A 72,089-nucleotide genomic window follows, 5' to 3' on the forward strand; every position below is an offset into this window, starting at 1 on the left:
TTGTTGTCACTGATTTCAGGGAAACGCTGGCAGAGTCATTGCAGAGGCATTGAGCAGGTCTAAACATTTTGTCGTGCTGATCTATTTTCAATTAGTCGTGTGTGATGATGAATGGAGTGCTGGGAGTTATGGATGAGTTAATTAGCAGTGAGAGCCCATCTCATTAGACAGTGAATGGCATCAGTGCTGAGTCCACAGCATGCTGCCGGAGCTCTGATGACACATTCCTCTATAGGCCTGCTTCAGCAGCCCTCCGTGTTTACTGGACTGTTTATAGGTGGCCAGCTCATCATGATTGAAACAGCTCTGTCTCTCTCTGTCTCTGTCTCTGTCTCTCTCGCTCTCACTCACTCACTCACTCACTCACTCACACACTCACTCACACACACACACACACACACACACACACACACACACACACACACACACACACACACACACACACCATCCCAAGTTTCATCAAACAAAAGGATTATTATCATAACTAACAAAATGCTCTCTAGTTACAAAATAACTTGACATAACGCTAGGCCTACAGAGAGCCAAAGTGGAACGTCACTTCCTGCTTCAGCACTGTACCAGAGATTTTCATCCACCATTTATTTTCCCATAGACATTTCGTAAAATGCTTATAAAAATTGTTTTACCAAACGGTACAGATATATTTAGAAACAGGAGAGATCGCCTCCCTATTACTTTGTGACTGTGACAAGTCGAACCTCCCACATTCAAATGGGGTCGTCTTTATCATGTTTACGACATAAGTCCAACGCCCGAGTTCATGACTTGACTTGTGACGTGTCTTGTGACTTTTTCAGAAAATGGCCATGGACGTGGATGGAAAGTTAATTGTAATTTTAGCCGTATAGAGTTTTTAGTAATGCTTTAGAATACAGCCAACAAGCACAGGGTAAGTACAGGGTAACTTACAGAGTAACAGGGCAAAATCTGAATTTATGGAATAAGGGGGTAACAAATTGAGGACTTATAAAGAACTTATACCGTACATATCTTTGTAACTACCGGGTACCTATTCTTTGTTATACCACCATAGCTATTTTTGTAACTACTGGGTACCTATTCTGTTGTTACAGGGTGCATATGACCTATGAGAAATAATCTTCATTTAAGTTTGTGAGGAATTTAGGAGAATTTATACTGTAGTTTGTTTGTTTTTTACTATCAGCTACCTATTAAATTATTACAGGATATGACTGTCCTAAAACCTAGAATTCTGAAAGGAATTAAAAGATCAATTATACTGTAGTTATTTGTTAACTATCAGGTAGCTATTGTTGTAATGCTGTGTAAAGCCTGGACCCAAGGATGCAGTAGTAGACAGAGTTTTCACAATCCCAACAGGGAAAACGAGCTTCAGGGTTCAGACTGTTTGAACGGAGTTAAAAAAACAAACAGAAAGCCTCCGGGCTAACTCTGGGGACAGGCCGGCAAAACTTGCAAACAAAAAAGTCAATTGGTCAATGAAGCAGACTGAGGGTGGCGGTTCCACTGCTGGAGTCAGGAGGTGGTGAGGATCTGTGGTGTTGACATGAAGTAGCAGAATCAAGACTCAGGACTGACAGTCTGTGGATCAACAGGTTCAATGTGTCGGTAAACAGGTGTATGAAATCACAGATCATTTGCAGACTGATGGCTACCCAGCTCCTATAGGCTGTTGACTCCCGCCTGGAGAACCTTCAGGTCCCCGGCCCCCCAGGGGAAACTTGGTGCAGATTCTGCCCCGCGGTGGACGGCACCTCGGACAGTTCTCAAAACCCGGCGTGGGTTATGCACTGCAGTGGACGGGGTTTCAGCACCTTGGAGAGTACCCAAGGCAGAGCTGGCAGTTGTAACAATTATTAGGCTATTATTACATGTGTGTGGTAGACAGACATAAAACCTAGAATGGATGGACTGGATGACTCAAATACAGGCTCACAAGGAATCTGAGTATAGGCTCCATACCTGACAGAATAATGGCAGAGGGTTTCTTGCCCACTAGATGTGGAGAGGCATCATTCAATCTGGGAATATGCATGATGAACCCTAAGATGCCAGGGCACAAATGACACCCAAGGGCACTCTTCTCAAAAGCTGCCCACAAAGTGGAGACACTCCCTTCACCCCAGACATTAAACCACAGCAAGTTGGCCCCCTCAGAGGCCAATCCCACAGCTGAAAGCACTGTGGAGGACCAGGGTGAAATCTGCCCTGCGGCACAAGACTATTCCACAAAAATGATGTGTTGGCAAGATCAGAGGTAAGGGTGGGATGGCATAGAGAAGCCCCCCTGGTTTAGACGTGGACCAGGGTCATCCTGACACAGAAGGCTGGTCTCCAAGGGCAAGAATAACCAAAGGGAGCAGTGAATTGCTGCCCTTGAGGCAAGGCTCAGATGCTGCGCACCACTTCTGGATGATGTCACTTGTCTCCTGGGGGAGCCTTGTTACTAGCCTGGTAGACCATCCGGTCACGTGAACTCACATTCTCGAAACAGTATGAGTTGACGGATCCACGTGGTTTTAACCAGGCTAGCCTGTTACAGGTGAGGAGTGAAGCAACCTGGTCCTGCTTGCCTGGTAGATGCATTGCCCATAGGCTGACCACTGCAAACCATTTCATTCAAACAGCGCATTGAAACATTGAGCGAAACATGCGTCATGGCAACCTCTAAATGTGTCCTTGCCACCCTTCTTGTCCTCCAATGTATAAACCTCTGGACACGTCACTGGTCCTTCCACGTAAGCCTTTCCTTGATCTGGTGCCAATCTTACTGCAGATTACAGCTTTATCTCTCTCAACTGTCAACTGCCAAGGAGGTGGTTTGCTTTGGGTAATAGGCAAGGGAGGACAATCTACATCATCTATCACGCTTATTTACTTCATTCACAAATGTAAATAACTGCAGGATTATCAATCAAAGCATTGCAGCTAGAACTGCTGCGGACTGCGAGGGGCAGAGAGCTGTTAGCTGAACTAGCTAGGTAGCGCATTTCTCTCTTTTTAATACTTTTTATCTGTTCAGAGCTTGACATCTCACTTGAAGGAGAAACGCTTGAGAATGTTTGTCAATTAAATTAAGTAAGAGCTCAGCAGCTCGATTTAAACTGACATGGTAATTATAGGATTTCTTAGTTTTATGTTTGGTAGTAGCGCTTGTAAAAAATATATATATTATTCATAGCGCCACCCCAGAAGTAGCCCCCACTCATGTGACAGATGAAATTCATAGATGTGGTAGGCTGATATAATCAGCCCAATAATATGGAATAGCCAGAACCATTCAGATTTTCTAACATATATTTTATTATGGTCCGATGCAATTAATGTCCCAAGGGCATGTGTCCAGTGAGGTAGGAGAAGCTATAGCCAAGGTATGAATAAACCTGTGCGTAAGAGATGGCTGAAATCTTCTGTGCACACATTGAATAGTCCAAGTCTGAATATGAACGGCTCAAACGTGTGGATCTCACTCCATGTAAGACCCACGTAACAACACAATCTGAAATGGACTCCATGGTGAATTAATACACAGGTTCATATGTATCTTTTAAATTACTTTTTCACCAATTTTCAACACATTTTCATATATCACGTCCTAATGTGCCAATTTTAACATGCCAATTCTTTTTACATTTGTATTTTCTAGTTGTTGTTTTTTAAATCAAAACCCCATTACATTTCCTTTCTGGAAAATGGCATACTTTTAGTGGTTGGTGCTTCAAGTAGCAGTAGGTGTATAATACAGAAAATTTCCAGACAACAATATCCTCATAGATTTTTGAACAATTCCCCCATTATATAAAACATACTACACAACTTTCAAAGTGACACGAGAGGCAACACCGAACAAAATGCCCAAATCCTGCCAAAATATAACCTCCCCTCCATCTTTCTCCTCCACTTCCTGCACTCAAGGGTTTTGTCTCCTGTCTAGTCCAATAGCCCAGTTCAAAATTCTGACTCACTTTCCATGTCCTACTGAGTTTGGAACAATCCCAGCTCTCACATCATGTAAAATGCCAACGCATGCTATATTTAAATAGGGAAAATAAACCTGTGGCAGAATTCAGTCTGTCTTAAATTCAATACAACAACTTTCTGTTATTTCTGACGTAATATTTTACTTCTACAGATACATTCATGGATGAATGGTTTGATATCCTAAAGTGCCTGCAATCTGGACTCTAATTAAGCTTCATCTAATTGCGAACAGGTGCGAATCCCCTTTCCACGCTATCTGCCTGTCCATCTTTGACAGGAGAAGCAACTCAGCACCGAGCCACAAACACATTTCCGTAGAACGCCTTGCTAACCACGTGGATTAATAATTGACATATTATGGCAATTGGACATACATTTCTTTATTTTCTAATCAGATAAGCCACAGGGGGTTCCTTCACATTGGTGAAATACAGCGCATTTGACAAATCATCCCCCCTAGCAGGCTTAATGTCTCGTGCATATTCATAGCTTTTCAGATTTCCAATCAAAGTAGCTGGCAGGTCCCTGGTGTGGAGCTGCGCCTCTCACTCCTCTATGAATGATTCATGCTGTTTAGCTCACAGTTGTTTGGGTGCATCTGGCTCAGGGAGGTATGGGGCTGGCCAAATGGAGGGGCCACATGGCGGCTCCAGATGTTTTGCTTTTGTATATCTGCACAGCTCATCAAAAACAACAAGCAGTGCCACCCTCGAGTCTCTGCCATCTGGGAGAGACCAGACAACTGCTTCCCGGCTTCCCTGGTGAATTACCGGAGAGCTCTTTTCAAAAGACATGTAGGGCGTAAGAGTGACATTGTTATATTATTCCCAAGCACTCATAAACAGCATATACAGCAACTATCAAGGTAGTCGCACATAATATAGAACTATAATATTTTAAACAACAGAGTGCTATTGTGAGTAAATGTGGTGAGGGTCATGGATTTAAGCCCCCATGAAACCACCTGCCCAGCTGAAGTGTCCTTGAGCAAGACAACAAAACCCTACCAGCCCCTGCGTGTCCTATAGATCAGAGGTTCTCAAATGTTTTTCAGCCAAGGACCCCTTACAAGATAGAAAATATACCGGAGATCGCCTCATTCTGATTTGTGATTTTGGGCTAAGCTTAATTGTTTCCAGGGTAACGTGCTTGACTTTTAAATTGATAGGTTTGTTAGAATGTAATCCATGAACCATTTTAGATTTAAAGCATAATATATTTTCATTGAACTATGAAGCTTTTGCAACAACAAAAAAGTTTTAATTTTTATTTTCCTGAAACTTTTCGCGGAGCCCCTGGCAAAGTGCCACGGACCCCTGAGTTGATTTGAGAACCACTGCTGTAGATAACTGTGGGACTGACCTGCCTGTGTGTGTGCGTGTGTGTGTGTGTGTGTGTGTGTGTGTGTGTGTGTGTGTGTGTATGTGTGTGTGTGTGTGTGTGTGTGTGTGTGTGTGTGTGTGTGTGTGTGTGAGTGTGTGTATGGGGGGGGCAAATCCAAGCATCAATATCACGGTATTTAAGCAATAAAGCATCTTTTCCAGTGATTGTGAGCATAGGCTTTTCATCGTATTGCCTCATCATCACGTAAATCGATCAATGTAATGAGGGAAAAATGTTTGAAAACTGGGTTCACTTTTTGCACAAAGTTGTTCACATTTCTATCAGGTCAGATCATTGGGAGTGCTGTGTGTTGTCTTCTCTGCAGGCTCTTTGTGGCTCCATGCCCCCTGTGCACATCACACCCATCCCCAGATCCCTGCCACTCTCAGTCAAATCATTATTTAGTCCTTTTGTAAGCAAGCAGTGTCCCAGATCACAAATTAATCTTTCATATGTTTCCAAGATCCAGCCTTCTGTAATCCCATCTGTAGGAGACACAACAAAGCACAGCAGCCAGAGAGCTGCTATGAATTATTCATTCATTTCTCATGAAAGGCTTTCGTTATGTCTGTCATGTTTCACTCTTGCAAGGAAAATCCATTGATCGTTGCCTTTTCTCTGACAACAAGAACAAACACGCGACATCACATGGCTGTACATTTTCTCACACACACCCCCCCCCAACACATCGATCTGAGAAAATGCATAGACAATAAGGCAATGCATAATATGCATACCTGCATAATGAGCACACACATGTTATAAATGTTCACTCACACATAATGTATGTGCACATTAAACATATAGTACATGCTCTCAACTAATAGCTGCGAGTGCAACCTCTGGGAAAATGTCTGGAGTGGAGCGCAGTGAGGCGCAGTGGATGAAGTCACATGTTCTCTTGCCAGTAATCATTTATCTGGAGTCGTATTATAATCTAATGGGCACGTCTTCCTTCTGACAAGTTGCCCTCATAATTCAGCGCAACAGAAGAGAGAAAACAGCATTGTTAACAAGAAAAGGCTTTAAATCACAAGCTTGGAGCACATTTCCAGTGAAATATTAATGTGGAAAGTGTGTTTGTGTACAACCGAACAAAGGGCAGAGTGTTGTACATCAATGGCCTGACAGTCCTCCACAGACCAGGCTCTGCTTACTCCAGCTATGGCAGGCAGGGCGTGTGTATGTATAGGGGGGGTTGGTGCATGGGGGGGAGAGAGAGAGAGGGTCATTTATAATGTATGGACCCGCTGGAGCGTGAGGTGTTGGGTCTGCTCGGGTCTGTATGGCTCGCTGTGTGGCTGCCTGCAGTTTCACCTAGCTCTGAGCACTTGCCTTATTTACCTTAAAAGCTTCGCCCCTGGAGCCTTGTTTGGAAACTTGGGGGCTGGATGGGTAAGACAGATCCAATTCACTAATACCCCCATTTTCCACAGTGATGAGCCTATCGCCTTACAAGATTGGGACTAGGCACACAACTCTCCCTTTGAAAGTCATGGAGCCTTGTAAGTCCACATTAGTGTCTTGTTACCTGCAATGTAATGAGGCTAGTCAGGGGTTTGTCTGAGGGGTGCACTGGTAATGCTTGGCTACAAGGTCAGATGGAATCTGACTGGATATGAACAACATGGAGGCTTCACCACAGGAGAGAAAGCCAGACTAAAAACATGCATTGCATAAAAGCAACATGCACACAGCACCATACATCAAGAGTACAAACATACCATTAATGGCAGTGCACCTGTAGCGTAAGCTGCTCTTTGACTTATACGTCTTAATATGCAGCTGTGAATTCTAATGGCGTGGTGTTTCTTGTGCTGATGGCGTGCACTTGACTGTGTAGATAAGATGAGTGCTGTGGTTGGCCCAGGCTGCCTCCTCCCCGCCTGTCAGCGCCGAGCGGAGATGAGCTGGTGGCCCGCTCTGTCTGCTGTTAATCCTGCCTGTTCTGCTTTGTCAAAGCTGCTGTTTGAACAATGGAGCTGTCTTCTTGTCTGCTAATTTAGGAACAAACATTTGCCTGCGTAGCAAACAAGCTCTCCCAGGAAGTGCTATTAATAGGATAATTAAGCAGACGGTAATGAGCAGGATTACTGCTAATTATGACAAGATTTGTTTTGGCATTTGCCTGAGAGGCAGCGGAGTGTTAAAGTCTGCAGAGGAGTTCATCACTACACCAAGCGAGCCGGCACCTGAGTAAACAGACTGGGACTCACTGGGGTATGGGTGTGCTGTGTGTGTGTGTGTGTGTGTGTGTGTGTGTGTGTGTGTGTGTGTGTGTGTGTGGGGGGGGGGGGGTGAGAAACAGAGCAGAGGGGAGATAGCACAGCTACAATAAAGCCAGAGGTGCTGCCAGACCTGGGCTATCACTTTGCAACAAGGTCAGCCTAACCTATTAGGCCCTACTACTCTGTAAACTCAGTTCATTAAAATGATCAGCATTTATATACAGTACATTGCTACAAGGACGTCCGCATTGACGGTGCAATTCTGTTGTGTTACATTAGATTAAAAGGTTGGCCAAATTAGTGTGTGCCAATTATTTTTTTCAGCTTGTTATTTCATATGGCTAAGTGGTTCCCAACCTTGGGGTCGCCTGCAAATGGTGTCGCCTGGAAATAACACAGACACAGACACACAGACACAGACACAGACACAGACACAGACACAGACACAGACACAGACACGCGCGCACGCACGCACACACACACACACACACACACACACACACACACACACACACACACACACACACACACACACACACACACACAATTTAAAACTCCTGAAATATTTGAGTTCTGAGTTGGGGTCCCTAGATGTTTGTGACATCAAGGTGGGGTCACAAGCCAAAAAAGGTTGGGAACCCCTGGGCTATACAATAAATTAGACATGTTCCTCCCTGGGAGTTAGGCCCTATCTGGCAGAAAATGGTCAGAAGAATGAAACCTTGGGGTGACTTGAATTCATTTATCCAAGATGAAAGTGTAATTCACAAGATTCAATCAAAAACAGACAACAAACAGGTTTGAGGTGAAGGGGAATCTTAATGTGATTGTAGCTAAAGCCCAGACAGTGAGCCGCCTCCACTAAAGCACACCACACGGCCCAGCAGCTTCAGATAAGACAGCTGAGTCTGGGATTTAGAGCTTTGGATTATCGTCATCTTCACACCACCAAGAGACATGGCCTCAAATCCTCCCAGACTGCACTGAGTTTGTGTCCTTGGGCTGTAGGTACAGAGCGAACTATACACAGGCAGGTTAATGAGAGTCTGTTTCAAAACAACACTCACGTCAGCGTTGGCATGCCAACAGGACTTTTTAGTTTCTGGGAGAAGCTGGGATAAGCTTATAGAGAGCTGTACTGTTTCCGAAATAAAATTGCTTTTATTCCACCCCAACATGTGTTCAGCGAGATTAAGGCATAATCTTACAATGTTTAATAAGAGCGTTTGTGATGTTTCCGGCTGAGACAGAAAAAGTGGAGCATGCCTGCTCTACTTTAAATCCTGTTTATTGAATTATAAAGAACCTTAAAGGATCAGGAATGTGACTCATAGATTTACATATTTTATGACATTTTTGATATCAAAGCACAATGTCAAGTAAAGTATACACCGTTTAGAAAAATTATAAAACGTATCCAACTATTTAATTCCAACAAGGCAATATATCAGTGTTGTCATGTGAAAAACGGCAAATGTAGGATTACATGCTCTTCTATGCATTTAATTGAGGACATTCTCCAACATCTTAGTCGTATGAAAATCTTTCAAACCCCATTGCTGGATAAAGTCCAAAATGCACTGCCATCAAGCTAAAACAAGGTTGTTTTTCTTAGTTAATACTGGGTATAACACATTACAATAAGGGTACAATTAACTGTTAGTTAATGTGTAATAATGCTTAATAAGCATTAACAACCCTTACTTAATAACCCATTAGTTAATGCTTATTAAGGGTTAGTTAACCCTAACCCTTAACTAACCCTACACTATTAAATAATGTATACATTAATACTTAGGTAACATGAACACCATTAGTAAATGATTAATAGACACATTAGTTAACTGTTAATTAAGGGTTAGTTAATTATTAATCAGCATTAACTAACCCCTAATTAATGTATTGTACCCTTATTGTAACGTGTTACCACATACGGAAATGATGGTTCTTCTCACCAAACAGTCACAATATACTCTATAGACTAAATACTGTATATGGAATATTTCTGGGCACAGAATATTATTAGTTTTATATTCTGCCTATTGATGTAATGATCGCAATTACATGACTTACCAAAGGATGTTGAGTAGAACATGACATGATCCATTTATTTAAGATTAAACATTAAAATGATACAATGATAGGACGCAGAGTTCCACCACTACCTACACTCAAATCCCGACCCTGCCTTATTCTCAGACATAAGGCCATATTGGAAATCCCTAACCTCAATTTATGTAATCCAAAGCTCTTGCATGAACTTCAGCTTGAGCTCTGGGCTTTCAAGAGGTATTTGGAAGTTAAAGTCTCAGATCAGATTTGGACAGATTAGAATTAAGAGTTGGAAGTCTGGGAGGGGTGGATATGAAGATTTGCACTGCTCCGCGAGACGGCCTTGTCAGTGATAAGTTATACTGAGCCACGGGTAAGAGGATTGCCCGGACTAATCCGAATCAAAAGACATACCATGTGAATTACATCCCGAAACAGGTTCGCTTACAGAGATTAGGAGCCTGCATGTAAATCCTGTCATACTCTACTTGGTGCTGGCAAGATGAGCCTGGGAGAACAAACACAAACATCTTTGTGCCCTGCTGAAAGTACTGGCACAGGGTTGGCTCCCCAAAATGGTCGCTTTCCTTGAGTACAGCCTCCTTTTTCCTATTCTTCAGAAGATTACATGTCCATTGATGAGACAATCTAGGCCAGGCACACTAATTATTCACACCACATCTAAGAAAGTGCTTATACCAAGGGTTGAGAAGAACCCGCTCCTATGAGCTGACACCCACAGACACCCGCGTGCCAGCCTACTTCCCCCCCCCCCCCCTCCCCCCATCAGCACCAAACTAAGCTCTTCAATGAAGCATTTATTTCTCCTTCCTGTTTGACATGCGTGATTCTATCACGGCATCTGGCAGCAAGTGCTGTAATACAAGGCTTTCTGTTGAGATGTCAAAGAATGTTTCTCTCTGCTGTAGTGAAAGAAAAAAATAGCTTACATTTTTCTTTTTTCCCCTCCCTTCCCTTCTCTCTCCCTCCCTCCCTCTCTCCCTCTCTCCCTCTCTCTCTCTCTCTCTCTCTCTCCAGAAGTACTGAACAAACAAGACTTGTATCCCTGGCCCAGAAATGCTTCAAAGAGCACATGTCTGCTGGGACTGGCTGTGAAATGTAGAGCACTGTTGGCTGCTTAGCTTTGCATTTCAGCCAGAGCAAGCTCATAAGAGGACTGCAGAAATCCGGGCAGATCTGTAAACCAAGGAGACTGGAGTATGAGGTACCCACGTCTCTCCCTGCAACATCTATTGTTCGGAAGAGGTCTCCCTTGACCTCATTCTAGGACGCGCCCCTTGGTTGACCACTGATTCCTCTACCGGTATGGGGCACCCTTCCTGGTGGTCAGCATGGGCACCCGAGCCCCCCCGGGTGTTTCACTTGATTCATAGTTGTTGATGGTCGTTGGCTCAGTAACGCTGGTTTTGAACGTTGGATGCAGTAAGGCTCCCTCCATTCCCACCGCTCCGCCCACACCCTGATGGTGGGGGAGCGCCTATCGTTCTATTCTCAGGCTTGCTTGAGCTTGCTGAGTCATAACCAGAGGGAGAGACGTCCTCCATGAGATACATTCTTCTTCTTCTTCTTCTAATGGCTTTCCGACAGAGTGGATGCCTTGCGGCACATTGCTGCCTCTCACAGAATATTACACAAATTCCTCAATGTTCCTCCCTCCGGCCGCCTCGCTCTCCTCTTCGACCGCAGTGTTCCCGGACCTCTCGGCCCTCGTGCCAGCCTCCCTCGCTGCTCGACGCTCCCGCTTCGAATCCTGCTCGACAGCCTAAAGGAACTCACTTATAACTGCCCAATCCTGGCATCTATGACATCACTGATGATGTAATCAATGCGGAACCTATGACATCACTCCTGAGGTCGCAAGAGATTTGTGGCTCACTCACTGCTGATGATGACATCATCACTCTCCATTGTGATGCCATACATCCCTGATGATGTCACTATTCGTGGGGACCCCGGCAGGCCTGATTGGGCCCACGGATTGGGCCTCTTGCTTGGCAGCCCATCCCGCCGTGAATAGACACCTGACAGGGACCTTTCTAACATCTATAGACCAGCTATAAACATGAAGACTGCATGCAGTTGCTCTTACTGTTCTCCTTCCCTTTCATATACTCTGAATTTGCAAGCTCATTGATGTGGATAATCAGATACAGTGATCCCTAGAAACCACTGAGTCACACAGACACAGTAGGTAGGTGCAAGCTACTGATGAATTATATCAGAACATTAAGATGGAACCAATCTGTTGGGCCCTCGTGTGTAGAAGGGAGATATAGTATGGTAATTATGAAAAAATGCAGCAAAGCAAAGCTGTTTTGTTGTAGATTGAATGGATGTAAATGCTTTAGGGCACTAGCGTCAATGGAAAGCACTGGGAGGAAAGCAGTAGGACCCGGCGTAAGAAAAACCATCAAGCAGTGGAGCACAAACTCTCTGCAGCGCTATGAAGCGAGCCGAATAGAGGTCTCTCACTGCAGTATAACGGCTCATAAAGCCGCAAATGGTATTTCCACTTCATTCAGTCTCAGGGCCAGGTTCCAAGCAGCTCCTCAACGACGGAATTGAACCCATTAGCAATCGATTAAAGAACCAGCAGGCAGTCACCACTCTGCCCGTGGGGATGGGGGGGTCTGGGGGGGGTCTGGCAGGGGGGGGGGGGGAGGGTCTGGCGGGGGTGGGCGGGACGTGTCAGCCAGCCGAGGCTCCTGGGGGATTGAGGTTCAAATCTTTGTTTATGTAGAAATGGTGGTGAGCAGCACTTTAACCTCGGATCTCCCGCCACCGAGGAGCAGATGAAGACAGTCAGCTGGTGAGCAGGGGAGCTCCTGTGACTGTCTGACACATCACATCACTGCTGCACAACATCTCACAGGGCCCACAGGACACTCGCTTTCCCCCGGTGGGTCGTGTCGTGGGGTACCAATGTGCAATTTGGCATATTCATAAGGCCTATCGAGTGGTTGAGGCACGAGGGTGTTTACCCAGACCATGAGATATGAATGATGAACAATTTGACCTTTGGAAACAGATTAGAATTTCAATCAAGTGACCACCGACCAATCCATAAAACTATACGACAATGGAAAGCTGTGTAATGTAATTGGCTCATGCTTAAAGAGATGCCCTTGTGACACACAGTAGTGATACATAGCGAGATGTAAGAGAAGTCCATAAAGACATTATTTATCCTCCTCTGATCTTCACCCCTATATTATATATGCCCCGCACATGGCAGCCTGTCAGCTTTTTACTCTTAGTGCCGACCTTTGTCTGCAACGGGCCTCATAACTGACATTTTCAATTACACTGCAAACAACTTATCAATATGCATGGATTTGCCAGCCAATATCGGGGCAAACAGAGTCGTTTGGAGAGCCGGGCCTGTCAGAGGGGGGGAGAAATAGGGCAGACATGTCAAGGTCAGGATTTTGTTAATGAGGGACGGGCTGCTGAATAATTGAATGAGCTGAGCAGTATCGACTGCTGGAGCAGAAGCGTTTAAAGCGCTGGGCGATCGTTAAGGAAAATCCTCCCAGCACTTTATGTTCCATGGCAGTAATTTATGCACGGGCATCCAAGCGGGTGCCCTATGGTTCACAGCACTGAATGCACAAAGCAATGAGTGGATTAGCCAAGCACACTTTAGAAACAGCAGCCAAGCGTGCAAGTCATTCCTGTGGATCATGAAGTGATGGTCTCTGGCAGCGCAATTAATTCTGCTGTGCATTTTAACGACGCAGACAAATGGCAAAGAGAGAAGCATTAAATATCTGCTCTGTGTATACCTTCCAGAGGCGGAAAAATAGCTCAACGTGAACAGGTTGTTTGTCGACGCTGAAAAACTGACGAATGTGTGCAAATGTTGCATCATAGGAAGCACACTCGAATAATGTAACTGTTGCAGCGGTGGCAGAGGCGCAGCCAGAGGCGGAGCCAGAGGGAGGGGGACCATCAAATTTGAATGTACGCATGTGTACTCTGTAAATGAGTTCCAGGAGGAAAGCGATATGATGGACCGCTCCAGCTAAACCGCTGGTGTGTCGGATTCCCTGGCAGACACAGTTGATGCCAGCTATCCACTGTGGTGTGATATTTGGCCATAGTTCTAGAAAAATACTGAGGATGGTTGCATCAAAGCACCAGATGTAAATGCCTGCAAACAAGCCAAGTACTAACTCCTTTAGCCAAATGCCCCCTTTGTTTTAGCGCAATCTCAGCCATTAATAATCCGCATCTAGTAGGACTGCTCAAGCTGTTGTTGTTGCAGCAACATACTACGTTTCTCAGGCCGGCTTTAAGCCTCCACCCCTCTCTCCTCTCGGTAGGGTGGAGCTTTGGGGGGGGGGGGGGGCTTCTAATCCCTCTATGTAATTACTGCTGCCTGCAATGGCCAGACCATCTCGGTATAAATCAGATTAGCTGACCTAAATCGCTCTCGTTTCTCTCTACCCCATCAAACAATTCCTTATCTACACCCAGAGAGCTAAACAACACACACCAGACAGACACCACTCCTCCAACCTCTCTCCCCCAAAGACATGGCCTGTTTATTTGATCAGCGCAGGAAAGCAAACAGTTTCTCCAATGATACACAAACAGGGCTGGGCTGGGCCAGGGCCTGCTGGGTGGCCACAGAGCACAGAGAGAGAGAGCAGGGATGGGCAGCAGCCGGCTGGGCTAAAGACATGCAGATAACCGACCTCCATCACGTCCACAGCTTCCATACTGGGGCATTATAGGCAGGGGGGTGGGGGGGTGAGGCGGAGGCACGACATGGACAGCGACGCTGCTGGAAAATCCACAGTAAATAAAGGTCACCGAACATGATAGAGACATATGACTCTCCTCTCCGTGCCGCCTCCTCGCCTCCTTCCCAACCAATTTATTCCTCTGGTCGTACGTTTACAACTTTGAGAGAGAGAGAGAGAGGGGGGGGGGGGGGGGGGGGCTTATAGAGAGGAAATGCTGCTCTTCAGTGGGAATAGAGACTAGGCTAAAGTAAAGAGGGGGAACAAATGAGGTCTGTGATCCTGCCCCCGCCCCCTCCTCCTCTGCCCCCTCCTCTGCCCCCTCCCCTCCCGCCCCTCCCTCCATCCCTCCCAAGCCCCAATCAGGCTGAACCGCTGCTCTCAGCGCGACAGCCAGGCCTTTGTTGCCATCTGAATGGAGGTTAAATATCCCTCGAAATCAGAGCTCTTTGGCTTTCTGGATGCATAGTCAGAGTCCCGGTGCCTTTCACATGCTAATGCCCAGTGTTTTTTATGTCCTTTGTAACCATGGCTGGACAGCGGTATCATGCTAAAGGCCGATGAATAAAGCGGTTTGAATTTGGGTTTTTCTCAGCTTATTTTGCTCTGCCCACCCCCCCCCCCCCCCCAACCCCCACCACCACCACCACGCTCCCCCCTTTTTCCTCTCCCCCTCTTTTATCACCATCTATTGGAGCCAGCCCACATTCCATCCCCCTCCTGCAGGGGTTTAAAAAAGCACAGATGGTCTCTCCTGACCTGCTATTCATCATTGTGTCAAAGGCTTTGTCAGAGCAATGCTCCTCAACAACAAGCTGAAGGATTTTATTTGTTTCTATTGATGAGGCCTGTTAATTTCACAGACGTCTCATTAGGCCTAAACCACCAATTAATTTCTTTTGTTCTCATTAAAATGGCTAATTCTGAACATGAACCAGGGCTGACAATGAGTGGCGCTCAGGAGCCAAAGCCAGACAGCGCCGCTCCCGCCACTGACAGAGGTGCTGGAGCGTGAAGCAGGCAGGTAGAGAGAGGAAATTGAAGAGCGGTAGGGAGGGAGCGAGGGATGGGGGGAGGGACACAGAAAGACAGAGAAAGTGGTGGCAAGTGCAGGAAAGAGAGAGGGAGCGAAGAGGAGCCCTGACAGAAGCCTCTGTTAATTTGTAGACGCCCTTAACACTAGGCAGGCATGGATGGCAACTCATTAACTGCTTGCAGATTTTTTTTTTTTCCAGTCTGGGGATCAAGTGGCCCTCAAGAGTAAAGGTTGCAATCATCTACTGGTGGCAGCAGCCAGCACTCAGCTCTAGGAGAAAAAAATATAAAATATAAAAAATGATAGCAGAATAAATCAAAATACAAATGGGAACCAAAGAGGGGGGAAAAGTAAAGTGCAGACTGGGAACCATGGCAGTAATTTTTCTATTCACAAAAGCTATCTTGTGCCTGCACTCCATTATAGCAGTGCAAGCTGTCATTATGGTGGAGGATATATGGAAGCCTCATAATATCCAGAGATTGGTAGTTTGTTAGACAGCACTGTACAATTTGCTGCAGCCTTGAAGGATCCTTGAGCCTCTCTTGACGATTTAGCGAGGGAATTGCCGGAGCATTGCCTTTTGTCTGCTGGAGACACAGGGGCAATTATCCAGCCTCCTGTAATGTTTCCCCGGCTTTAATCTCCTGGCTGAGAGCATAAAGCAGAATGGCTAAGGTTTCAGAGTGCCTCTGGGTTCTATTAACACACAACTGCTGTTTCTGTTCAGGCCAGGCAGCCAAGAGAGGACTGCAATCTGACAGACAGGCCTCCCCTGGGCTTTTAGGGAGAAAACATGATTATGTCATAATATATTTTCGAAAAGAGATCCATTTGAAAGATTGCCCCTCTGTCTTTTCAATCTAACATGGCTCTGCTTTTGTCAGGCACAGCGGGAGCATTGGGAATGACAGATGCTTCAATGAACCAAACAGGAATAGAAATATTACCAGACAGGGGGGAAAAACAACAATACTGGGAGACCGGAAGTATAGGGAAAAGAAAATCTTTATGTAGTTTCTGAAATGATCAAAGTTGATCTTGTCAGTCTGGCCTCAAACATCTCCTCGGTTTTCTTACATTTGTTTTCCCTAAGAGGCACCTTGCAGAGCTGTCAGGTTAGTAAAAACAGATATAACTCACTAATGTCACAATTAATTCAATTGTGACATTGACATGTGAATTGCTGAATAGAGAGATTCATCAAGCACATGAGATTCATCAAGAACACAGCTAATTTCCAATATATATTGATTTTCAGCAGGAAAAAGTGATGAGTATCTCTTTGTAGTATTTAGTAGTTTAGGTCAGATAGCCTAGGTTGTGTTTGTTTGTAAAAAAAAAAAAAAAAATCGTCTGTTTGTTTGTTGAGTTTAGTTTAGTGGCCATGGACAGCTTAGGGATAGTCATGGGTCGAAAGTGTTGTGTTCCCGCGGTGCAAAAGCTACACCGGTGTTCACGGAGACTTGGACATCAGGCTGAAATGGCTGCAACAACTGGGCCTAGCAGCTCCGCTCCCTCAAGAGGGTGTTTGGATGCAATTCTGCATTCCCCCCCGGATAGTTTCTCTAGAGTCTAAAGTCTAAACCACTGCCCCAGTAGGGCAGCGCCGGTGTCACGGCCACCACTAGCCCCGAATCGAGACTCGTTCTGTTAGCTTCCGCTACCGCTCACTGACAGAACAATCTTTTCTGGCAGCGAGCGGTAGCTAAGTTAACAGAACGGAGTCTCGTTCCGGGGCTATAGGCCACCACCAGCAATACGCTGTGTTGTTTTATGTCAATATTTCCACTGGTTAGAATGCATTTCAAGAAACTGCTCTAGCTAGCTTTCATTGCAAAACTTCGGCCAATGCTAATTAACCGACTCCTGTCTGCCTGCATCACGCTAGCACGTTAGCCAGGGTAATATGCTTGAGGCTAATTAGCCTCGAGCTACACTGAATAACACAGACCCCGACAGCTTTGACTGGTGTTGGCTCGCTCCCCCAGTGGTCCCGATGCATCCATATACTTCTACTACCTTCAGATAAAGGTTGTAAGCTGCTCACCTGTAACTATCGGTGACATTCCTGATACCATCCACTTCCATGATCTTTACATGTTGTAAACGCATCGCAGCATATCGGTGACATTTTGGAACCCTCAGTATTGTGCTAACGCTAACTTTCACAACAATGAACAAGGATCATTCAGGCTTAGTTTTATCAATTTTACCTGCTGCTCCTGTGCATTACAGCACAGGCTAAATGATGCGACATAAATATACATTATGGTCAAACTACCCATTTAACTATTCACCTTGTATATGCAAGGGGTATATATACACACCCCATCCCATCGGTGTATGTGTGTTTCTCTTAGGGTTTACATTTATTTTATTTTGCCCAATATTCAAATATTCCTGAATTGCATTTTGTGTTAAAAATAAGTATTATTTCTATCTAACTTTTTAGCCAGATTTGATGGTTTTCTTGTCAAAAGTCTGCCGCCTCAAAGCTTTCTGGGTAATATCCAAACAATAGAGAGGCAAAGTGACCGCCTACTTCCTGCTTCAGCACTGTACCAGAGATTTTCATTCGCCATTTATTTCCCCATAGACATTTCGTAAAATGCTTATAAAAAGAGTTTTACTGGTTCAAACCAAACGGTACAGATATATTTAGAAACAGGAGAGATCGCATAACATCTCACTGGGATCAAAATATTTAAAAAAAAAATGGTCCGAGTGAAATGTTCTATGGTCTCTCTCGATTATAGCGTTAGCTGAACCGTTTGGTTCGACTAAGTAAAACGGTATGCTGGTGTGGTGTCCACCCGCTATGCCGACCACCCGCAATGCCGACCTTAGGTTTAGGCGTGGGGGGTGGGAGAGGTTAGGTTTTGGGTTAGGGTCTGGGGGAGGTTAGGTTTAGGCGTGGGGGGTGGGAGAGGTTAGGTTTTGGGTTAGGGTCTGGGGGAGGTTAGGTTTAGGTATGGGGGGAGGTTAGGTTTGGCGTGGGGGCTGGGAGAGGTTAGCTCCACCGACACGCTGCACGCCGCCTCACTCAGCTGGTTCTGCTTGTGGGCTATCGGCATTGCGACCTCACCTGTCGGCACTGCGGCCTGTCGGCACATAGACGCAGCACCTGCTGGTGTTTGGACTGAGAGAGCCTGGTGACACGAGGTTTGGACAGGAGAAGGGAGGGGGTGCTGGAAGGAAGAAACATCAGCAGCAGATCCATTCACAGTGCTAGCTAGTCTGGGCACCTTTCACCCCGCTTTTTGTCATGGGGGCGTAAACCAAGGAACCGGAAATAAGTGCGCCAAAAAACGTCTTTGTTGCCGTTAGCTTGACGCGGCGAGGTTACGTTAGCTAGAGCCTGAAAAGAACAACAACACAAGCTGTATAGTAGCGTTAGCACATTTCTAGTAACTGCCGAGGAAGGTTTCTGGAGGGCCAAAGACAATGGAGTACTCGCCATGTGAAATCTTATGATCAATGTCCATGTCTTTCCCAGCACAGGCAGCAGAGATGCTTCAACTGTTGTACTCAATCCTCCATTATCGATAACAGCGGACAGACAACTAGTGTTATAACTATTCCATCAACTGGCCATTTGTTTGAAAAGTAAAGCTTCTGTATTGGCTTAAAATATGTGAGATTGTGAATCCGCAATGTTTCTACAAGAACTTCTTCAAAAACTTTGTTCGGTACGTCCATCTTTTGTTTTGTTTGCCGTTTTATTTTCTGATTCGTTGTGTCTAATTGTCAAGTTAACGAGCTATTTCCACTGTTGTTTCCTGTCTAGGGCGGGCTCTAGGCCGGAACCAGGCAGGGTGACAAAATCACTTGTGAACGGAGGCCAGGCTCTTTCTCGCCGAGAAGAGCCTGGTGACGCGAAGTTAGTGCTAGCTGGCTACACATGCGCGAGCAGGAAATGCACAGAGTTCTGCCATTGGTTCTGAAATTTGTCCGCCCCACAAAAGCTCATCCTATCCAAATGTGGAGTGGGCAGATTCGAAAGCCTGAAAACTCCCCGCCCTTTTTTGAAAAACTGACATGATGAAGGCCTGGCTTCTCTCTCTGGTCACGGGCGTTATATCTCTTGTTAAGTACATACTGAGCTCGCTAAGGCTACTGGGTAAAAGAAGGATCTTTCTCACATACTGAGCCACTTGTCAATCTATCTACTGCACTGTTAGACCAGACTAATCTATCTACTGCACTGTTAGACCAGACTGTGCACATCTGTGATCTTGGCCTACAACCAGCTCCATAAAATCAAGGAAATGTTAGAAGTAAACATCGACAGAGGAAGGGACCAAGTGGAGACCAACCACTTTAGCTCAAAACCACCATTTCCTTCTGTAATTAGTCGTGTGGCTAATACACACCTCCAGCTGTGCCTTAATCAAAGAATGTGTGTGGAAATATAATTAACATGTTAGCATAAAACGCACATAATAAAGGAGCTCTTGTAGTTGTCTTGATCTCAACATCAAAGAACACGCTGGTCCCATCTCAGGGCAGAAGTATCACACAAATCTAATTACTGTTGATATTGAATTACTGGATTTTAGTGGCTACTTGGAACGGACACAAAGGACTGTCCTGACAGTAGTCTGGCTTTCCACAAAACAGCCATTACCAAAAGGGCAGGCAGGAGAAGTGTGGCGAGACAACATACTGCTAATGTGTGCTCCTCTGTTCCTCGGGACAAATCCAGAGGAATGTGGCTTGGTCGGCTCCGTGGCACCCTCCATTTGTGGTGACACGAACCTGCCCAGCGCAGACAATCCCTCGACCTCAATATCTAAAATAGCAGCCGGTCCATTACTGTGCCTCTGTCCTCTGACTGAGCCCTGGGACTCCACAGGGGTGAACTGCAACATCAAGTTCTCATGTAAAAAAGGTCTTGTGAACAACATCAGTAGTCTGAACACAAACAGAGAGGCAGGCAGGGGCAAAAGCAACAGCGGCAGCAGCAGCAGCTAGCAATCCAGCCTAATCCAAATGAATTCAGATCTCCCAGGTTTGTTCATCCTGGTTGGAGGGTGATGACTGCTCTGCTCTGCTCTGCTCTGCTGGGGTGCGTATCTGCTGTCAGTGGTCTCTGCTCTGCTGGGTGCTTATCTGCTGTCAGTGGTCGCTCGGTGGCTTGTACAGGCCCCCGTGTTATCAGGGGCTCAGCCTGCTCGGGGATTGGAGGGCCCATTGGAAAGTAAACATAGAACCTGTCCTCTGCTTATCTATCCCAGGAGTGTGTGTGTGTGTGTGTGTGTGTGAGTGTGTGAGTGTGAGAGAGGGAGAGAGAGAGCGAGAGAGAAGCTCGTTTCCATGGCAACCTCCTCCTTTAACCCCCGCCCCTCCCCTCCAGAGGAGAAACCCTGGTGGTCTTTGTGTAATGCGATTCCACTAGAATGCACTGTGGATTAGAGCAGCACTGCCTCCAGGCCCGAGGCAGGGCAACAGTAAAGACATTATTACCCAGATCAAATGCTGTAATCACTAGGCACTGGGGGCTTTCACATCCACATCCATCGCAGATCAAACCCAGGACTGGCAATGCTCAGGTGATTAGGGGATTATTATTCTGCATTTGGGCACCGGTGCCAGTCCCCTTGCTGTTGAAAAACAAAAAATCATTCTCCGTTTGACGGAAGGGGAGGTGGAAAACAGTACAGCCAGCCAAAAGAACCAGCCAGAATTCTGGTGGGCCGTGATCAATGCCTGGCAGCCAGTACTAGAAAACCCATTCACATGGGGGCTTGCATCATGTGCATGCCCACATACTGGCATTACAGACCCCCGCCCCCCCCCCCCCACTCTGATTTGCTGTAGTGTCTCTGAGTCTGGGCTCGGCCAATCCGAGCAGAATTAGAGAAGGGGCTACGTTCTTGTGTCTAGCTGCTGTAAAACACTTTGGCCACTCTTGTTCCTTATGCTGCACTGTAGGCTACACTGTAGTATAAGGAACAGGAACTACAGTCTGTAGCTGCCCCCTGAATAGAGCAGGGCAGCGCAGGCTTTCACATGAGACGCCGCTGAGAGCCCTCCATTGAGGTAGATCAGCGGAAGGCGAGACAATGACCCCCTCAGTGTCCAGCAATACGCCCTCAGAGGTACAACCTTTCATCTCCATATATTCCACTGTTTGATTAAGTGAGGGAGAAAATTCTACTTGAGCGAGGAACTCGAGCTACAAATGCCCACAGGAAGTGCACTCTTCAGGGAGGTGGGAGAAGAAAGACTATAGTCTGTAGTACCAAATGAGCCTGTGAGAGCAGAGCATGGCGGCTGGCTCCATGCTGAAAGCATCCGTCCCTGCTTTTATAATCTAACAACAACTTCTCTGAAGAGGCGGCCCTACGAGGGGCTCACACAGCTTCAGGGACGGAGCCCTCGAGTGGAGGGACTGGGCCATTCACCTCATCCCGCCCCAAAAGTACTCAACTCCCAAAAGACCACTCAAGAGAGAACTCGAGAGCGGCGTTTGCGTCATATCTCTCAAGTGGCACTGCATAATAAAAACTCTGAGACAGGGTTGTGTATAATTTCAGTGCTAGCGTCGAACACGGATACAGCCATACGATGGCGGGAGACGACAGTAACCATAGCCAGCTACAGCACACTGTGACATTGAAAGCTGAACCAAGTTCAGATCTCAAATATTAATGCAAGCGCAGTCATTTCTGAGTTAAAGCCATTGCCAGACGTCTCGTCCTGGAGCCTCTCTAACAGCACCCAGAATGTTTCCTCTCATGTCCGCGGCCTCCTGGGACAGTTGTCAAGTCCTATCTGGATGCATTTACTGATGTACTTCCATTTGCTGTCAAGGAGCGCCAGTGAGCACGTCTGTACAGTATGTGGGCAGAGCCGTCTCCGGGTGCATAGAGGGTACCGGAGACTTAGAGGACAAGTTTCTGGGTTTTGGGAAATCAAAGTAGCCTCACTCAACGGTAACTGCTTTACCCGCTTCACACACCCCCATACCACGACAGACCAGGACAACTCTAAATCAGCGGTTCCCAACCTTTTCCGACTCATGGTCCACTTGAAAATCTCAAAGATGTTCGTGGCTCACATCTGACCGTAAACAGTACGGAGGCCAAATAATGCGTTCTCAGAACACTTTTTATTTTACATAAAAGGAGCTGTCCATCAGCACCACACAGACATCAGAAACGGGAAGTGAGAGGCTGTCTGCAATAGGCTAATTAACGAATAATTGATTACAAATTAAATAACAGTATCATTTAACGATGGAGAAATGCATTCTCATACATAATTAAAAAATCTTTGAATGAAAATCGGAATGCTTGCAAATGATTTGGTGGCCCACTTGCAATACATTGGGAATGTCTTGGGAATGTCTACTCTAAATGTTCATCTAAATCTATAAGTCCAGGGCCAACCTTTTGCCTTCTAAATCATGTATTGGTGTAGTGGTGCACCAGCACTATAGTAATTGAGTCAAAGATTATTATTTTTTATATAAAAACAGTTTATTGATTTATCAACAACTGTCAACTGTACAATCCTTAGTGATGATGACAAGTGTTTGCTACATGGTCTGAAGTGTGTTTGAGCGGAGACCATTCCTGTCTATGAGAGGAGATTGTAGTGGGATATTATTATGAAGTACTGAAGAAAGTAAACAGAGCATACCCAAAATCTCACTTTCTCTGCCACCTTCATGCGTAATTGTGTAAGCCTTGCAGATCAGTCAGAGAGTCAAAAGAGCAGGGAGATTATTAACTCTTACAGACTGATGATGACTAAAGGTGAAACTTTGTTGAGTGAAGCAACGAAGATTCATACGATACTCAAAGAGTCAACAGGCTGAACTGAAGTCCCATCTGCTTCTCCATAAAGCCTGGCCAGTCCTCCACATGGTAATCCATTTTAATGTCATTAAAAGCAGCCAATGGTCTGGGAGAAGTCCTCTTTCAAAGTTGATTTGTAAGTTAACCAGGGTAGAAGTGACTGAAGCTGTGATTCTCTCCTCCTGCCAGTCTGAGAAAAAGGACATTCCCAGAATTCTCCACTGCTAAAATCCAAGGGACAAATGTATTTGTTCTGTGTTATAGCAAATAGCGCAGAAAAAAAGACCGTTGTCATGGAGGGGGGGAAAAAAAAATCCAAATTAGATTTCCGAAAAGGTCATCCTGGACAGCGAACATGAAAAAAGGCAGAGGAGGGAAAAAAACTGAAATAGAATATCCTCTTACAAAGTCCTAATCTAATTTCCATCCCCAGAGGGGACAGAAAATCAAGGAGAGAACAAGAAAGAACCATCACAAGCGTAACTGGACACCAAAATATAAATCTATAAAAGGCCTTTTATTACTCCATTATGTACACTTTTCACAGGACCTCCAGGGAGATGCTCCAGAGCGAAGCGCCGCTTCTAGTTGTGTCACGGAACCTTATCTCCACATGAAAAAAGACGAATAAAAAAAGAAAAATATCCGACAAACAAAAAAAACAGCAAGACATTATTTTTCTTCTCTGGTGCCTTGGGAACTGCACTCGCTGTACAAGTGTTAGTTGTATGAGTGAGTGAGGGAGGGCAGAGCCAAAAGGACACAGCATCCAGGGAAGCCACAGTCTATTAGAGTCTGGCACTGCCCGGCCAAGCTTCCTGCCCATCCACCCAGGGGCTGCAGGCAACATCCATGCTGTCTGTGTGAGGGAGGGTCGATGGGGGAAGAGTTCCACTGTTCCTGAGCACCAGCATGCTCCGACTCAAAGCAGGTCCCTTCTAGTAGATCACTTCATACACGGTGGCCTTCTTGTCACCAGAGCCTGTCACGATGTACTTGTCGTCTGCCGAGATGTCGCAGCTCAGGACAGATGAGGATTCCTTGGACTGTTTGGAGACAAACGGATGTCACGTATCAGATAGAAACAACAGCCATTTTTATTCTTAGAGGCAGTAAAAACATGCTTAACTACATCTGAAGTTAAGTGGAGGAGAGAACAGCTGACTACAGGGTAAAGATTAGATTCCAATGACATCAAATTCTGGCCTGATGCCCCTCAAAAAGACTTCTTTGTCAGGTCAATATTTCAGGTTCGGTTTTCACTGATAGGAGAGTCCTGTCAGACAGCGGTCGCTGTGCCCTTCCTCTCCAGAGACTAACTGTGCATACTTTTGGACTGGCTGCAGACAGAGTGTATCGATCCGCATACCTGGAATATGCTGGCGCCGTAAGGAGTCCTCCAAGCATTCAACAGATTGTCCTTCCCAGTGCTTACGAACCATTTACCTGCAGAGACAAGAACAGTGCCATCAGGCCTCGTCAGACACAGAGGAGGAGGAGAGGGAGTGGAAATAAGAGCTCCAACTGAACCGTCACCACTTTTGTGACCTTGAGAACACACAGAGCCGGCATCCAGGCCATAAAGAGGGCACTGCAGTTTTGCCACTAAATCAACTCTAATCGGGCTGAGGTCGCCTTGCTAGGAAGTCAAGTCAGCGTTCTTTCTATTTCAGTGTGTGTCAAGGTAGGAAACTTTTTTTTTTGCCCTTGTGAAATATGTTTCGGGGGAATTTTGGATGATTTCCAGGGCAATTTTATCAAATGTTGGGAAATACCTTAGTTCTTCTATGTTGCATGACAGACCGATATTATCCAAGTATACAGTATATTTCTAAAAGTTAGAAATCCTCACAATCACAGTTAGAAGTCAGTCTGGCATGTAATGTACTTGGTAAAAACTTTTCAAATAACATGTAGACCGACAGTACATACTGACAGTACGGCACATGTCGCAATCCGGTCCATCCTCCAACCCACAATAGTAGACTCTTTGACAGCTTTTTTTGGCCCTGGGCAGACCGGGAGAGGGTCAGCCACTGTTTCTATTTCATTTCTGTTTCTAGTCAGAGGGTGGTTTGCGTATTATTAAAAAATGCTCCATGTTCTAACATGCTTGCCTGTCACTGAGGTAAATAATGCTAGTAGGAGGGGGTGGGGGTTGTGCACGTACGAATGCCTAGCTGGCCATTTTCGAGTCACGCTTTGCAAATAGAACAAAATCCAGACACGCTTTGCAAATATAGAGTAACATTAAAATACATTAAAATACATTTACTATATAGAGTAACATTAAAATACAGAGTAACATTGAAATACAGAAAGTTAACTATTAATTTTACGGGGGCATTTAAAAGCCCCCAATCATCCCAATTGCAAGGGTAATTTTAGATTTTTTACAGGAATTTTGCCTCGAGCCCCCACTAATTTCCTACCCTGGTGTATGTGTGTGTGTGTACATGTGTGTGTGTGTGTGTGTGTGTGTGTGTGTGTGTGTGTGTGTGTGTGTGTGTGTGTGTGTGTGTGTGTGTGTGTGTGTGTGTGTGTGTGTGTGCATACCACAGTAGGCGAACTTGAGGGAGAGGACGCAGCTCTCATGCAGGTGGAGCTGATACTTGTCGGGCTTCGTGTGGTGCAGCACCTCCACATTGCTGCTCTCCATGCCCACAGCCAGCCACTCGCCGGTCGGACAGTAGCCCAGAGAGAAGATCTGCCAACGGGGACACAACAGTTATTACTGAACGTGGGGCCCAATTCTGTCTGTCTGTTATCCATCCATCCATAGCATGTTACAGGCTTGTACCTGTGACGTAAAGTCGTGCTGCTGCAGCTGTCGGCCCTCCCTCAGGTCCCAGGAGCGGACCGTGTTGTCGAGACCGCCTGTCCACAGCTTCGTGCCGTCGTGGGATATGTCAATGCAGCTAGCGCCATCCGTGTGACCCTGGAACTGCCTAGAATCAAAGTGACAAAAGGCAGACTTTCACCTACAAATATACTTTATAAAAATGAGTTAAAACAATAACACCGGCAGGCCCACACGGTGTGAGCAAAGTGTCTCTTCCCCACCTAACGAGAGTCTGGTTGTGGAGGTCCCACACGGCGATGTTTCCATCGCTGCAGCAGGAGAAGCAGACCTTGGCGTCGGGGCTGATGGCCAAGGCGTAGCAGGCCGGGGCCGAGGAGGTGAGCTCGGCCTTGATGCGGGGCGTCTGAGAGGCCAGGTCCCAGATGGTCAATGTGCTGGCCTCGCCTCCCACGATCAATGTGCGCCCGTCAGGCAGCAGCTTACAGGAGCGGATGTAGTTATCCCTGTTCTGTTGCACAAAGAGCACAGAGACAAATCAATACTCACAACACGCTCAGCGCTGTGGAGCTACAAAGGGCTTGTGGAGCAAGTTAGTGGGAAAGTGGACCGAAATCCTGCCATCACAATAAGCCAATCTACGGGTGTTTTCAAAAGCTATTGTCGGGTTATCCTTTGAGTCAAGGTGGACAGCTTGTTGCAGTGTTGCATTCACATGAGTTCAGTTATGTTTCTAGGGCTGCAACTAACGATTATTTTCATTATCGATTAATCTGTTGATTATTTTCTCGATTAATCGATTCGTTGTTTGGTCTATAAAATGTCAGAAAATGGTGAAAAAATGTGGATCAGTGTTTCCCAAAGCCCAAGATGACCACAACCCAAAGATATTTAGTTTACTGTCATAGAGGAGTAAAGAAACCAGAAAATATTCACATTTAAGAAGCTTGAATCGGAGAACTTTGACTTTTTTTCTTAAAGAAATATTCAAAACGATTAATCAAAATAGTTGTCGATTATTTTTCCTGTCGATCGACTAATCGATTAATCGTTGCAGCTCTATATGTTTCACATGCAATGCGAAAACTAGCAAAATGTCACGCTGACCATTCATCAGTTCAGCAACAAAAAAGCCACATGGGAATCAATATTTCTTTCATTGATCAGAAATTGGGTGCTGAAAGTTACTTAACCTTGAAACCTTCATATTTTCACTGTGTGATATTAGACCCACAGTACACAGCGATTCCTATAACTGAGTTGGATCCTGGCCAGATCACAGGGACGCACCAACACCCAACAATCACTTGGTCCACATCATGTTTTCATGTTCCCAAATAAACAGAGCAACAAGGAGAAACCAGTCGAGGGTTTGAACTGCACAACTGCACTAAATGCACACGGTGCAGAAATGCCCTAAGCTGTCGATGAGTGAAAGGTTGAATGTGCGCTGGTCCTCACCAAACAGTCCAGCTGGGATACAGGACTCTTGCTGCCGGGTTGGCTGATGTCCCAGATTTTGACACAGCCTTTGCCACCAGTGTAGACGTGGCGTGTGGGGTTGCTGATGGTGACGGCGCACACCACCTCGCCGTGGCTCAGCGTGTTGATCTGACGGGCGTGGCGCGGAATACCAGGGCCGATCAGAGCATCAGGAGGGAAGGGCACAGGCTGCATCTGGCCGTCTGCACTGACATGGAAGGAGTACGCTCTGAAATCAAAGACAGAGCCATGTTAGGGTTTCAGATGACTGCTGTTTTGATAGTGTTCCACTAACCCGAAGCCTAACCCTGTTTTGATAGTGTTCCACTACAACAAGCAGAGTCTCGGTGAGATACTTACGGTTTGCCACCAGAGATGGATGTGAGGCTGGCTGGAAGGCCCGGAGCTCTCATGTGGGTGTGAGGATCGAACCCCTGAAAGATGACAAGATGAAAAGCTTTGAATAACAGACTTGTTATTGACCAGTGATCACAGCCAAACACTCACTGTTAGGAATGGGATGAAATTCATTCATTATATAGCAATACAAAAATGTACCATTTGGCAGAAAGATTAATTGCAATATTAGCTACATTTTATTCTGTTGTAGTTATCACAAATGAGATGGCTTGCCCATCAGAATTCACAAACTCTAAATTTAATTTCTTTTATTTTATTTGCACTTTATAAAGACATTTTTAAATAGTTGACATTCTAGTAAGCCTAGACATTACCATGGGGGAGCGTCCATAGGCTGCAGCTGCAGCTGCTGCAGCGCTCATCTGAGGGGAGATGTGTAGACCAGCGTACACACCAGGACTAGTCAGGCCTCCATTCATTTCATGATGGCCCATCATGGCAAAGGGAGTAGGGTAGGAGCCTGCGATGGACAGAGGCGTACGCAAGGCTGGGGCTGCTGCAGACAGGGAGAAGAAATACATCAGTATGTGACTCACTAGAACCTCTTGGTTTCCAGAGAAGGTCTGAACAAGAGAGCGCTACTAACCGAGAGCCTCCAGGCCTGGTGGTTTGCCCAGGATGGGCCTGAGGCCGGGGGTGGAGCTGGTGCCAGGGGTGGGGGCATCGCTGCGGGGGGTGGGGGTGTTGGACTTGAGGCCAGGCGTGGAAGATTTGTCGTTCTGTCGAGGAGAAAGCGAGAGCAAGCACGGTCACAATCCCAAACGCAGGCTCTGTGCAGACTGACAATTTGAGAGCAAACTGAATGTAATCCAATCTCATTCTGACAACCCCCATAGTCCTGCAGAGCTATAAACTGCTATTTATTCCAAAACCTATTACAGCCACAATGGAGATGGAGCTGTTTTATCCCCTTACTGCTTTGGCTTTAATCTTTTAGTGAGGCAGAGGGGGAGGGGGGGGGCGTCCTGGAATAGTTAAATACATTGAGCTATTAACAGAGAAGACCTGACTGATCCTGATGCAGGACAACATTATCCCTGACGTTTAGTCATGCACTTAAGAGCACCCACAGACATTCCTAATCCATTGCAGAAACGTCCTAGATTTATCCCTTTGCTCTGGGCAATTCTCATTTAAACTCCTTTCTGTTCCAGTTTGTTCAGAACTCTGCTGGTGTCTTACATGACTGTGCTCCTTGGCCTTGGAAGAGGGGGTGCTTCCGGACGACGCCACCGACGCGGGGCTGTTGGGCGTGTCCTTCTTTGGGGGGCGGGGCTTGTCAATGCCATTTTCAGGGGGCGAGTGGGCTGGGCTTGCCCGTGGCGTGGCAGGGTCCTGGGGGGAAACGTGGCAATAGATTTGATGACATTAGTGCACTGTAATGTCACTTTGTCACGGTAGATGTCGATAATGCCATTTACATCTACACGCCGGCTGCACTCACCTCATTAGACACATCTACCACCAGGTCGTCACTTTTCTCTCCGTCACTGTCCTGGAAAGACAATTGGAAAATAGTCAACTTAATAGACCTCTCGTTAATGAATCATTACCTCATCCAATGCCCCAAATTCAAGGCCCCAACACGGCATAGTTTGAGACATGGATCAAGGTGAATCACTGTTACAACACTGAGAATTTTTATAATGAAAACTAGCAGCAGCTCACAGACAATTAAAATCAGAGCGGCTTGAATGTGTTGACACTTCTGAAGCGTGCTGTGTTAGTTGCAACGGCAAATGACAGAAATCCACCGCCTGCAGCGCTTGTTAGAAAATATTTTGTTTACACTTATCGAGAGCTGAAGATGGAGCGAAATTTGAGAAACCCCCTCGTAATTCTCTATGCAGGAAAAAGCCTAAATTCAAGCACTTTCAATAACCCACGTCTATTTTCAAAAACGTTTAAGGATTTCAAGGACCCGTCATGGGAAGCCTGAAAATGCCTCCTTGACCAATGGGACAACCGCACAGAACCATGACCCATGACAGCCAATCAGAGGTGTCACCTCTTCTGGCCAAAATAGCAGATTTGCTGTGCGCTGCTGATGTTGCAATGCAACAACCTATTAGCCTTCGGTTTTTTATCAATGCAAGTTCTTCCGGCGTCTCTGACCACAGGAGGGCACAGTGACTTACATATCTGCTCATGCTGTCCTTCTCCTCCACTTTGCGTTTCTTGGAGTCTAAACTGTAGTCGGAGGAGCTGCGGTGTTTCTCGCTGGCTGTGCGTAAGCTTTCTGACGGGGATATAGAGTTATTCTGCAAAGGGAAAAAACAAATAATAGCCTTTATTACCATTTCTTCATTCGTTCAACAGAGGAGTGAATCATTCATGCGTTGCAAGTTCAACAGAGGGCACAGTGTGCCAATGCAAACAGTTAAGAAATGCCTCATTCACACGAGTGTATGCACGCCACAGACTCTTACACATGCAGCTGGTACTGTAGGCCAGTTCCAAACAGTACCCTGACACCAGCCAAGCCCCCCCGTCTCACACACAAGCCTGTCCCTGGCCACACAACAGAACGGCCCCTTATCTGCACTGAAAGGGGGGAGGGCTTGTTTTCTACGATGGGCTCCCTCCCCCTCATAACTGGACAACAAACAGCCTCACAGGGACATGAGCAGTGTGTTGTGGCTGAACAGATGCCCTTTTCTCTGGAGTCAGTCAGGCTAAGCGTGAGAGAGAGAGGGGGGAGAGACACACACACACACACACACACACACACACACACACACACACACACACACACAGGGAGAGAAGAGAGGGGGATGGAGAGACACACACACACACACACACACACACACACACAGAGAAAGAGAGAGAGTCTGTGTTGTGGGCATTGATTGCCACGGCGCGCTTGGGCACCAAGTCAGTTCAGGCTTTGAGCGCCGGGATAAAGAAAGAGGAATCTATATCCTGCCAGTGGGCACGGCAGCGTGGGACAGAGTGGTGCTTCTTCACGGAGGCTGCCCACACAGGCTCGGGACAGCTCACTCCAAACGCCAACGCGGACGGGCGGGGGAACCAGGCAGGTGTCCAGCGGGCTTCCACAGGAGTTTGCCATTTTCCTGTAAACTGCCAAGTTTCCCCCCCGATTCCCTCTGTCCCCTTCCTCCCGAGGACCAAAGCAACAACATGGCCTAAGTCACCGGCCGCCCGGAGGAGGAGTGAACAATGGCCGATGGACTAGCAGTCTGGGCAAAGGGCCACTGTCTGCATAATGGCTGACCTTTAAAGAGATGCTTAGCGTGACTCATTAACCAAAGTCACCACTCCGCTATCAGATGACCTGGGACAAGAGCACAGCAACAAAACAGGCCCCGCTAATCGCCCCAGGAGTTCCATTTCTTCAGACATGACTGCACCCATTCAGCTGGGCCGGCCCGCAGAAACACAATCTCACGGGCCCATCGCGAGCCATCAGAGATCGCAAGGCCATTCAAATCAAATGCTTTAGCAGGTCCGGCCAGACAGGGTGGAGAAAAAGAATAGAAAACAATTCTGCATGTGTGTTCATAAATATTCATGGCCAGCACAAGGTGGGGCAAGAGTGAGCCGGTACACAAGGGAGACAGTAGAAGGGATCAAATAAATCCTTTAAGAAGGGGAAGTCCGAGCCTTTCTTTAATTGTGATGAAATTACAAGGCTTCTAATCTCTCCGGCGCGATACAAGTAATTTCCCTTCTGGATTAAATACACAGGGCTTATATTACAAACCTCATTTCCCATTAATCATTTTATTGAAAGCAGATTATAGCAGTTCATGGGTGCAGCCGTAGCAATGCGGTGAGCGACCATTTTTGACGTTTTTCCAGTAAAGAAAGACACAATGGAAATGTGATGGGTTTATGAAACCGACGACAAGGCCTCTCACGCGACCAAAGCAATTTGGGTTTGGACACTCACCGTGTTCTCTGTGTCGCAGGAATCACGACGGGCAGCCGAGGTGACGACGACGATAAACCGAGTGGAGCAAAGAGAAAAAAACAAGTCAGTTAGCTTATCATAACAGACGCTAGTGACACGGGTCAGCTAGCTCATCATAACAGACGCTAGTGACACAGGTCAGTTAGCTCATCGTAACAGATGCTAGTGGCTGAGAGTGAGAGATTGAAGCGGAGGGCCGTTTGTCGGAGCTGTTGAATAGCTCACGCAGTCGTGGGCTGGGAATGTACCAGCTCATTACCCAGACAGAATGTGAGCCGACAGGATGTGCTGCTCCTCACCTACGGGCCCCCGAGGACTCCGCTCCGAAGAATCAGAATCACTCTGTCTGCACTCTATTATAATTTCCCTGTTTTACAGCTATTCAAGCTTGTGTTACAATTAACATCACACGGCATTCAACTCCTCCAAATAAAAAAACGGGTTAAGCGGGCCCGTACCCGTTTGGCTCGCCGGGAACGTGGGACGAGCCCCCGAGCTAAAGCTAAAGCTCACCTCTGTGCTCCAGATCGTGGTGGTTCTTCTCGTCCTTCACCGGGAGATGGGCCTGGCTGCCCAGGGCGCCCAGCGCCAGCAGGCCCGAGCCCGCCACGGGGGCGATGCCGGGGGGCTGCAGGCCCGAGGGGTGCGGGGGCAGCTGGATGGGAGGCCCGTGAGCAGCGTGGGACAGGTGCTGTGCCTGAAGCTGCTGCTGCTGGAGGTGGACAAGACAAGGGGAGGTAGACAGAGACACACAACAAGTGGGTCAGAGGGAAAGGGCAAAGAGACGCCACACACTAAACACGAGCCTGATCAGTTAAACCCCAGATATTAGCACATTCACACATCTATTACGGTCGGGGATCAGAGAGCGATCCCTCTCGGTGCTATTTCCATACCGGGACCAGGGTGGCAATAAGCCCCAGATCTGTGCCGAGGAAAGTAGAAGTTGTGACTAACGATCAACTGCTCAACACGTCTAAAACGCACGAGACGAGGGGATCGAAACACTCAATCACACAGCGTAGTTAGCACACTTCACGGCACGCTGGGGTGAACACGAAATGGGAATTACAAAGTATATCATCGTATATTAATGGCAAACAACAACGCAACATTTGATCCAACCACCATGCAGCTCAACACACAGGAATCACCCGACCGAGTGTAAACTAGCACATTTCAGACTGCAGCACCACAACACTCCAAAGCCATCTGTGAGTTAGTTGGGCTAATCCTGTTAAGAGCGTCCCAACGCTGGTTGTAGCAATGTGTCAGCCTGTGGGCTAAACAAACTACCCTGCTTTTGTATTAAACACTTCAACAACACAACCTGCCTCCTCACATATTCACAGTCCTGCATTAACAGAACATGAATCATTTGCACACCAAAACTTTAAGAGAGCGAGTGCCAGAAGCTGGCTCTTTCTCTCTCTGCACGTGTGCATGTGTGCACATGTGCACGTGTGCACGTGTGTGTGTGTGTGTGTGTGTGTGTGTGTGTGTGTGTGTGTGTGTGTGTGCGTGCGTGCGTGCGTGCGTGCGTGCGTGCGTGCGTGCGTGCGCGTGCGTGTGTCTGGAAGGCTGCTCCAGGAACCAGGGGTCCCATGCTGGCACTCAGTCAACCCTCCAATATTCACCATCAATATTTGAAAGGCACGGGGAAATGGATGGGAGTTAAAAGGCACTCAGCATGGAAGTAAGCAGTTTAAAGCAAGGTTAAATAATACTTAGCTGAGACACCAATAAAAACATCAGCAATTTATTACCCGTCTACAAGCCGGCTGAATAATTCAGAGGCTTGTTCCGCCACGCTTTTACAAGACCGACTTCAATCGGTGACCATTTATGGTTCTTTCAAAAATATTAAGCTACTTTGTAATGTCTGAGGAGGTGGTACCGTCTGTGACGCATCTGCCCGACACATGGGTTTAAAAATACATTGATTCGGTCGAAACCTGCCTCCACATTCCGTTTCAGCGAGACGACAGGGGGATACGCGGCAGGGTCTTATGAGGGCACATACTACCTCATAATTTCCATACAAATCCTATCTGGAGGGGCATTTTAATTGCTTCTCGCCATCTACATTATCTGCCCAGCAGGTGGACTGCACTAGATTGGAGAATGGCGATGTAGCATATCGCTGGGGATTTGAACTTGCAACCTCGCCCTCTACTCCATAGGGCAGTTGCCAATCCAATTATAAAATGTAAAAATGTGCCTAAAAGAGACAGATAGGGAGGAGAGAGAGAGAGAGAGAGAGAGAGAGGAAGAGAGAGAGAGAGAGTTATAATATTATGTCCATGAGGGGAAATTAAGGAGCCAGTTCATTGGCAGGGGAGAGCCATCCTTGCTCGTTGTGCTTAATGAGGCACTGATGGCTAATATGCATGGCTGATCAGCCAGAGCCCTCATTAGAGGGCCATAAATGAAGACAATAATAAATAAAGAAAGGAGGCTGGTTCATTCTCTCTAATTTAATATTCCCAGATAAAGACCTTCTCTTTTGGCCTCTTTTTCCTCTGTGTGAGTATAGCTACAGGAAAAAAAAAACTCACGGGCAAAATTGAGCAAATCTATTACGGTCTCTTGTGTAGCAGCTAAAGGACTAAAGTCAACTCTGGTGAAACACACACACACAGTGCTCGCTGCTCGGGCAGGCCTAATGTCATGCAACATGCACAAGCCCTGCAAGCCCCTTCTCTGTATGCACACACCAAGTCCATTAACTCCAGCATGGCACATACAGATAGCTCTGGATGCCACTGACCATGAGAGCTGGGTAGGCAGCTTGCTGCTGCTGGGAAGAAGGAGGACAGAGACGGGTCAGGGTGACTTCCCACACACACACGACTACATGCTGAGATACTATAAGCAGTGGCGTCGGGAAAATAATACAAATATATATTTATCTTGGACCTAACATCCCATTTAAACAAGCAGCGAACACGTTAAGGCTGCATCTAGGTGGCCTCTCACTGGCTTAGCTGAACTGCAATATCATGTGTTTTCTAATTAAACAGGCACCCAGCAGCAGTCAGCAGCAGGATCCTCTCCACACTAGCAGGTACCCAGCAGCAGTCAGCAGCAGGGTCATCTCCACACTAGCAGGTACCCAGCAGTAGGATCATCTCCACACTAGCAGGTACCCAGCAGCAAGATAATCTCCACACTAGCAGGTATCCAGCAGCAGGATAATCTCCACACTAGCAGGTACCCAGCAGCAGGATAATCTCCACACTAGCAGGTACTCAGCAGCAGGATAATCTCCACACTAGCAGGTACCCAGCAGTAGGATCATCTCCACACTAGCAGGTACCCAGCAGCAGGGTCATCTCCACACTAGCAGGTACCCAGCAGTAGGATCATCTCCACACTAGCAGGTACCCAGCAGCAAGATAATCTCCACACTAGCAGGTACTCAGCAGCAGGATAATCTCCACACTAGCAGGTACCCAGCAGTAGGATCATCTCCACACTAGCAGGTACCCAGCAGCAGGGTCATCTCCACACTAGCAGGTACCCAGCAGCAGGATCATCTCCACACTAGCAGGTACCCAGCAGCAGGATCCTCTCCACACTAGCAGGTACCCAGCAGCAGGATCATCTCCACACTAGCAGGTACCCAGCAGCAGGGTAATCTCCACACTAGCAGGTACCCAGCAGCAGGATCCTCTCCACACTAGCAGGTACCCAGCAGCAGGGTAATCTCCACACTAGCAGGTACCCAGCAGCAGGATCATCTCCACATTAGCAGCTGCCCTAGTTGCATCCTATTAATGGCCCTCAGCCCCATCAATAAGGCATGCAGCTGGCTCCTGCATGCTGCCTGTCTGCCTGCTCGCCTCTCCTGGCACGCTCTCTCACCCCACCTTGCTTTACAATATGCATGAGGACTTTGGCATGCCTACAGAGCTTCTCCTCAATGAATAACTAATGGAAAGGTATTCGTAAAACATAGCTACATTTCCCCCTCCACTGACATGTGCATTCGGGATGACTTGGGTACGAGATGAGGCCCGGCTGTTTCATATAACAGGCAAAGTGCCAAAACTAGACCATATATGCAAATCACGAATGGGTTGCGCCAATATTTAGATTTGTAGTTTGTACTACTCCTATTCATTGTGAAAGATAGACAAAGGCCAACAGAGATAGCAAGAGTGAACTTGTCACCGCTGGCGCTATTCCACTTCCACAAGTAGGCTACAGCAATATTACACCGGTATTATGCCGCTTCAAAGATCAACATTATATTATGATCCGGAACCACAAACCAAACTGCTTTTCTTAAGAACAACTGGAGGCCTAGTCTGTTTTGACAAAAGTGCAATAAAGCATCTGCTTCGGTCCGGCAGATAAAACACAAATAGCTCTCCATCACCTCAAGACACCTACTCAGACAAATTCCACAGAGCAATTATCCTGGAATGAAAGGTCACCAAGGGGTCATTAATTGAATTCCAATATGTGCCTACAGTCATCAAGTCAGCCATTCAGGCCGGCCTCTTGCGCATGCTAAAGACCCTGCGAGGCTTGGTCTCCAGTAATAAGATCATTGATAGCATGGGGTTTGTGTTGCTGCTGCTGGTGAAACTAATCAGCTCTGTAGTAGGAGGACAGGCTGGATGCACCTGATCAATGAGGGGCAGATGGCACGTTGAAGCTGTGATGAAGACCGTCCATTAGTGTGCTACGCTGTGCAAAGCAGGCTGCAGGCCCGAGCTGTGGTGGCTGACTGCTGCGTGTACCGTCTCTAGCTAGCTAGCAGCGCGGGCTGGCGGTGTTCCCCTCACCCTCTCTGCCTTTTAATTCCCTCCGCTATCCAGGTCAGCAGTGAGGGATGAGGCTCCTCGTTAAAACCATAGCCAATTAAAGCAATACGGGCTGCGAGGGGGGATCTCGAGAGCTCCCAGGCTCGCATTTATAAACACACAACAAGGCAGTGAAGATACCACCGAGACCCAAGCTGGAACAACAGACCGACTCTCAAGTGCTACGCTCACCGTGTATATCGTTTGAGTTCATTGCTCAAAAAATAAAGCATTCGATTGGAGCAAAATTAAATTTTGAAAATTGATGAAAGAACCAATGGGAGAGGCAAACGTGCACTTTAGCTTTAGCGAGGGGTTATCCCTTCTCTTCACTATTCACATGCATCCAACAGGATGGTTTATAGCTCTCATGTGCAGGTTTGCCCCTCACCAAGGTCAAATAAAGGAATAAAAGGGGGTATACACACGGTGAGAGGCAGATTGGGAAGTCCACGTACCCCGATGATGGCATTCAGCTCGGTCATAGTCACCTGCTTAGCCCGCTCCACTGCCTGAGCAACCTGCTGTTGGTGCTGTGGGAAGACATTTACAGAAGGAGATGCTTAGTGGGACATGCCAACATCTATTGCACTCCCCCATTCATTTAACTGTCAATTTCACGCTTAATATCACAGCACTAGTGACGTTTTTTTTAAAAGGGGCGCAAATGTCAAACACTATTATTCAAAACTGCCTAATCTTAAAAGCAGTGTCTTTTTTTTTAATCTTTTAACGCAGCATCTTTAGAATACAGGCCTCTTGTCAAAATAAGCACCATAACAACAACCGACTGTTCTTCGGTACTAAAACGTGTCACGTCGTATAGCGGGGGTGCATTCAAAACTCACCTCTTGTGACAGGAAAGGCATAATTTGAGCTAAAATTGCGTTGAGCCGTTTGGCAATCTCCGTCTGGAAAACAAGAGAGGAGCAAATGAGATGGTAAAGTATGAAACAGACAGTGACTTCACATAACCCCCCCTTTCATGTTTACACCGATTAAGTCAATTACTGCGGCAATCAGAACTGCTTGACTCAACATCCTCTAAACAGCATGATATTGACATTTGAAATATTTAAAACATTAGGAGAGCCCGGGGGGGATGGAGCACAGCTGTGCTGAGAGTGCACTCCACGCTAAACGGATATGAGCAGGCAGAGTGCTGCGTCGAGAGGATCCTCTCTCTCACTCTGCCCCTCATCTGCAACTCAACTGTCCCGCAGTTAACCTGGGTTAAACCACGGAGCCACGCCCACAGGAGGTCAGCCCCCCCGCTAACCAAACTTCCCCGTTTATTTACATATGACAACGTGGGCTAATTACATTCTAGCTGAACAGTGAACAAAAGGGTACAGACCATAATGACCTCTTGGGCCACTTCACTTCACATCTATGATCAATACCATTAGAGGACAAACTCCCTGCCTGTAAAACGTTAAGAGTGCAGTGTACTGCGCTGGTCTTCTACTCCACGGCCTGGTCTTTCTGCATAAGCCCAGGCTATTTCTCATGGAAGTCAGCTGCACCCCCCCAACAGCCTCCCAGCCTCCCATCCATCCACACTGAGCCCTGCCTCCATTCTTCTGCCTGTCTGCCCACTGCCATGGCAACGGGCTGCAGCCCTATCTTGCTGGGATCATTATGCAAATGGAACCTCTGCTTGACCGTAACAGGCTTTAAAATCATATTACGTGCTTGGAGGCAGGTCATTAAATTGAATTTTCAGCCTGTCGATCAGATGAACGTAGCAAATGAATGGCGGATAAAAAAGAGCCGTTGGGGAGGAGAGGAGAGGAGGTGTGCGGGGGGGGGGGGGGGTGTGATTCCTACCCCCCCCCCCCCCCTGTAAAAACATTGCACTAGCCCAGCCTGTCCTGCCTCCCTCGTCCTGGGATGGCAGATGAGGAGACATCGGCACTCAGCCTCTCAGGTTGGAGCTCTGCACTGGGAGCAGAAAAATAACAGTGCCAAAGCTACATCATCTGTGGAATTTATGAGCTGCAGTTCAACCCAGGGCCACTGCGGAACACAAACACATCACAGGGATTTTCTCATATTTTTCATTCGGAGAGCAGTATACACAATGTACTTTGCAGACCGCCAGCTTATTTATTACACATGGCAGAAATGCCAGGCAGTTTTTGGCAGCGGACATATTACCTCTGGACAGAGTCGGGGAGATTGGAGAGTAATGTCCAATAGAACGAGGAGCCCCGCGCTGACCCAAGCTGCTACGGCGATAGCCACACTGCCCAGAAGGCCGGTGGGACAAAAAAAACAAGCTGAAGTTTAAATATCAGATGAAACCAAATCAAAGCCTGGGATCAGAGGCAATGATCTGAAACGCCTATACATGGTAGCAGCATGTGATATAGAAGGCACAGTAGTCATCTGGAGGAGATAAGAAAGACGCAGAACTCCAATCTCCCGTGATAAACAAAGATCGCGACCTATAAGCAACCAAGCAATGAAAAAGGGCTGGATAAAGGTTTTGATGGGCATTAGCATTAATGCTACGTAGTAAGTGCTCTAGCAAGAGCTCAAGAAGGCCCTCAGAAACGGTTGAAACGCTGCAGAGCTTGTATAATCCATGTTTGTGGAGATAAGCCATGTCAATAGCAGTCGAACATTTGACAGGATTTGTGAAAAGGCCTTGAGCGCACAAGTCCATCCCCTCTGTAGCTTAGCTTAGCGTCATGGTGACAGCTGGCTAAGAGAGGTCAGGAGGTGGCTGATCCAACGTGCCCCAAACAACTGGCTGCCTCCACACACAGGCTCACAACACAACATGCAAATACATGGAAATAGGCATCGAGTCTGCCGGGCCGGCGCTGTCAGAATAGATACAGTGCAGGGCTTTCTGCAGAGCAGATAAAAATGGGGGCTGTTGTCGCTTTAAGCAGATGACAGCCGGGCCCTCGAGAGGCCAGCTTTTACGCTGCTGCTACACAATTACAGGTACTCGGACCTGTGTAGCACCCCTCTAAGAGCGCTCTCAGGCTGGCCTGTCAGCGGCGCGCACAAAGCTATTTGTCTGTCGCTATCAGCGAGTGAGACACTGATGAGCATTAAATACACCGGGAAAACAACCGGTGGCGCTGGTGATCACATGATCCATCCATAAACAATACTTGACTAGTCAGATTCAGAGAGCCTCCAATTTGTCCAAGATGACAGCATGCTCTGTCTCCCGCCTTCGCTGTGGTAACAAGAAGATCAGGCCATACTTCACTATAGTCTCGCCGGCTAAGCCACAAGCTGACATATGTTTCCACTGAATTGAGATGCTGCTCGACGCCTCGGAGGCTTTGTTGATGTGCAGCACGTCCGGACCAAATTGTTAATTGACATCTGAATTTACCTGCATCGATCTGTTCTGACTAAAGCGAGAGAGAGAGAGCGAGAGAGAGAGCACACCTGAATTGGGTGCATGCATCATTGCTGCGATTTAACCTAATCAGTAGCTGACAGGCACGTCTCTGGAGCAAATGAAGACTACAACCGTCAAACAATAAACACAATCAAACAAACAACAAACTTCTTAGAATAGTAAGACCATATCTTATATAGTGCGATCACACTTCTGTTTGGATGTGTGGATGTGAGTGACGCCCCTCCCCCCCACCTCCAGCCGCTGCCCTGAAATGATGACCCTGCAGCACTCGGCCAATCAGGCAGCCAGGGCCAAAGATGGACTGATTGGGGATATGGGAGCAATGAGTGCTGCTGGGGAGGACCAGCATTTCCCCAACCACTTTCCACTGCACGCCTCTTTTAGAACACTGCGGACTCGCTCTGCTGGCCGACCAAGTTTGTTTTGGCCTGGCGCATGGCAGATAGTTAGCTCCTTAACAAATGATTCCCCCGGCCGTGGGATCTACAGTCCGTGTTACAACAACAGGTATCAGCCAAAAAGTGGTCGGGCTTCACTGACACCTCCCGCCCCCGCACACACACGGAAACACGCGCGACAGCACAGTAATTACCGGGCTGACATCACGCCACAGAAATGAGCTGTATATGTTTCTACACACCGTTAGGCCTGATACGAGAGGATCAGACAGCGCTACCACCACCGCCATCGCTGCTGCATCTGAGCTGCGCTGGCGTGCATTCTGAAATCCGCATTAACGTTTCCGCGCGCTAATGAAAAAGGCACAGTTAGAGGAATGGATTTCCTCACTACAAAATAAATCTCCTGGCAGGAAAATAATATGCCTATGTGCATCCAATAATCCCTCCCAACCCTGCGTGTGTTAACCACTCCCCACTCCCCATCCCCCCCCTGCCTGAGCCTTAAAGCTGGGGGAGCTGCACGGACGAGGTGGGGGCCCCCGCACTGTTTGCTCACAAACACGCCGCCGTTCGGCAGGTTAGGGCCCCGCTGATGAATTATTCAAGCGCTTCCATCAGCTCTGTTGAGGTTCCTGATAAAAGTCAGGCGCTAAAATGGATCAGTCGATTAACCTGTTTACACAGAGCCGGCCTGTCGCCCCTCCTCCCCCCCGGCTCTATTCTCCAGCTCGCCTCCATCCTTCCTCGCGCTCCCATCCCCCTCCTCCTCTCTCCTCCGGTTGGCGATAAGTGCCTGACAGAAGCTATCAGAGGCGGCCCGCGGCCTGACAGACATGTGGCACGGTGACACACAGCCTGGAGACACTGATGGATCACCCTACCACTCCAATCCGCCATGCCCCCCAATGCTGTCTGTCATTAACCAAGCCCAGGCTGCAAGCCGGAGGACAGGACAGCCACGCCGCTTTAGAAGCAGCGTATGTGGGAATCTTAAGGATTAGCCGTTCATCCGGCCGCTATCTCCTCGAGCATCCGTGCCATTGATCCTTGAAGCTTTATCAATGCAGATAGAATCTGTTAATGGTACTCACGAGCATAAACAGCGAGGAGAGGACTTTGAACCCCTCCTGTAATTAATGCCCGGCGTTGCCCGCCATAAAAAATAACAAAAACAAACAAATACTGACCTATCAGCAATCCTCTCCCTTTAATCATTAAGTCAAAGGCCAGGCTTGCCAAAGTCTGTCTTTAATCTTATCAAAACACTTTGACAAACCCTGGCTTTACACCACCAGCAGATTCCAAAGAGAAGTTATACTGTAATATTGTATTGTGTTTGTACAAGTGTGCACGTGTATTGCCTACTTCCATGTGCAGTAACCCCTTCCGTTTACAGCCTATTACCAACGGTCAGTTCAGTTCCCACCCTCTGAGTAACTCCTGTGTCTGAGTCAGGGCTGGGGGCGATAATTCAATTGTATCGTCTTTCAGTGGTATCCTAATATCATAATGATACAAAGATATTTTAATATTGTGTGACACATATTTCTGCTGTCTAAATGGATGACGAGCACATTTGACATCCCACCTAACATTACCACACAGTTCAATGAGATGAAGATTAATTTGATTACTTAACATGATTTTGAATACAATAACCATATTGTGATATACTGAAAGAGGAAAATCCTTATGATTATCACCCAGCCCTCATCTGACATCCCCCGACACTGAGCTGAATAAATAAGGAAGATCATGGGACCTACCTGTTTGTGCATCTCTATGTTCAGGCCATAGGACATCTCATAATACTGAAAAGAAAACAAGAAGTTAATTGCGGTTAATTATTTCAACGACTTGAAATCGATCAGTCACCCAAGTTGCGCAAATACTTCTTACGTATGTAACTACTTTTAAATTCTTATAGAAATGGCTATTCTTTTGCTTTTTGTTACATAATTATAATTCCCATTTGACTTGCATACTGATAAGAGTTACATATGAATATTTGAATTGATCACCACACTAATTATGGCATCATCACAGGGCTTTGAGCAATCTGATTGATGCATAAATGCAATGTAGCTTCCGCAGGCAAACGTGATAGGCTAACATCAGACACAAACGTGATAGGCTAACGTCACACACAAACGTGATGATAGGCTAACATCAGAGACACACACGTGATAGGCTAACATCAGACACAAAAGGAGTAGTAGGAGCAGTTGACAGTGAATAGCTACTCTACAGTCAATACCTTGTTGCCTGTAGTGTGGGCACCGGGAAGAAAGGGTCAGATTTATTGACCAACATCTTAAACCCTCAGATCTCCAGGATGTCTGTTTACTTAGCTTAACACCATTGCTCAACAGTCTTGATATTTCAAGCCAGGTCAGTCTGGCTGGCTGAAATGTAATCCATGGAGCCCACAAGTGGCAGCCAGGGCAGAAATGGCTTTCCAGTCAGCGTCTATTTGATGAGGCCAATGCATTATTCAGTCCATTAGCTTCTTCGAAAATTACTCTCAAACAAGAGAGGCATTCTGTCTGAGATCAGAGCGCCACAGCCGTGGCGTAACCCGACACCCGGTGCTGGCTGTGGGATACTTCCCTACATGTTTACCTAACCTCCTCCCCTGTCAGGCTGACATGTTTTTTTCCTGTGAGAAGAATGTTTAACTTAAGCCTCAATGTATTGGTTTAAGTCATCCCCCTGTGTGTTTACCTAGGATAACAGAATACACTGCCACAGAAGAACCTTTTGATTGCATCATGTCTGAACAAAATTCCTGTGTCATAGGCACACCTATGTTTTGCTAAAAGGTTGCTAAAAGACAAGGCTGATCATTTCGGGTTTACAGTGACGCTTTGGCACAAGCTAAACCGCAGCATTGTCCGCATCCTCCATTTTGTTTGCAGTGGTGTGTTTTCCCACACACTGGCCTGGCCCTCCTCCATCGGCTCACAACCTAATTTATGGCCATGCATATGTGTGAGCGCGGTGTCTCCTAGGAGAATAATCAGATCAGCACACACAGAGGGCAACACTGCAGTCATTGACCCTTGGAGATCAGGGGCGCACTATAATAGAGCCTCAGCCCACTGCTGCCTGCCTGTCAGGAAGGCTCCTCTGCAACAACCAACTACACCGGGGCCCCTGGGGGCTTTCACAGGCCTGTACCTGACACTCACCCACCCTAACCACCACATAGGTAAACACAATAGCCTGTCTCGCAGTCTCACTCCACCCCAACCAGATTTTCGACAAGCCTCGCAATTTGGAAGCATAATTGCTCCCTATTGTAACATAATCTTACCATGACATAGTGGCGCTGCATCTCGGTCTTCTCATTGGCCAGTTTGTCGTACTCCACCTTAAGACTAAAATAGAAGACAAGGTGTCAATTTTCAGGCGTCGCTATCCCTTCAATAAATCAGTCACTCTTAACCACATGAGTACAGCGTGCAGAGGATAAAAACGGCAGTCTTTGTTTTTCCACCACAGAAGTCAACAACCAAATATTAGCCTTAACCTACAGACATTCAAGTGGGTCCAAAAGAGCGCAAATGTTGACATTAACATTCTTCTGGTGATATAGTTTGTAATCATTACCTGTGATACTGGGCTTGCAGGAACTGAAATTCATCTTTAATCCTGTCACAAGACTCTGCTACAGTGAATTTGAAGCCAGGCTGGCCGGGCTGGTGTGGAGCCTGGAAGAGGGTTATAACATCAGATCAGTCCATCAACAGGGTTCTGAGGGGAACTTCAATAGCTCACACATTGGACTACTTTCGAGGTGACATCTCCTCCACTGCAGTAATAGTGAGATATTACCAAAGCAAAGAGGTGGCTCTCCTTCACAGCTACAGAAGTAGCAGTGCTAATAATACAACATGAATGGGCTCTGATACAGAAAATGAATCTAATTTCAAAATTTCAAAAGTGAATCAAAACCACCACCTATCCTTAATGTTCAGGCAAGTCATATGGTGCTATATGAATGAGTATGGGATGTTAACAAATGTGTCTAGGTATTCAAAACATCTGCATCCATGTGACACTACAATATTTGACTAAATATTAAGACAAAATAGAAAATATAGTTATATGTGTTACATTTAGGATGCAAAAAGCTTTGTAGAGCAGGTTCAGAGTGATTCAACTCTGTGACCCATGTCACCACCTCAATGTTAGGCTATTATCAGAAATATATGTGAGCTATTGTCAACTATACAGAGGAAGCGCGTCTTACCGGATGTCGGCCTTGTGGATACATGTTGAAATGTATCCTTTGTTTATCTATCCAATAAACAGCTCCTTTGGCGAAATGGTTGACAACAAGCGGACAAGAAGATCACTGGTCAGGGGTGGGGGGATGGGGGACTCGTCAAAATCCTCTGATGAATATGACGCGGTTTAATCTATAGACAAAAAACAATAGACTAGACTCAGTACACATTGTTTGTAAAGTAGGATAATAGAGTAAAACTAGCAACAAATAGTCAGTCATTGACATTTAAAGCAGCAGTCCATGCTTCTGCATTTGATGACCTTATTCGGTCAGTGGTCACCGATAATAACCTTATAGCAGTCGATACAAATCAAAATCCTTCATTCACCAGTGACAAACACAACACAACACAACATTACATATATATATATATATATATATATATAATAAATTAGCATTAATTATGAGCTTTCCATCAAATTCGCTTTCTTTAAACTGATCTTCACTGATGATCGCCAAATGACCAAGGAGCCCCTCTAGGACGTCTACTAAACAGGCAGGCCATAATAACAGCAGCTAGTCCTATAGCTTTCACCTACTGTTGACTCCGCGGAAAGAGATGGAAGCGGTACGCTGTTGAGCCAGCGTACGCCTAAACTGAACAAGAAATCAATACCGCTGATAAATACGTACCCGTGCGTGTGTCCTCAACGTCGGGTAGACTTTGTTTGGAAGAAAAACAGAGTATAATTCATGCGTTTAATCCTCCCTAATGTAACGTTCCGGATGGTGAACGCAGATCTCGGCAAGCATCCTCTCTCTCTCTCCGGAGCGAGCAGCAGCTAGCCTCGGCTTGATGACTCGAGAGCTAACGTTAACTCGCTCGGCAGTTGGGAGAAATTTGGTGCGGTCGATCTCGATTAAACTACTTTATTCTCAGCCGCGAAGCCTCCGAGGAATGTGCGCCTTTTGTGGCCGGGTAATCCCAAAAAATATGTTTCCCAAATCTTTCTTCCGATTCGAAGAGGTTGGAGATTCTTTAAAAGCGTAACATGGTACTCTCCACAAGCTCACATTTCCCCCGTTGTCCAGCTTACCCCCGTTGCCACACACAGGCAGTAGGGCTGAACTGCCGTGAAAGCGCCTATCTGTCCAATCGGATTACTCCGAAGGAACACGGCTACATCTGCCTATCGGAGAGCGATGGCCCCCACGTGGGGTTCAATGATACATGACATCATCCCATGGATTTACAAGGCATCATCCGTCCCATGTACAACAACAGCACGATTATTTTCAAATCTGAGAGAGACTACATTGATTCGATCTTCATCGGGGTATTCACTTTTTGCCCAATATATTATGCATTTAGGTGAGACTGACGGGAGTGTGCAACAAGCACCCCCCCCTTCTTTTTAGCCCCATACGAGGAATCTGTGGAGCAGGTACCTTATTGTATCACATTATACCACGAAACATCAAATCTAGGGAAACATAGTAACGGCCCAAATAAGAAATAGTGGTGGTAAATTACCTTCCACACACATAACGTTACAAATCCTACACACATACACCGTGAAGGACATAACACTGTCCAATCGATCGACGATATCCAGCAAATTGCCTGGCGTAGTCGACATAAACTGTTTGCGTAAATTTGGCGTGATTCTTACAAAACATATCCGTGTGACTACCTATCAGCATTAGGGTGATAGCTGTTCTGTGGGGAGTGAGATGATTGCTTTTGTCTGATATGAACATCAGCCATGTCTGAGCAGAGCAGGGAGAGAGCACAGCCTATCGCTTGTTTTGAAGGTTCACTCTGCCCCACGTGGGACTCCTCTGTGGCTTTAAGGCTTCTCGTCCAATAGCTGCGCGGTACACTTACTCGCCGGCTTCCTATTGGTCAGGTTATGTCAAGCCTGTCATTCAAGGAGCTCTGTTGTCAATCAATACCACGCGGGGTCAAGCGCTGACAAATGCCTGTGCTCCTCGGTCCTCTGCCTGTGAATAGTGCCTGGAATGGCTGCTTAATTAGCTTCGAATGGCTTTTCTCTCCAGTTCAAACAATCTGTTACCACCACGTGGTAATGAGAGCCTACATTAAACAAAGGAAGAAAGGAAGCATGCAAACAGTTGTAACATTACAACCTGTAGTTTTCCTATACGGAGCAGACAAAAGAACCTTGTTTACCTTTTATTACAAAGGCAATCGACATATGCTAACATTAAAGATGAATCAGAATGAAAATTTATGTTTTGCTATATGGATTTAGTGCTACTGCATTCAGACCAAAAGAAAATATCTGCATCTGTCTATGTAAATTATTTGTTTTTTTTATGATGGATAGGCTATGAGAGTAATTATTTAAATGAATTGTATGTTATGATTTCATGCATGTGTAACAAGCTTGTGGCAGAAGGAAAAAAATAGCTGCATAAAAATGAAAGCCTCACAAAATAATAATTTGGTGCTCCCAACCCATTCCAATGTGAATGCACCTCCATCTTCCAAAATAACTAGAGAAATGCTGACATATTTGCACTGTAAGACGTGTAATGACGACATAAAACTAGAAGGCTGGTGCACTTGGCCCATCGATTTTCTCCAATAGGGCCATGGTGACTTCTCAAAGTGCGAAAACAATTTTAAAAATGTGGCCATTATGCATGAAGTAGCTTTTTGGGGAATGTTAAGGTCATTTTGCCATGTCACGCTGTGAGATTGCCCAGCAGTCTTCTTACTTGTCATTCTTGTCAGCCACCTTGAGGATGTGGGATAACTGTGTTATTTCCAAAAGTATAGAAGCAAGTCTGTGAGAAACTCAAGCACACACAAGAGCTGGCGGCCTAATCTCACCCAGGCACCCCCTCATGCTTTTCAATAGAGAGTGCTTGGATTAAAGGCAACAAAAGGCTGGGCCCAACCCCAGGGAGAAGGGGGCCCTCCGCCCCACTGAGACCCCCACTCTGTTTATTTACACGGAAACCCCAGCCTCAGTGAAACTCCCACCCCCAGGCATTACACACTGGCCTATTTGCAGAGGTGGCTCTAATTCTTTACAGAACAGGGATTGTCCTTCTCTCTCCTGCCACTTTGAACGGAGCAGCGACACTTTCCACACAGCTCGCCTCATAACGTTATATAGCCAGCGAACAAATATTTCGCTTCTTTTGAAGAACAATGACTTTGAGGTCACATTGTCCTTCTCGTTATGCTGAGCATATCGCACTTTGCATGTATTTCTGTGGGACAAATGGCCCCATAGGCTTCTATGATGTATTGTTTTGAAAACGGGTGTTTTTTTTGCAGCAGAAAAACAAGGCAAAGATCAATGATATGCTAGAACAATTTATCATGGATGTATTTGCAGATTACACAGTATTTGCTCATTAATGGTACTTGCAGTTAATAAATGACTTGGCTGTTTCTCTCTCTCACATTCAGGCTTAGTTTCCTGTTCATGAAGCAGAAAATGAGGGCCCCATTTCTGCAAAGCCTGGGTTTGTATCGCAATGGCTCACACTTCAGGGTGTTGCTAAGCTTTTTATATGGAGATGCACACACAGACGTACATTCACAAACACATCACATCACGGGCGTGTCAGCACACAACATACGCACACACACTCTCTCTCTCTCTCTCACACACACACACACACACACACACACAGACGCACGCGTGCGCACGCACACACACACACACACACACACACACACACACACACACACATTCCATGCAACAAAGGCCCTAGTGTGTGGTGGCGAGATGAATTGCCTGCACTGTATCAGGGTGACTCATCAGACTGTAATCAATGCAAACAGGATGAAAGTCCTTATCAAAAGGAAAAATGCAGACATGAACAGTGTCTCAAAACAAAAAGGCGGCCTTTGGCAGGAACCCTGAGCTGTATTCAGCCCTCGACACAAGAGGACATAGAACCAATTGCTACTCTGAGATTCATATTCTCTGCTATCAACAGCCACTCATTGATAACTGTAAGAGCAGGCGTTAACTGCACTACACAAAACTGGCCAGGCGGAGTTTGTTTTACTGGCTGCCTGGATGATATCCCTTCAATGTTAATGTCATGTAAAGGATAAATCAGAACATGATCTAATGAATTATGTAAAGACATATATATATATCCATATTTCAAATGAAACTTTTTACATGGAAAGCTGTCTAATTAATCCGTCCAAAATGTGCCAAAATGTTTTACAGTTGGAGGGTTTTCTCCTTTTCAGGGGATATTTCATCCGTGATTTCCAATTACAAGCCCTTGTTAAGAGCAAAGATTAATGGCATTCTGCCAGTTCTAATATAATGCATTAAACTGAGACACTGTGTGTGTGTGTAGAATCCTGCTAATGGTTATTATATATTATTATGTGCTCGTAGTTCATCAAGAGCTTTTTGGGTTAAGATTTACAAAGACTCTTCTCTTTTGTGACGTGTGCGTGCATTCAGACACATTCAAATGTATTAAAGAAAGCATGGCTATAAATGAAAGCCTCTCAATGGTAAATGATGCTGAATGCAACTGTGCCTATTATACATCTGTGATAACAGTGTTGTCAGGAAAATAGTTAATAAATCAACAGCACATGGTAACATCAAGCAAGTCCACATGGCAATTAGAAAATGTCTCAGACTAACTATAAAACTGTCTTGACTCTTGAGCCTTTATTGGCTGTGCGCACATAACAAGCAACCGTAAGGCCCTCATCTTTCAATAAATCATTCATCACACAAATCACTTTATATTAATTTAGCACAAAGTTCATGATCTACAGTGCACTACTGTGCATGTCTGCAAGCTAGGCCTATGCTGGAGCAAATATGCTGATACACACTGCAGCTAGAACACAGAAAGCCTCAGCATGTCTGCTCTGCGTTCAGTCTGTGACAAGTCGCAGTGCTGAACCAGCAGGGCTCTTTACAGCTGATACACGAACACCTCCTCCTCTACAACCTCATCATCTCATACACAAAGCTGCTATCTCGCTACTATGTGACTGTTCTTCTGTGTCCACCACGTGACCACGCACAGCATATCTCGCTACTATGTGACTGTTCTGTGTCCACCACACACAGCAGAGCTGGAGGGCTGCCAGTCCTCTCCTTTCCCCTTCATTTCACCAGCCTGCTTCCGGAGGGGCTGCGGTGGCACGCGGTGGCCCGTCCTACACTTCATTTTTCACGATTCGCAATCTTTTCACCGCATAATCAGGAATCAGATTTGCCATAGTGAGAGCTTGTTGGAGATACCCTCAGCTCACCGACTGCATAGCCGCGTCACTCCTATATCAACTGTGTCATGACAACAAACTGATGTAATCTGATTACTTCATCTGAGACTACTGCGAGTTAGAAACTAAAGGTCTGGGCTGCATATTGGGGAAACTTGTCTCCTCCCGGATGCCTTCCATAATGCAGGACATAAATAGTCACAAACGATTAAACACTCAACTAATCAGAGGATCAAGTGGTACCAGTTGATTGAGAGGAATTTTGAGTTCCCTTAAAGATGTCGTTACTCTAATCCAGTTTGCGAAAATGCTTCATGTGATTAAGGTTCTTTGGGACTGAATTCAGTTATAGCTCATGATTACGTTCACATGATACGGGAATGACTTCACATGACTGCCTGGTGGAAAATACGCTGTCAAATTAACAGGCTACGGTCAAAAAGTGCAACTGCTGCTGCAGGTCAAAACAATTGAATTGTTATTAGGCTTATGCTTCTAGCAAGACAGACGTGTTACATTCACCAACATCAAATAGAGATTCTGGTGCTGGAAAAACGTGATGAAGCAGCTTTGTAGAATTGGGTGTTAAACTGAAATGTAATGGGCGGTAAACACACACCTCGAACCTGATCCCACGTTCTTGTTCCAGAATTATGATGTGAGGTGTCCAGCATGTCAGAAATCTCCTTATGAGACTGCAATGTTCTGTCCTCATATACAGCGTTTCACCACTTCGGCCTCACTGAGGAGCATTTCATATTCCCTGGCACACAGTAATATAGCTCCACTCCTCCATGCCAAATTGACTCCACAAGTGCTCCTATACCTGCTGACTGACACATGCTCGCTGAAAATGATTCCTTCCAGCAGCAGCCAGCATCGCTGCTGGCTCTGGAGGGCTACTTCATTCCATTATTAAGTTGAAAAAGAGAGACAGAGCCAGCCGGGGGATGTGAGGGAGCTTGGCTGGGTAGAGAGGAATAATAGAGAGCAGAGGAAGTTATCTGGGGAGAGTGAGCCTGGCGTCTGACAGGAGATCAGAGAGCTCCACCAGCTGGAACCCCTGCTCATGAGCCCACAGCCCCAGCATGATGAGCTCTGCTGGGCAGGACAGGTCAGAGTATAGCACCTATACACTTCAGCTCCACATCGCCTCTGTCCCAGTGTTCAACAGCCTTCATATCACAAAGTAGATAGGGACTCAGTAGCCTATTCATATTTCATCAGACCGTTTTCCATGTCTGTTTCCGACAATTTAGCCATCAATGTAATTTCCCTGAATAGTTCCCTAAACAAGGACACTAAAGGGTTAAAGAATTATGGAGACAGAGCCCCTGAGAGAGAAAGCGAGACCAAATCAACAAATGAATGCCTCTCCTATGAGAGGCTAAGCCTCTTATTTTTTATTTCAAATGAGGATAGAAATTGACTTCCTTATTAAATCTAATTATTAGCCGGTGCCCTCCAAAAGTCTTCTAAAAGCGCCTGGAGCGACCGGGCTATTAGCATAAACAGCACCACTGGCAAGCTTAAAACAAATGGTATATTTAGTCTGTGTTAATGGGATTAAAGTGTGCTGGATTCAGGAGCAGTTCTACTAACAGCGAGCATCACATCTTCATTATGGATGCCCTGACTTCTCCATTTCCACCCTCTTTGTTTGCATTTCATTCCACTCCACTGCCTCCCTCTCCCCTCAGTTATTCAACAGATTGTGTTCAATCTTGATCCAAAAAATCCCAGACAATCATAAATAATAAAGGATTACAGCGATCTCTGAAAAGCTGGTGGCGCGCCAGCGGCAATGCGCACACAGAGAAATAATTGTTGACCATCTGTGCAGCAGATTGGTAAGAGAAAGGGTAAACAAAGAGCACAGTGTACCTGCTAGAGCTTCACCCCCCCCCTCTCCCTTCAGCCAGGGAACATGAAAGGCTTTGATGACGTTCACCCCCGCAGAATCCACTGGCTCGCTCCACGAGATTTTTCGATTAGGGAGGTTTCAGAACCACAGATTGACAAGCCGCGCCTGTCAGGAATCTAACAAGGCTGGGGCTTATCTCTCTATCATCAGCCAAACAGTGGTGAAGCGCTGCACTATGCCAGCCCACTAGAGTTGGGATGGAGGATAATTGAGCAGGCAAATGATCACATTTACATGTGATACACACAAAACTCTCCAGAGAGGAAAGTGATGTCAGGAAAGCTTACCCTCTGCAATCCCATAAATCACTCCTCTGTGAGCCAAAACTGGATTTACTGCCAGTGTTACTCACACACTGCCACATCCACCGTCATCGGGGATGCATAAACCTACACCCATCAGGGTTCCTTATTAGGGAAAATTGATCTTGTTGTTGAAGATTGTGCTGGGGGTCAATCAATGCATTTTGATGTGAGCTGTAAAGTTAATTGTGATACGTTTCAGATTTATGGGTCAGAGAATAAATCAATATGAGATGGATTTCACACAGGTTCCACCATCTCTTAAATTGCGTCATTAATTCCAGTGGATCATCTCATACGAACCATCACATTACTTATTCGGATGATGACCTCCAAATGCTGGATTGTCCATGTGAAATTGAGATAATTCCAGCCCTTTTCCACCTCATGAAGTGAAAGTGAAACACAAGCCTGGATTTGAGATGCTTATGTTGTTTCTAAAGCTCCCCGTGTCACAGTCCCTGCAGGGGATGAAAAATGACCTCAAGCTACCCCATCCATCCCAAATAGAGGTCCCTCATTATAGTCTGATATAGATAGATAGAGAGATAGAGAGATAGAGAGATAGATAGATAGATAGATAGATAGATAGATAGATAGATAGATAGATAGATAGATAGATAGATAGAGATATAAGAGCGATAGATGGATAAAGATATATAGTGTGGAGCAGGGAGGATAAAAGACAGGGGGATCGTAATGAGCTGTGTTTGTGTGCAGTGTTGGTGTGCCTGTTGACAGCAGTTAATGAAGTTACAGTAAAGTGGGAGAATCTGTTGGCACTAATTAAACCTCTTCTCATTAGCAGTGTTGGAAAGGGGAGGGACTGCAGCAGGAGTGGGAGGGGCAAAGACACAGAGGCAAACACAACAGAGTGGCAGTTACAGCACACGCACGCGCATGCACACATGCACGCACACACACACACACAGACACACACACACACACACACACACACACACACACGCCTATGTGTGAACAGGGCTTGGATTTACAGAACTCCTGAGCTTATCGTGCGTTCCTTTATCGCAAAATAACTGGGATGTGGAGGCTAAATGACGTCACATCCGTTTTGTTAGCATTCCATTTGCAGAAAACTTGACCTGGGAAGTTCACTGTTCATTGGTCAGATCCAGTCGCTAGCCAGGCTAGCCATTGTTAGCAATAACAGTTGATAACATGGCATTTTGCGGCATTTTGCGCATACAATCACTGCAGCCGCATGTCAGATAGATGTTAGGCAGTGCTGTGTGTACAGCTGATTTAATGAGACACAAACAAAACAGAAGTGCTAAACAACATTACTACAATTATAACTACTGTTGTTGCGCAGCGCAGCCATCTTGGATTTTTGAGGTCGGGGCTGCTGTAGTCTCTTAGAACAGACGAGTTGGCTTCCGCAATTTTCAAATGCTTCCGCCATACCGTCTGTAATTCGTGGGGGAGAATCATGCACCAACCGGAATGAGAAGCAGAAAGGCGGGTCTTCCGCTCATTAGTCCAATCAGAATTTCTTTAAGGCGGGTCTTCCGCTCATTAGTCCAATCAGATTTTTTTTTCCGTGGACACACGTGTCGTGATTGGTCGGATTTTGTCGAACTTCCTTCCAGTCTGAAGGTTTTTTCCCCAACTTCCTTGTGCATGTTCTGGGGGTGTAACGTACAGACTGTATAGCTGCATTCGCCGGATGTAGATGAGACAGTCTGTTTTAAGAGACTAGGGCTGCTGAGGCTCCAACGAGTTTGGAATGGGAAATACCAGCTCTGGTGACGTCACCGTCCCAGCTCATGACCTTTGAAGTCGTAAGATTACCAGTTCCCAGTTATAAAGGAATGCACTATTATCCTGTGATACAAACAGAAAAATAGTAAACAGATATTATATTAAACAGTAGCTGTAGGAAATATCTTACACCTAACTGAGGCTCCAGTGTGGATTGGCTCCTCTAGAAGCCACAGCTCTGACATCTGGAAATGTTGCAGTCACCATTGAGCTGTTAGAAAGTGGGAGAGAGCTCAATTGACTGTCACAGAGTCTGAGTGGAGCTCAGTGTGTGCCATCTTAACCACAGCTCCATCGCAGCCTGTAATCCAGCTCACCACCAAAGCCACCGCTGCTGGCTGCCTGCGCAGACCCAGCCTCACTGTTTGTTTATGCAGCACGTAGACCCGGCCATTAAAAGTGGGAAGCCTGTCAAAAATAAAAAGAGACTTTTCATGTTTGAGGGCTGCAATTGTGGCTCTTGTGTGATGTTTTTTCCTCCACGCTGACCCCTCGCTTTGAGGTCGGCAAGCCGCTTAACCCTGGGCTACGCAGCCAGCCCATTGGCTGGGCCAAATACAGTATTTTTGAATGTGGTGGCGTAAGGGGTGCCTCCGGCAGAGGCAGTGTGTGGTTGCGTGCTGACTGTGACTATGGCTGTGCAGCCACGGCAGCTTACGCATCATTATAATGGCTTCTGAGGCGAAGACGCCAAAGACCCTTTAGAGATGTGCACATCATTTGGCTTATTATGTTCCTAGTTACCTATCCTCATGTTCATGCTCCCCCAAAGCCCACTACGAGGCAAAGTTAACCACGCAACAAGCTGAGCAAAGGCTATACATTACACCGTTGACTGACAATGGAGAAAAAAAAAAGGTATAGCAACATTCTCGTGCTGAAATAATAATCATCTTCATTAATACCCGCCCACAGAATGTGAAAACCCACGCATATAGAAGCCCCTGATATAAGTGATTTAATATGGCTGTTCCAATCTCGCAGCCATTCAAATAATAAAGCAGCAGCACAGGGAGAATGTGGAAATTTGCTACATAGTTAACTTGCGACAGCTACCAATTAGGTTTACGATCCGGGCGCCTTTGGGCCACTGTCGCCAGGCCTCTGTCTCCCTCTGATGTCATTACACAAATCTGCTGGAGTCTGACAGAGCAACAGGGCTGGAGGACACGGGCCTGGGAGAAGGAGAAGGGAAGTTGGCTCCGCTCCTCTCCTCTGATAGCAGCAGATAAGCCGGCCTTGGGGCCTCTTATCTCATCGGTGGATCCTGTGTAAATGTAGGGTTTAGTCTGGCAGATTACATCAGCAGAGCCTGCTGGGGACAGAGGCCAGCCGCCTGGGGACCCGTGATGACGCCCCCCACATGTGACACATCTCCTCCGCCCTTCATGCACTGTAACAAAGCAGGACCTGGGTCTACCGTGGTGGGAGAGACGGCTCCTCTCGGGCCATTTAAAACCAGTCGCCAAATGAAACCGTAATTAAAACGGTCAACTTCCATCTATTCTAACCCAAAACGCTCACACACACACCCACAGCATTTGCTTTCATTGTCAGCTGGCGTGCTACGTACAGTGAGACGGATGGGAGTGGGCGGAATGCTCCGTTTGGATCAAAGTCTCTGTTAGCTGTGTGGAGGTGTGTGTGGTAAGAACAGGCACTCCTGACAGGAGAAGAAGCAGCCATCTGACGCGGGACAGGCCCTCTGCAGTGCAGGAGCTGCCAAGGTGCCATATGACTATGAAAGGTTCATTTTAGGATAAACACACCCTCCCTGTTCCTCTAAATCTCTCTCCATCCTTCTACTGTATGTACAGCACATTCCAGACTGACAGACTGACAGGCCACATGATTTGGGGAGTGACCAAATGGAAGGCCCTCCTCCTCCTTCCTTCTTTTCCTCTCGCTCCCCCCTCTCTCTCTCTCTCTCTCTCTCATCCCACCCAGCGAGGGGAAGTGGTGAGGTCGGAGTGGTTGGCCAGACCGGGCCAGCTGTGCGACCACAGACCTCTGAGTGTGTGTATGTGGGAGGGAGGGAGGGATCCACAGGCCTTATTACAGGCCCAACAACACACTGGGCCTCACAAACGGCTACTTCACAGCTAGCTAGCAGCCTAGCGCTAACACTGCAGGATCTGTGCCATTTTAACGAGGTAGAGCAGCACGAGAAAGTGTGTTTTTGTGTAATAAACAATCAAAAACAACCATAAGGATATGAAATGGCATCGTCCAATCATGCATGCGTCATTTCATTGTTGGTACGTACATACCGTAAATTATACTGAGCCACTCAAACGACTAAGATACTAAGGTGTTATGATGGTACATAATCCTATAGCAGCTCTGGAGAAAGTATGGCAATTTTCTTTGCACCATACTGCCAACTCCTATCGGCTGAAGGAAAAGAAAGAAAAGACTGTTGCCGGACTGCATAGTCAGCCAGCTCGCAGGACGAGAAGGTCTCACAGTGATGATGTCACTGCTTCGCGTTGGTCCCCAGGGCGATGATTTATGAGCTAATCTGGAAGTGTCTCGCAGGATTCCAGGTCGCTCTCTCCCCGGGGAGCTGCTAATGGGACAACGGGATGGAGCCACCGTGCGATACAAGTCCTCTCAGGCCCTGACATCCATCTCTATGATCATACACCAAAAAAGCAATATAGCAATGTTGACTCCATTTGGCAGCACACACAGACGCAGACGCACATACATCCACACGCACACTCTCGGGCAAGTGTACACACGTACACATTCACACATAGACACGTTCACACATAGACACATACACACCTACAGAAACAAATACGGAATAAATCAAGTATTGCATATATAACCTTGGCTATTTGCAATTTGTCATGCAGCCCAAGAAAGATAATTGAGGCAACCTCCCAGTATGCAAATAGAATGATAATCAGCCCGCGCTATTCTGTAGCAAACGCACACGGGGAAAAAAAACAGTTACATTGTTAGCAATTTCTAATAGAGGACACCTATTGACCCATTTTCTCTTGGAAAGCAATTTGTCCCTCCAAAATAAAACTAATAGGTGGCAAGATGAATGGATTAGAGCAGGCTAGCCTGGGTGCACCGTGCCACGAGGCACTAAATCAGCAGATTATTAGTTTTATGAGCCAAGCCCACGAGAGAATAATTGCTAATGTTCCCAGAGTAACCAAGGGAAATAAAGGTAATGGAGCAATTTATAAATTCTGATTGGTATACATAGAGAACTTCCAGCCCATCTCCTTTGTTATTTTACTGCTCTCAATAAAATACGCCCCCGAACCACACAAACACCGGGGCCTGTTATCAAAATCAATACAATCACACAGGACCACGAGTGCTGCTTCTGCCCCTTTGTTAGTTTTAGTGTGATGCAGCCTGGCTCACCGTTATAAATCAAACTAATGTGAAAAGGGGGGGAAAAACACTAACATCAACTCCAATTTCTTTACTTCATTTAGCCTGTCCAGTAGTATGCAGATGATGATTCACCCTCAACCCAAAAATATACATGCACAGGCGCACGCACACGCACACATACACACACACACCAGTAGCGGAGGGTACACCGGGGCAGAGGGTGCGCCCGCCCCAGGCCCACTCCACAGTGGGCCCCCATAATTTTTTTTTTTTGCAGGCCAGGCCAGGCCAGGCCACCGGGCATCGGCCTGACGTGCCCGATTATGCAGTCCGCGCCTGTCTGTGTGTGAGAGGGAGACAGGGGCAGACAGGGTGCTGTCTGTGGCAGCCTGTCGCTGTCCATCTGCGGTGGTGCTGAACCGAGGGCTGTGCCTCGGTGCTGAAACATCTGAAGAGGCCTCGCTGGCAACCTGTGTTTTTCTTTTTCTTCTTCAGAACAAGCTTGCCTGTAAAGTGGCTTCACTGTAGGCTTTCTTGGACATAATATTACTTGGCTCAATGAGTGACAAATTGTGTTTTCGGATATAGGGGCTATCAGCTATTTTACAGTTGTGACTTAAAATGACTTTATTTAATAAAGTCAGTGGTGTGAGTGTGAGTGGAATTCAATCAATAGACAATAACATTGGTGTGTTTAAAATGAGATTCCACTAAATATGGCTAAAACAGATTCAAACATGCAAAAAAGGCAAATCTTTCTTCGCCGCCGGCGTGGGCCCCCCTAAAAGCTTCGCCCCCTCTGGGCTGATAGGGTCGCTCCGCCCCTGACACACACACACTATCTGTACAAGCTTAGGGTGCAGGTCTACATTATACATTACATACATACATTATACCAACGACTGAGGCAAGATCAGGCAGGCAGACAGACAGGTAGGCACACACACACACACACACACACACACAGACAGGCAGACAGACAGACAGGCAGGTAGACACACAGACAGGCAGGTAGACACACAGGCAGGCAGGCAGACACACAGGCAGGCAGGCAGACACACAGACAGGGTGCAGATGCAGGCAGGTGCTGTGTTTAATCCACCCACCCAGATGAATAACTGTCCTTCACTCATCCTGTTTTCTTAACCACATGACTTTCCATCACATGGAGTCAAATCCCTAATTTCCACCTCTTCACAGCTCTCTGATGTTTAAATTGTAAGTTGCACTAAGTCCAAATGTAGTCTGAAATGTTCTGCAGATGTAGACCTTTCTTATGTGGTTCTTGAAAGCAAAGATTTATCTGGTTAGAGGCTTCATAGCTTTACGGCCGCAGTCTGCCTGCCTCACATTCAAATCAAGGTGGGTGGTCTCATCAGCGTCGTCTCATATCCATTTTTGCGTAGCATAAACAAGCATCTATCCAAAAGCAATCAATTTCCATTGTACTGTTTTACACAAATTGCTCAATTATAAACCAATTAAAATAGAGCCAAGTCACCGCGCTGTTTATATGCAGTAGATAGCCTCTAATGTAATTTGATGCACCGCTGTATTGAATTACACATTGAACTCAAGGTGAGAGAAGGCAAAACTGATTACTTCTAGAAAACAATATGGCATGATGGAGATGGGGTTACAGCGTCATATCATTTTGCAGCCCTGAGCAGGTTGTCTGTTGGTGCATCTGTGATAGATTTGCTCTGCTGGAGTGTTTGCAGCTGAGGAGAGCGGATGTCTCGCCACATGCAGACACACTACACACACACACACACACACACACACACGCACGCACACGCACACCCACACACACACACGTACGTGCACGCGCGCGCACGCACACCCACACCCACACACACACACACACACACACACACACATATGCACATACTTGACCTTTCCACAGTGGCGGTGACAGCTCGCAAACCTCTCTCGTAACTGAAAATCTTCGCATATACTTTGCACCCACTTCCTGTTGTGTGTTGTGTGTGTAACTCTTGTTTTCGCTTCCTTGTCTATAGGTATGAAGAAACAGTGTGAACTGTAACCTGTCCGACCTGCGTGGAGCCTCTCTGTTCAGACTTGTTGAGTCGAGTTAAGTGGCCCTTTGTGTATTCGCCATTCATTCGGCATTCCTGAGACGATGATTCAGTGGAGAGAATTCAGGCCATTAAATGTATCAAATCCAGACTCTCATGAGTAGGTAGTCATCGACACGTCTGTTAGCGGTATTTGTTTTGTAATCTGCACTTGTCATCCCCATCTGTACTTTAAAGTCCCACAGAGAGGGTGTTTCTGGGCCAGCCCGTTGGTTCATCGTCACCTCACATTTCCTGTTTTGAAAGAGTGTGGCACCCGACAAAACGACACAGCGCAAAGCAGATCTTAACAAACCCCATGCGGCCGGAAGCTATACGTAGGAAGGAAGCTTATCTCAAGGTGTGAAGACCCAGCCTTAGTGCAAGCAATGCTGTCACAGAAGCATGTCATTCAGGTCTCATTGTACTATCTAAATGGAACGGAAGTTTAAAGCAATTGGCGATCAACCTCTGTTGTCAATTTAATTCCGTACACAGCTCTCAAGAACCACTGAAACCATGCAGGGCACATTGATTTTCCAATGGATTGATTGCACTCTGGATCCTGCGCCGATCCACAGAGACAGAGAAGCTGTAATCACACATTCCGTGATCCCACAGTTTCTATACGATGCGGTTAGGTTTTTTTATCCAAATGCAACAAGGCCTGTAATAAATCTTGTCTTCCTTTCCATCAGCTTGCCAGCAGCTGGGAGCCGTCAGGGGAAGCCACCCCAAGCAAAATGTTATTCCAGCTTGTTAGTGTTTGAAGTCACAGCGAGCCGGGCTGCAGAAGCTGCTGCCTGTGGTTTATGGCTTGTGGGGCTGCTCAAGATATGGAGTCTCACTTTCCAAGTCAGGATGTCTCACCGCCATTGAAGCCACAACTGTAGCGGTGAGATAACGCTGGCACGTCGAGAAGAAAGGGACTTCAGAGCAGACATGTGGTCTTGACTCAGTGAGTGACAAGACCACTGTGTGTGTGTGTGTGTGTGTTTGTGTGTGTAGGTGGGTGCGTGTGTGTGTGCGCGCGCGCATGAGTTTGTGTTGTTTTCCCACATCCGTCGACTGATGCAGTACTTTACTGCAACCACTTGCTGCAGTAATATCGCTTCCTCCTCACTCCACTTTCATAGTTGCTGCCTTTTGCATCCAAAATGCACATGCAATTCTTATGACTTTAATGTTATATGCTTGCCAGCTTCTTGTAGGGAGAAATACTTTTTTTTTTTACACGCGTTTGCTCTCTGACAAATTGAGTTAATTAGATAGTCCTGACAAAAATGGGAAAATGCATTTATTTGTACTCAGCTAAACATAATGAATTATGAATAAAAAAGAGCAATCCAATTGTGTTTCCACTTCCCGCTACAAGTGCACTGGGCCACACAGCACCTCTTGTTACTGAAATTCAACAAGCTTGGCTCCCATCGCTGTTTCAATGATTACAGTCGTCGTGTTACAACCACAAGAGGCCAAAGGTTGTCAGTCAGCCACTCTGTTTCCACTGCTCAGCTTCCACTCTCTGATCATTTCCTCTGTAATCTCACATTATCGCACGGCGGAACTAATCCCGCGGATTCCTTCACAGTCACAGCGAGAAAGACTCTGAAAGAGCTGCTGTACCTATACTGGACTCAAACAAACAACTATACTGCACAAAACGTACAACCCCGAAGCACGAAAAGAACGCTGTTAAAGTTATATAGCAATTTACATTACGCAGTGCCACCACAGCAGTGCTATCAACAATCCATCTAAATATTGTCATCACGGCTATTAATAACAGCACAGGAAGCAGAAACTATCAATATAACACGTCCCATATTTTGCAGTGTTATGCAACAGTGCTGATAGGGAAGAGCAATATTCAGTCATGCACGAATAAAACGGACAACTTGGGCTGACTGTGATGAATACTCCCAGAGAAGAGGTGTGAGGAGGGCAGCACTGTCTGTGAGGAGAGCAGGGGAGTATGTGAAGATGTTTCATATGTACTACAGTGCTATGAATAAACCATCAGGGCTTAAGTGAAGGACATGCAGGTACTAATTGGATATGCTTGGTTGATTCGGCCACACTGTGAAGATAGGGTTGGGGTGAAAGGTCGAGAGGGCAAGGCGATGCTCCAGCTGATTCAGTGAGAGTTGTCTCCCTCCATGCACGCCCCCCCCCCCCCCCCCCCCCCCCCCCCCCCCACACACACACACACACACACACAGATGACCCAAGGGTCAGCAGCCGTGGCTGCAGCTCCTGCTTGTCCCTTAGGGCCAGTGGGCGGACAGGCTATTGATCAGCCAGACTATTATCAGAGCTGGAGCTGTTTATCATGGTGCCTGCTCTCAGCAGGGAGCCTCCGTCTCTAATGGAGCATGGTATGGCGCTCCCCCGCACCTGTCCTTGTCACCCCCACACCTTAAGCACCATCGATCCCCCCCGCGTCATGCGTCCTTGTCCCACTGGTGCCCTACTCCCTGGGGGAGGGTGGCTCCTCCTGGCCTGTCAGCGCTGAAATATGTTCCTCATTGGTGCCGCCCTGCCGATGAGTCTCTCCTCTGTCCTTTTCAGAAGCGGCTGTCAGCCTGGGAAACTGCCCTGTGGAAACTAACCATGAGCACATCATCAAACCCTGGCCCTCCGCCTTACTCACGCTCCATCACAGTCTGCGACGAACAACAAGAACACGAGGAAGAGTCCTCGTTTGCATGTGCAATCGTCTTCACTCTATTTATTGCAAAAATACTGTTGACGTGTGGACTTGTCCTTTCAAACGAGTTGTAATCTATTTTCAACATTTGCCCTGATGACTTGGAGGGAGAGATACAGCCAATGTTTGCTGACAAAGCCGGAGTGGATTTTCCGTTTTTTACGGCGGCTGACCTGCTATATGTGCTCAGTGGATCCACTTTGACGGGGATGAAACCTTGTCCCGACATACTTTGAGGCGGTGTTCAATATCAGCTCTATGTACAGTGCAGCCGTTACACACAGCAGGGCTATTATAAACCAGACAGTAAATGTCAGGCAGCAAAAGCGCGGCCCCATAAACAAGCCAGTGGACAGTGGTTACTCAGAGGTCATGCAGAGTGCTCAGTCGTCTGTGGCGGCTGGCCGGGGGGAAACAAAGTGATGAGGATTTAATGATATCCAGCTTTGTGGCTATTGATAGCAGAGTCAATGGGCTGCTGCACTGTGGGTGTCTCGCAGATACACAACAGATTAGCAGCGCTGTGCCAGAAGAAAACGTCACAGATCAATAGGACACAGGGGAGAATCAATAAGCGCCCCGCTACTCTCTCTCCGGCTTTCATTTGGTGGATTGCCGGGCTCCCCTTTTATGGCCCACCGTGCCGTTAACTGCATTCATAAAACATGCATCACAGATCTGTCACGGGCATCATATGTTAATGCCCCGCTGCTAATGAATATGAATGCTCTGTTCATAAGCCAAGTCTCCCTCTCATTACATTGCTTTACACCTCGCTGAGCCCGGAGAGCTTCGCCTTGGATGAAATGTAAATCACTGCTTTATTGGGGCAAAATGCATGACTATCCTATAAAACGAAGCCATGCAGGTGAGGGGAAAAACATAGACCCCCTTCGCAGTAGATCACATCTATCCATCTGCTTTAAAGCCAATGGTCTTGTAAAACTGTGCGAAATGAGTAACGGCATCATCATCATCATCATCATCATCATCATCATCGCCATGCCCAGGATGAGGGAATAACATTGAGAATATTCAGTGATGTCCTAAATACGATAATTCAGCATTACCTGGCTTGTCGCGCTTCATTATAGTCCCGAGATCTTAGATTAATTAGCGTTATTGTGCAAAGTGAGTGAGAGAATTGGACAGTAATTACATTAACCTTCTGGATCACACCTTGTCTTTTAACAAGACATGTCTGAGCTATAAAAGATTGCTACTGCATAGAGGATTACTCTTATCCTCGACAGTGTCTGCCTTCCAAATTGATCCAATTAGCCATTCAGGGCTAATTTAATTACTTGGGGCTGCTATAGCCTCTCTATCTCTTTGTCCTTGCCACCATGCAGGATAATCATAACTCTGGGCACTGAACAGATTATCTTTAGGACATGCATGAAGAAAGCAAATTTAATCTGAAATGGCAAAACATGAAATAACTGTCCCTCGAACAGCACTGAATGCAACGCAAAAATACCAGCCTTTGTCCTGATTTCTTATGTATTAAGTCCCTATGATAGAACGTATCCATATGATTGGTATGCATAGGGCAGCCTCATAGTTGATATTAGGTGAAGTCATCTTCATGCACACAGTAGGCTAATCTTTGTTTTGAGCACAGCAGTGGGCCGCTGGGCACGTACCAATCTCCTCTGCTCCGGGGGCAATATGGGTTGAGAAATGAGAGGAGGAAGCCACTGCATTGCCAGCCACAGACCAAACAAGATGAGAATGAACTCTGAGCTTGGCCCGTCTTTGTTGTAATTAAGATGAAATTCACCAATCATTTAAACTCACAAATGGAGGTTTGACAGAAGGCCAAGAGCTCATTGAAATACCATTGGCTTGCAGTTTAGCTATTTATCTGTCTCCGCTGAGCTGAGGAGCCAATATTTAAGTTTCCTTAATCAGCATTCAGGATTTGGGATTCCAGTAAATCTTTGGGAAAAGGTCAAATGGTTATCAGAAAAGCAGAAAATGTGTCAATTCAATTTGAAACTGGATGCTGGAGATGTCAGATTGAATTAAATGTGTGTTTGCGCAATTGTATACTAGCAATGTCGCGCGCTTGATTTCTAGGCTGGAGACTCTGGAGACGATGCGCCATGTTGTGAGATTTATGACATCACTGATGATGTCACTGATGATGTCACAATGTTCAGCTCAAGCTGCATCTGCGAGCTCGCAAATCGGGCAAAAGCTCGCGGGCAAACCAACGAGGTATGGTAGAAATGAGCAATGAGGAGGAGGACGACGACGAGGCACGGTAGGAATGAGCACTGCCAGTTCAGCGGGTGTGGCGAGGGACGCTAGAAAGTAGCGCGCTCTGTTTCTAGTATATATATCTTTGGGGATTTGATCCATAAGCACGACATGTTAGATTCAGGCCAAGTTTGGGAACTAATGAGTTGAAACAGATCCAGATACTTCACAATAGCCACTGGGAGCCACATTAAAGACAGCTTCAAGGCCCATGTGATTCTCAGTTGGTCGTGAACGAAGCGTATAAACAGGCCACTTTAATCAGGGGATTGTTTGGGGAGAGTTCTTTTAATCTGTGATTATAACACCAGATCAATGAGAAGGCCTGCTCTGAGCCGTGTCTGTGATAAAAAAAGGAGGATTTACATCAAATATTCATAGCCAGCTCTCTCAGAGGATTCGCCACCGCAGACAACCACTGCGTTTTATACTATACAGAGCAGATGGAAAACAAAACCATCAAGTGAATGAAAAAGACGGCGCTGTTCCAAATTGGGCCTTGTGTAAGGCAAGTTGCAAATTGCAGTAGTTATCTACAAAGTGCGGCTTTATGCATGATGAAAACAGAACTTTAAACAGAACATAAAAATGTGTATTTTTTGGCCATCCGCCCCCTGTAACCCATGATAGAATGGCTGGCCAACAATGTTACACAGAACATTATTATACATTGCCCCAGTAGGCAATGAAAGCAATCTCCTAGGACAAAGTCAGCACTGTATTGCCTTTTCATCAGAAAGTGTTTGGTCTTTGCTTGATGTTTCCCTCCAAAGAGGTCCACTCTTACGTTATGCCTCGCTTCTTTAGTCAGTCTTTTAATATAAGTACAACAGCAAAATGAATCAAATATGATCACTGTGTTACTACAATGGAACTTTATGGCAACGTTACAGCGATTAGGGCACAGATGTCTGACGCGTTTGAAGTGATTTAGCAGTTGCACAAATAAAATGTTTCAATAATGTGAAGAACACCTGTTCTAATTATTGGTGATTTTGCATTATTGCTGCATTGCACTAAGCTCAGGGTTCCCATCCTTTACATCAAATTCAAGGAATGTTCAATGACTTTCCAGGCCCATTTCCCTCAAATTCAAGGATGAAGCAGAGCATAGTACATACTGTAGTTTGAGACACGGATCAAGGTTAATTACAACACTGATCCTTTCCATAATAAAAACTAGCAGGCTTTACAGAAGTTCACAGACAACAATACAAAAGAGGCTTGAATAACTTCAATTTGTATTCTTGCACAAAATTAATTGAAGCACTTGTACCCTGTAAGCTGCACCTGTTTTCTGTATGGAACAATACAACTTGGCCTAGAGTTTCTCTGTATTCCCACACAGGCATTTAGGAGACAAAACCAATTTCAGAGACGCTGCAGCACACACTTGGTTGTGAACAAATCAGAGCCTTCATGTAATGTGCCCATTCGCAACAAAAGAGAACTTGGAGAGCCACAAGCTCATAGCAATGCAAGACAGTTTAATCTTTTTTAATGTTTGATGGTATTTGCTTGGAAGCTAAAGCAACAAGTACATAATTATCCGTCTAATTAAGCTGCCAAAACACAAGCACAGTGCTGGAGCACCTCTGAAACAGTGAGTGCAGCATTCATTAGCATGTGCTATAAGCTTATTAATCATCTAACAGCCAATTAGCACACTGTTACCGTTTGCAGTGGGTGTGTAAATAAATTCCTGGGTTAATTTCTTCCTCTGATAATAAAGGGAACATTATGAAAATGAGCTCTGTGACTATGTAAATGATCTATGTCGTTAATTGCATAGCAGCGATAGATGTTTGCTGTGAACCGGGTTGGTGATGCAACAAATATTTCCCGGGCTGTTAGAGAAATTAAACGCGTAGCTGCTGATTCCCGGGAGGAATCCACCGGCTACAATAATGACATTTACCCAGCAGCCCTCTGGCACACTGATAATGACAATGTCGCCGCTTGGCAGCAGGCCAGTGGGAGGTGAGGGCGATGGTGGGGGGCTGGCAATCATCTCTGAGAAAGACAGCATGGACACACACACACACACACACACACACACACACACACACACACACACACACACACACACACACACACACACACACACACACACACACACACACACACACACACACACACACACACACACACAGTGGCAGAAAAATAGTGGGCTTCAAGAACTAAATCTGCTCCTGTATCACCCACTGGTAATTAATAATAATTGCTTTCTAATAAGGGCCATGCCATTAGCAAATTACCTCTCTATAGAAATGCAACCGCAGCAAAACATGCTGTTATTGGAAATGGAATCTAATGGGATTCACTTGACCAAAAAATAAATAAAAAAGCATACACACTGAATTAATTGAAAGCAACCGATGACCACTCACTGCTAATGGTATTAGATGCATTATGCATTACGGCTGTCAAAATAATGTCATCACTTCCACAGACATCCAGTTGATATTTCCTTATTGTGCGAGGTGTAACAATAGGCAGGGCAGCAGAGTGGGATTTGGCTGTTGATATATTCTATGGAGGTGAGGGACGTGAGAGATGTTTGGATGTGTTAGGCCCGGGGAATGAAAAGCAAGGTGGGCACTTTCCCGTGGCTTGGACCCGGCCACACCAGCCCCTCCAGCCCCTCCATGTTCTGGCCTTGTGATAAATGCTTCAAGCTGGTCTTAATCATGCGTGTGACAGAGGAGGAAATGGAGGCCAGTGCAGACAGACAGGATGAATGGAGCATTTACTACGGGTGGCTTCCATAAAACAGCCCTCCATGCAATACTGCCCCCATACTGCTGACAATGTCTGGCTACTGACTGTGCAGGCCAGACACTCCTCAGAACCCTGAGCAAATACACTCAGCATGGCCTATTGGATTAGGTTAGGCTACACTTTATGTCAACAAAAGTCACATATATGGATTGCCCCCAAGACTATGACTGTGTAACTCGAAGAATTCAACACCACAGCTTTTAGATGTTCATTGTTAAAGGGCTTTAACCAGCTTTGTACAAAAGTGGCAGTGTGTGCATCCTGGTGGCTCACCTGCAGCACGTATCCCGCGGAGACTCGGTCCTTTGCACGGCCGACGCGGGTTCGAATCCAACCCGAGGTCCTTTGCTGCATGTCATCCCCTCTCTTTCCCCACCTTTCCTGTCTGCCTGTCCTATCTGAATTAAGGCAAAATGCACAAAAGATAATCTTGGAGAAAAAGAAATCTGCAGTTTGTAATGTAAATAAACAATGTTTAACTTCCCTCCATCTTGTCCGGACCGAGAGCTCCCCGTTCATTCACAGAACCTCCGGGTCCATTATGTCATAATAATAATGTCACTTTGAGCAGTTTTGCCACGGTGTCACTATCACTGTAACTATCACTATTGCTATCATTAATGCTCTCCCTACCTTCATTCGCAGGACTTCCTGGACCAAATGACATCATTATGACATCATTTGGTCCAGGAAGTTCTGTGAATGAACGGGGAGCTCTCGGTCCAGACAAGAAGAAGGAAAGTTAATTAACATGTTCATTTACATAATACTACTGATCTTGTAATGATACAAAGCTGGATGAAATTCGGCAAAGTGGCACAATTCTTCACAGTCAAAGGCTTCTTATCATCTGGTGCTTTCATTTTGAAACCAGTGCTTAGAAAAAACAGCAGGCTTGTCCTATTATGAAGCGATTGCATTTTGCTTTTAAGCGGGACGTGGCTCTTTTGTGTTTATTTCAGCTGCCGAGAGCCTAAATCTCAATAGCAGCCACTTCCTCCCTCCTTCTGGTGCCCAATCAATTAACACACGGGTAATACCAGGCCTATTAGAGGCAGCCAAACCCTTCCCGGCCCTGTCATCTGCTGCTGGAACAATTGCTTAATATAACGGCAGGCTCAAAGGAGCACTTACCAGGGCCCAATCTTCTGGAATCAATAACAACAGGCAGGCTATATTGTTTCAAACAAGGAAACAGCGGGGGATGAGAGAGCGAGGGAGGGAGGGAGGGAGGGAAACAGAGAGAAGGGGTCAATACAAGTGCTTGGGTTTAAGAGACGCTGGCTCAGCCGTAAAAACATTGTGCCCTAAAGTGCTGCAGCAGTTCCCTGAAACGGATATAAGCAGCGCTTCCTGGGCAGAGGGGAGGCGGGCGGCGGGTCTCAGAGGGGTTGCTCGCTCGTGAGGTTCCAGAAAGAATACAGCCAATCACCAGGCCGCTCCACGACTATGAGAAAGGCCATGAGGTTGAACCTCTTGACAGCAACACAACAGTTGAGGGCAGCAGCGGCACACAGGGGGAGAGAGGGTCTAGCCTCTTGGCTCCAGCACAGCGGGGATACCATTAGGGAGTGCTGGTAGGTAGGCGCCGTGGCATTTAAGGTCAAGGGAGAATTTCATTTTCTTGATGATAATTCTGGAGGAGCTGTCCGTCAAAGTTGATGAAAATTCAGATTATATTGCGAGCGGCCGATTAGCAAGGCATTTAGCATCCATCTAATACAAATGCCAGGGCCTTGCTAGCATAACAATGACAGGGCAGGGCAGAGCCGGCCAGCCGAGCTGATGGGGGAACATTTTTTCTGGTAAGTGAAGCTGTCGCCTCTCTGGGGCCTGTCAGTGTCAGAGCCGCATGGATCGCATCATGGTTTCCTGTGCCAGCAGAAAACCATGCGACGGGTCGATGCCTTGTGGGGACACCACAAGGCATCGACCCGTCTGTAATCACACAAGCAGTTTGAGCCTCAGGAAAACTTCATCCTGAAGTGCTTAGCTTTAAGGACAGCATCCAATTTCTTCGCAGAGCATTGGAGAGGACTGAGGGAAAGAGACAGAGAGAGAGGGAGAGGGAGAGAGAGAGAGAGAGAGAGAGGGAGCCGGTGTCAGTGATCTTTACTACAGCCCTGAAACAGAAGAGCAGACAGATATCGACGGCGCCCTGTCTGTCTATCGTCAACCCGAGGAGCACAGAACTGCCCCTCTACGACCCACTGGTAAACACTCGTGTGCAGGGTGTAGTGGTAAATACAGAGAGGTGGGTAAACTATCCAAGGTGAGTAGTTTACCCACCTTGTTTCCTCTCATTGATTGACACAGGTGATCTGAAAATAGGCGAGTAAACTCTTTGCCTGATTTCAAAGAGGTGGGTAAACTGTGTTTACTTGCATTTACCCTCCACTACGCCCCTGCTGGTGTGGGACCCCATCATCAGCTCTGAATCCTTCAGCATGTGGTCCCATAACACGTTTTCTGCTACCGCTTCCAGACCAATAATATCCAGGGCTTTGGTCCAGTCAGTTAACTTTATGAATAATATCCAGGGCTTTGGTCCAGTCAGTTAACTTTATGAATAATATGCAGGGCTTTGGTCCAGTCAGTTAACTTTATGAATGGCATCCAACGCCTGAGAGGATTTCTCCTGCAGTGAGGCTGTAGTCTATACACTACTACACAGCAGCATCAGAGAGGGCGAAACAAAAACCAACTTGAAATTCTGAGTTCCTGTTTTTCAAAGGCGAGAGAGAATGCTTACTGAGCTTGGGTACAATATGACTTACAGGATCAGTATACTGTACGAATGCTGAATGTCTAGCGTTTGTGTAAAATGAAAAAATGTGTGTTAGGTGTTTGTGTTGATCAAAGTAACGGCTCGTGTCTATTTTGGCAACAGGAAACACCTGGCAATGAATGAGTGAATGATGCATCTGAGGAGGAAGACTGAAGCTCAATGAAGAGACAGGAGAGAGAGAGAGAGGGAGAGAGAGGGAGAGGGAGAGGGAGAGGGAGAGGGAGAGGGAGAGGGAGAGGGAGAGGGAGAGAGATTGGGGGAGCAGGTGAGGAGGAAGTGTGAAATATAACTGCCTGCCTCCCCAGAGTGTGATTATTTCTGCATCTCGTCTTACTTCTCTTTGATGTATTCACACAGAAACACCACCAGAATCACATCTCCAAACAAGTCCAACTAATTGTGAAACAGGTCTTGTTTTACAACAGTAAAATGGTTTAACCAGTAGGGTAAATGGCTACACCAACAATACTGCCAATGAATTTAAATGATTTCATTATAAATATACATTATGAAATCTTGTCAAAGGGAAATTCTCTCCTTGCAATTTAGACAAAATTAAGAATAAGAGGATGTGTTAGAGTGGATATAGCAAAAAAAAATTACCAGTCCCATCATATTGATTTGGCCATTAGGCTAAATCAAAATTATGTTTTATTAAATTGTGTTTATGGCAACAGAAGAAAACAAACCACTTTGTGAATAAATATGCAAATGACTATGAGAGAATATTTGCTGTGCTGAATTGGTGTAGACACAGATGTGCTGAGGGCTGTCCACAGACAGACAGACAGACAGACAGACAGACAGACAGACAGACAGACAGACAGACAGACACACACACACACACACACACACACACACACACACACACACACACACAGAGAGAGAGCTGTCTACTGCTGTATGGCTGCTATCAAACAGCACACCGTGAGCTAGCCAGCTTACAGCACACTACTTGCATCCGGCCTTCCAGTTGCCATGGTAATAGAGTCTGGCATAAGAAGTGATGGGCCAACCACAGACATCAGAGCAGCTCTTAACCACAGACATCAGAGCAGCTCTTAACCACAGACATCAGACGACGACTATGGAGGTGATTTATTAAGCCCATGTTCAAAGTCCGTCTGAACCGTAACAAGCCTACGAGCATGCAATGGATCAAATACATGAAACTGGTCGAAAAAGCCCTCTCCCTCTTCATTACAGCTCTTATTACATTCCACCATGCATGAAAGATGGAATAAAAGGACAAACAATAAGAAACTGAATAAGAAACTTGAGCGCACTGAAAATCAAGCTCTCTCTCGTACTTACAGCATATCATGTTTACGCACAGAATATGCCATCTGACATCATTTGCTTATAAATAACTGAATTCTCCCATGTTAAGATCTCAGGAGACCCTTTCAGTTTATTCATGAACGCCCTTTGCAACACGCGCAGCAAATTAGCCTTTGAGAATCGTCTTGTCAGGTTCTGCCACGAAGCAATACGTCGAGGCTCTCCTCCACGCCTGTCCCCCCAGCAATAACCTTCAACTAACCTTTCAACCGCCGGTGAATAATTTCCAACGCCATTTTCATATCAATGGCTGAGTCAAGCCGGGCAATTATCTTTTATCCGTATAATACTTTGCTGTCAGCGGAGAGAGAATAATAAAGTTTTCCCTCGCGAGGAGATATGGGAGAGGAAGAAAAGAGAGGGAGCCAAAAAGCGGAGCGAGATGCTATCTAAAGACATTAACGCAGCGATGAATTATTCAGTAATGACTACAAGATCTGTCGTAAAAAAGAAAGGAGGAAAAAAAAAAGCTAACATCTGCAGTGTTCTGAGGGGGCTGAGCAGAGCAGGGCATCGACGCCAGAACGCCTCTGAAGATAAACATGACAAATTGGCAGATCATCTGTTCAATTAGGACACAAGAGCAGGTGCGCCGGTGAGGCGCCTGTGCCACGGGATGACACAGTTACCCAGCCAAACCAGAGGCATGATGGGAAATACCTTGTTTGTGTGACAGTGATTTAGAGCGATGCAGCAGAAGGATACCCCGAGAAAAAAAAAGAGATTGGATATTCCCCTTGGTACTCATTAAAATTCGACTGC

General features: G+C 46.3%; 1 protein-coding gene across 1 annotated transcript; it reads right to left on the reverse strand.

Moving 5' to 3' along the window:
• Window positions 1–22,602: 22,602 nt before the first annotated feature.
• tle3a (TLE family member 3, transcriptional corepressor a) lies at window positions 22,603–45,826 on the reverse strand. Its single transcript, XM_083654997.1, has 21 exons — window positions 45,433–45,826; window positions 44,761–44,929; window positions 44,118–44,218; window positions 43,822–43,885; window positions 42,272–42,316; window positions 37,559–37,621; window positions 37,139–37,243; window positions 32,410–32,608; window positions 31,876–31,883; window positions 30,101–30,223; window positions 29,407–29,457; window positions 29,145–29,297; window positions 28,549–28,681; window positions 28,277–28,458; window positions 27,903–27,976; window positions 27,522–27,771; window positions 26,324–26,571; window positions 26,061–26,208; window positions 25,817–25,967; window positions 24,630–24,706; window positions 22,603–24,306 (listed from the first exon to the last, which is right to left on the reverse strand). Exons 2-21 carry the CDS (start codon window positions 44,782–44,784, stop codon window positions 24,199–24,201), a joined length of 2,307 nt encoding a protein of 768 aa, XP_083511123.1. The 5' UTR covers window positions 44,785–44,929; window positions 45,433–45,826; the 3' UTR covers window positions 22,603–24,198.
• Between the last annotated feature and the right edge of the window lie 26,263 nt (window positions 45,827–72,089).

This window comes from Poromitra crassiceps (assembly GCF_964638095.1).
Source record: "Poromitra crassiceps genome assembly, chromosome: 18".
NCBI classification, from domain to species: Eukaryota; Metazoa; Chordata; class Actinopteri; order Beryciformes; family Melamphaidae; genus Poromitra; species Poromitra crassiceps.

What these genes read in the sequence shown, in the direction of transcription:
- tle3a (XM_083654997.1), bottom strand. Translation starts at nt 44,784, where the DNA reads ATGTATCCACAAGGCCGACATCCG. An exon ending in CTGCAAGCCCAGTATCACAG is followed by an intron (nt 43,886 to 44,117) that starts GTAATGATTACA and finishes CTTCTATTTTAG; the next exon opens with TCTTAAGGTGGAGTACGACA. An exon ending in CCTCAAGTTCGCCTACTGTG is followed by an intron (nt 24,707 to 25,816) that starts GTATGCACACAC and finishes TTGTCTCTGCAG; the next exon opens with GTAAATGGTTCGTAAGCACT.